General features: G+C 37.5%; 4 protein-coding genes across 5 annotated transcripts; 1 reads left to right on the top strand and 3 right to left on the bottom strand.

Annotated features, from left to right (window-relative positions):
* Positions 1–25,551: 25,551 nt before the first annotated feature.
* LOC145608990 (putative disease resistance RPP13-like protein 1) lies at positions 25,552–34,023 on the top strand. Of its 2 annotated transcripts, XM_081664563.1 has the most exons (15): positions 25,552–28,835; positions 28,957–29,028; positions 29,486–29,572; positions 29,915–29,987; positions 30,076–30,162; positions 30,252–30,322; positions 30,790–30,881; positions 31,042–31,230; positions 31,707–31,809; positions 31,956–32,000; positions 32,093–32,388; positions 32,569–32,725; positions 32,844–32,892; positions 33,047–33,144; positions 33,267–34,023. In XM_081664563.1, exons 1-2 carry the CDS (start codon positions 25,674–25,676, stop codon positions 28,987–28,989), a joined length of 3,195 nt encoding a protein of 1,064 aa, XP_081520689.1. In that variant the 5' UTR covers positions 25,552–25,673; the 3' UTR covers positions 28,990–29,028; positions 29,486–29,572; positions 29,915–29,987; positions 30,076–30,162; positions 30,252–30,322; positions 30,790–30,881; positions 31,042–31,230; positions 31,707–31,809; positions 31,956–32,000; positions 32,093–32,388; positions 32,569–32,725; positions 32,844–32,892; positions 33,047–33,144; positions 33,267–34,023. The 2 variants fall into 2 exon arrangements, 1 of the variants encoding a protein (XP_081520689.1); XR_014105968.1 differs by lacking the exons at positions 25,552–28,835; positions 28,957–29,028; positions 29,486–29,572; ... (4 more) ...; positions 31,042–31,230; positions 31,707–31,809 and having other exon boundaries at positions 31,817–32,000.
* Positions 34,024–35,651: 1,628 nt separating this feature from the next.
* Positions 35,652–42,083, bottom strand: LOC145608175 (uncharacterized protein At5g19025-like). Its single transcript, XM_081663785.1, has 2 exons — positions 41,236–42,083; positions 35,652–35,982 (listed from the first exon to the last, which is right to left on the bottom strand). The coding sequence occupies exons 1-2, from the start codon at positions 41,973–41,975 to the stop codon at positions 35,943–35,945; spliced, it is 780 nt and encodes a 259-aa protein (XP_081519911.1). The 5' UTR covers positions 41,976–42,083; the 3' UTR covers positions 35,652–35,942.
* A 2,422-nt stretch (positions 42,084–44,505) lies between these two features.
* On the bottom strand, positions 44,506–47,002 carry LOC145607226 (membrane protein PB1A10.07c-like). The gene is made up of 6 exons (XM_081662949.1): positions 46,876–47,002; positions 45,979–46,212; positions 45,720–45,831; positions 45,470–45,638; positions 45,012–45,258; positions 44,506–44,813 (listed from the first exon to the last, which is right to left on the bottom strand). The coding sequence occupies exons 1-6, from the start codon at positions 47,000–47,002 to the stop codon at positions 44,506–44,508; spliced, it is 1,197 nt and encodes a 398-aa protein (XP_081519075.1).
* A 575-nt stretch (positions 47,003–47,577) lies between these two features.
* LOC145608268 (uncharacterized) lies at positions 47,578–58,570 on the bottom strand. The gene is made up of 6 exons (XM_081663878.1): positions 58,276–58,570; positions 55,854–56,087; positions 52,993–53,104; positions 52,737–52,911; positions 48,433–48,673; positions 47,578–48,231 (listed from the first exon to the last, which is right to left on the bottom strand). Exons 1-6 carry the CDS (start codon positions 58,448–58,450, stop codon positions 47,936–47,938), a joined length of 1,233 nt encoding a protein of 410 aa, XP_081520004.1. The 5' UTR covers positions 58,451–58,570; the 3' UTR covers positions 47,578–47,935.
* Between the last annotated feature and the right edge of the window lie 13,519 nt (positions 58,571–72,089).

Here is a 72,089-nt window from a genome sequence, read left to right as displayed (position 1 = left end):
TATTATTTGCGCATTAATATTCAACCAACATAGATAAACAAGGTAGGTTTAACATAATGTTTATTTGTATGTTATTCGAAAAGCGCGCATGAATACGAGCAGAACAAAGTAGAGGCCTATTTTATAGGGCGGGTCCTTTCTTTTGTAGATTGGATTCGTACCCTCATCCCCGGACCCTATTTGGTTCAAGACCTTATGGAGTAGTTGATGGTCCTTTTGGATTGTCTTTTGGGTTTACAAGTTCCTAAAACTTGTTGGCGACTCTTTTTGCTCTTTGTCTTTCCCTTTGGAACGCCACCGTACTTTAGTGTATGATCACAGTGGGGTTCAAGTTTGGGGTTATCATAATGCTTGAAATATTCCCTACAATAATATATTGAAAAGTACATAATCTGAGACAGTGAGAGAAAATACAGATTATTTAAATATAAAAAATAGTATGGGTTCGGGTGGGGATCATGAGAAGAGAGAAATATATTGTAAGGCATTGTTTACTTCTAGAGCTGTCAATTCGGGTATTCAAGTCGAGTTTGGGACGAGTCAAATTAGATCTCGGATTAAATCTGGATTAGGTTATGTCGGGTCAATCTAGCTTCAGATCAGGTTCAGGTTCAGGCCGGGTCAATTTCAATTCAAGTTATAACGGGTCGTATAAAATTCAGATATAAGTCGGGTTCAATTCGAGTTAATAACAGATCGGGTTCAATTTCAGGTTCGGGTTGTGTTGAGTCAGGTTTGGATGGGTTAACAAGATGGTACATTCGGGTTTGGATTTGGGTTAGTGTTGAGTCGGGTTTTGGTTCAAGTTCAATTCTAATAAATATCGGTGTGGTCAAGTTGAACTATATAATTATGCTTTTCATAATTTGATCAAGCATCATCAAGGTTTTATTAAACCTATATACGAGTAATAGAGAACAAAAGGTATAAAAGCTAAACAAAATATTTTATTAAATCGGATTTAGCGTTTACAGAATTATACTAGTATAAAAGCTGAATAAAAGGTGTATAAAATTTTATTAAACCTTCCATGACTCGGGTTCATGTTTTAATTGAGTCGGGTACAAGTTCGGGTTCAGATTGTTTTCGGGTAGGATTAAATCGGTTGACGGTTACTATCAGGTAATAAAGTATTGGATCAAATCGGTTTTAATTTTAGTTTAAGATCAGGTCAGGTTTAGGTCGGGTTACATGTCACTAGTTTCACCGCATTGTTCGAGTACAGGCTGGGTTCATATCATTGTCAGTTAAGGTCAAGTTCTCGGGTCAAATCAGTTTTTGACAGCTCTAATAATCCACACTTTTTCAAGAAATTTTGAGGTTTCAGGGCCCAGTGGCAAAAAGTATTGAGACCCTAGGGGATATATCTCGGAGTCATATAATGCCGTTTAAAACCATATATGATCATTATATGTTGTCATGAACATACGTGATAGGCTTGAGTTTACGAAATCACTACAAGTTGTGAATGGGTAAAATGACCGTTTAAGGGCATATTGGATGGTTCCACCGACCTAATTGGATACACGAGGTTATTAGGAACCATGGTAAACTTCTCGGCAAATTTTATTTTCGGGTGAAAGAAGGTCAAAAAATTACAAAATTAAAGGCTATAATCCACGCTTTTTGAGTAAATATTGAGGTTTTGGGGCTCGGTGGCGAAAAACCTGAAAGGAATGGTGTCCTTCGAACAAGTGTACTATTCCGTTAGCGGGTTCAGAATTATTAGAAAGCTAATATATTCAGTAAGGTCAAGTGATCGGAATGCCTGGGTGGAGGCCGCTTCCGATCAGTAATATTAATGGATAATTAATGTTACAGCTTAATCTTGACTGAACCCTTCGGGTCACACCCAAGCATTCAACAAACCGAATCGACGAATTAATCCGAAAGGAATTAATGAGTCAACCGAGTAATATTTATTTAGACGTCGGAAATTCGAGCTTGGAGCGTCGAAACCGAGCGTCGGAAGTCGAGTCGAAAAATAGTGAAAGACGAGACGAGAAATGGTAATAAATCAACAAAAGACCAAAATGCCCCTAGCATCGGAATGCCCTAGCAAACCGAGTGCAAAGGGCATATGGCCTAGCATGGTGGCTAGCATGCGCACCAAGCCGAGGCTAGGCTGGCTGGTGCGTGCTAGCGCACCCATGCTAGCATGCTAGGCGCGCCAGCCCGCAACTGCTAGCAGCAGCACGGCTGGCTGCCTAGCGTTGCTAGCCAAGGCACAAGGCCAGCAGCAAGCCCGCACATGCATGCGGGGCATGCTGGCCAGCAGCAGCAGCAGCCCGCATGCAAGTGCGGGGCTTGCTGGGCCTGCTGTGCGTAGGCTGCCACGGACAACACCACATGGCAGCCCACCTTGGCTGCCTTGGTGCCCAAGGGTGGGTGCCATGTGGCTTGAGGTGCATGTGTGTGTGTTGAGTGTGTTGGCCGAATATGGGAGAGGGAGTGGGGAGCAAGTTTGGTCCCCCCCTTCTCCAAATGGTCCTCACCTAACCACTCACATGAGCTTGCCACTTGTTGATTTATTACTAGCTTGATTATTAATTTTATTTTAGCTTTAAAATAAAATGGAAAAATCAAAGTATCCCACATTGATGGGAGAGCAAATGATACTCCCATCATTTCCTATAAATACCCATGTATGGGCATTGGGAATGATGCTTGAGTAAGAGTTGAAAAAGGCATCACAATTAGTGAAAACCTTTGAACTCAATATTATTACTCGGGTTTTATTGGTCGGGTCTTGCTAACCCCAAGACATTGGACCTAGTCGGTTTTGTTGGTGCGGGTGGACTTCGTTGGAGGTCTCCGTGCGAGCGGGACTTGAAGCTTTCAAGTAAGAGCTCATTTGGAGCGAAGCACGCGTCAAAGGTAATTAGCTTAACTTAATCTTGTGATTAATTTAATTATGTTCATGGTTTTATTTATTGCGAGTGCGTTCTTGGTTTTGGGTTTATTTCCGCGGTGAGTCGGACTCACCAAACCCCAACAGCGGTATCGGAGCCTCGCTCGTTTATTTTTAAAATCATGATATTTTCAAGGTGTTATTATGGCTTATTTTTTCTGGTTTAAGTTGCTAATTATATTAGTAACTCGTTTTTGTATTTTTTAACCTCGTATTTGAGCTATCTTCAGCCCCGAACTCAGATTTCGACCCAAAAATAGTGAATTTTGGGTGGAAAAGGTGTTCTGGAAATGGTTTTACCCTTATAGGGCTCGGTTTTTAGCCAAAAAACGACCAGAAATGCATTTTTCGAGGGATTTTTCGTTTTGACGAAAAATTTTAAGTCTTTCTAACCTTGAAAATTGATTGCATATTTATGGTGGTTATGTATATGGTTCTTTCCTTATTTTATATGCAATCTTAGACCACTTTAAGCATGATTACTTGGTAGTAATTGGTGCTTGAAAGTTTGGTTTTATTTTTCACATAATTGCAAATTAATTGCATTGAGTGTGAAATAGTTGTTATTTGATGCTTCCAAGTATTAAAGATTCAATCTTTACTTATGATAAGTGATTGAAACTTTGAGTTACTAAATTCCATGAATTTTGGTTAAACTTTGTTGATTTAATCATTTTTTAGTTGGTTGGAATCATAAAGTTTAAAACTTGTGTTAAAAAAATTAGTTTATCTTCATATTGGAAGATATGTTTTTTCATGAAGTCACAAGTATTAAAGTTGGAGTCTTTATTGAACTTATGTTCATTTTTCCAACTCCCTTTTATTTTGTCAAAATCTCAAGATTAATTTAAAGTGATTAAATTAATAGTGAGAAATGCCCTAATTATTTTTGTTGCACCAAGTTAGACCAATTTTATTAAAGAATGATTCTTGGTAATAAATTTGGTTAATTGCTTTGGATGAATTATTTAAGTTGGACTTGTTATTTTTCATTTTTCCTCAAAATAATTAATTCTAAAATTAATTTAGAATTAATTTATAATGTCACACGCAAAATTCGATAATTTTCGAAGCATTAGCACGCAACACGAGGCCTAAGAGCCCCGAGCTAGCTCTCGGCCAGCTGGGCTGCTCACGCAACCCACATGTGGCTGCCGAGGCTGCTGGGTGCCTCGTGCCTTTGGTGCGTGGTGCTGTGTGTGCGAGGATTGGCGTGGGCTGCTGCTCGCTGCCAGCCACACCCCGCACCAGCCAGCTACGAGCAGCAGCATGGCGCAGCAGCAGCCTTGTGCTGTGCGCGCTGTGCTTGCTGCCTCGCTTGGCTTGGCTGGGCGTGGCGTGTGCGAGCACAAGCAGCCCATGGGCATGCTTGGTGTTGCGGGGTGCCGATGGTTATGCTACGAGCTTGTTGTACGGTATGTACGATTTAATAATTGGCATAATAACCCCGGGTTATTAAGTCGATGCTAATTTTAAGGTTAATTTTAGCATTGCTTAATGTATATTAATAAGGGTAATTTTGGGTTCCAAGTCTTAGTGCTAGGCACTTAGACATTATGGAATACGTAATTTTGCTTAACTTGTCGTTTTAATTATTTTAATTATTTTGTTTATTTAATTAAAATTTTGGAGGCTAGGCCTCGGGTTTATGAGCGACATTTGCAAAATTAATTTTGACAAATATTTGGGTTCACCGACTTAATTAATTGGATTAATTAAGTTTGGATGCGGAATTTAGTGGGAGCGTATCTTAGTCATTACCTTAACCGGATAAAACAACTTTGACTAGTTTAATTAGGCGTGTTAATTGAATTAACCACCTAGATTAATTACTAGTTCGCGCGCGGTTTTATGCATTGTTACTTGTTTGATCGTTGTAAAATGCATGGGCCATTCACAGATAGTGAATGGATGAATGGAATGTAAAATTCTCTCACAGGTTTTATGAAATGGCAACTAGTGGGGCCCGATTAGGATAGAAAATACGGACTGTGATCCGTGATGTATTTTTGTAAATCTAAATACGGTCTGCGAACCGTTGAGTATTTTTGTACCTTAATATTTAGATTAGTCCTAATCATAGACACTAGCAATTATATTATTTGGTCAAGTCTTGAAGACGGGGTTCTTAGAAGACGAAGCCATTATATTGCAAAAGAAGACCTTTTGAAGACTTGAAGATCTCAAGGGGTCATGCTAGTTGCCAAATGCATCTCTATTTATGTTTTCGATATATATTTATGTTTATATATATGAATTATATGTTAGATGCATGGTTAGGATTTCAAATGTTGAGATGATTAATTAAGTTCACTTAAATCAACCAACATAGAAACCCTAGGTCCCTTAAAATTGAGTAAAACTTGCCATTCCAAAACACACTTACCAACCGAACGAGGGTAGTGGTGGGCTACGCCAAAGCGAGGCATCACTACTTCTCCAAGGAACGTAAGGCATACTAGGTATGCAAGTGGTTTTGGTTATACTCAACGATATGAGTGATGGAGTCCTAACATGTCGTGGCAAAGTGAATAAATTGTTTAGAGAGCATGGGATGCGACGATTTATTCAACCAAGAGTGGCTTGGAGCCATTAGCAAAGCGTTGCTTACCTTAGGAGATTGAGTGTTAAGACAAGCCAAAGCATGCTTAACCACTCTTTGTTTCTTTGGATCTTGGAATCGACTTATTCTCACCAATATTGGGGACAATCTTTAATGTGTGAATAAGACGTTTTAAATAAGTTTGATTAAAATGCATGATTTCAATCTTATTTAAGTATAATGAATGGTTTTTCATTTTAAATTCTTTCAATTGTAGAATCATGTCTTCAACTAATAACATCGACCTTATGCTCCCGGAATTGCCCGAAAAGTTGCCAATTTCTCTGAACTTGGTGAACTTTAAGGAATGGGAAGAGGAACTCCGAAAGACTCTCCGAAATTGCTACCTAGAGCACATTCTGGACACTCAAATCCCGAGTTTCTACTCAAAGGGGATTATGAGTGATGAGGCACATGAGGAATGGAGTGAGGATTGCAAAAGAGTTTCCAGACTCATGGCAAACTCCATCCCGGTACAATGGAAGGAGAAGTTCTCCAGCTATTTTCCGGACATGATGCTCAAAGCTCTAGAAGACGTAGTCAATTTGAGAGTCACCAAGAGTGCCAGAGGCAACTATGATGGACTTGTGGAAGATGTGACTAGGTCACTCTCGAACATGAGGATCAAGCCACCGCAAGATGGATGTCTCATCAAAGAGAGACAAGAAGTGTGGGCTAAGGTCTATAATGCAAGACTTAGACCCGGGATGCCACTTCAAGCTCATGTGCTCAGCATGACAAGGCTATTCACCCATCTGGAGCTAATTGGCAAACCAGTGGAAGATGAGCAAGCAGCTCTCATGCTACTAAGCTCACTCCACTCGGGGTATGTTGCATTAAAGATGCGACTTACGGCCAAGCGGAACAAACTTTCCTTGATGGAAGTTATTCAAGAGCTCCAGAAAACCTATTCTTGCAAGAAGGCTAAGGTTGCCCTGAGACCAAAGAAGAAGGAGTTCAAGGACAAAGCTAAGATGCGCTGCTTCTATTGTAGTAGACCCGGACACTACAAAAGAGAATGTAGCATGTATCTAGCAGATGAGGCGAAAGGAAAAGTAACCTCAATCTCAGGTATCATCTTTACACTTGAACATAAGCAATTGATGAGGTATTAGATACCGGAAAAATTGACTCACTATATGCTCCTATTTTAGGAACAAAGTGAGCGATGCTTTTCAAGTGGATATGAGTACAAGTGGAAGAAGAAGAAGATAATCTTTCAAAGAAAACTTGTAACCTCATATTTTGTCTAGATTTAAAACTTGTTTAGTTTTATCTACCATATTTTGATCTTGTGGCGTTGGACGTCATTGTAAACTTGATCACAAGATAGATCATCTTGTTTATATTTATGGAATGACACGTTTGTGTATTTGGACAAATTGTTTATAATGATACCAAAAGAGCTAAGACCATGAAGTCAAATCAGACTTACTTGTGGCATTGTCGTCTTGGCCAAATTAACATCAAACGCATCAAGAAACTTCTACAAGAAGGTGTTCTTGACTCTTTCGATTTAGAATCGTTTGAGAATTGCGAAGGATGTTTATTAGGCAAGATGATTAAACAGCCATTCTCCAAGTTGGGAGAAAGGGCAAGTGACTTATTGGGTCTTATACATACCGATGTATGTGGACCAATGAGCTCAACCACAAGAAATGGACATCGATATTTCATCACTTTCACAGACGACTATAGTAGATATGGCTATGTCTACCTCATGTCGCACAAATCTGAATCATTTGAAAAGTTCAAAGAATTTCAGAGTGAAGTTGAAAATCAACTTGGCAAGAAAATCAAAGCCCTTCGATCGGATCGAGGTGGTGAATACTTGAGCCAAGAATTCGATGACCATCTGAAAGAAAAAGGTATACTTTCAGAATTGACACCTCCAGGAACTCCACAATGGAACGGAGTATCCGAAAGGAGAAATCGGACCTTGTTAGACATGGTACGATCAACAATGGGTCTTAGTGATCTTCCTATCTCTTTCTGGGGACACGCACTCCTAACTGCGGCACTAACACTGAACCGTGCTCCATCAAAAGCTGTAGAAAAGACTCCATATGAATTATGGACGAAGAAACCTCCTAGGTTATCTTTTCTAAAGATATGGGGATGCGAAGCATATGTCAAGAAATTGATCTCTGACAAACTTCATCCCAAATCTGACAAGGTTTACTTTGTGGGCTACCCAAAAGAAACCAAAGGGTATTACTTCTACAACAAATCGGAGAACAAAGTGTTTGTTGCTCGCGATGGTGTCTTTTTGGAGAAGGAGCACCTTTCCAAAATGACAAGTGGGAGGAAAATCGAACTCGACGAAGTTCGTGAGGATGAGCAACAAAATCATAATGACAGTCAAAGTGCTCAAACAGCATCTGTTGACGAAGGTCAAAATGTGCAAAGTCGAACCGACAATGCAAATGCTCAATCCATTACCCTACGTAGGTCTCTGAGGCCGAGATCTCAACCTGATAGATATCTTGGTTTAGTATTAACCGAGAATCAGGACATCCTGATTATGGATGGAGATGAACCGGCAACCTACAAGCAAGCGATGGCAAGCACCGACTCTGCTAAATGGCAAGAGGCCATGAGATCTGAAATGGATTCCATGTTTGAAAATCAAGTCTGGGACTTGGTTGACTTACCCGAAGGTTATATACCGATCGGATGTAAGTGGATTTTCAAGATGGAAATGTATTCATTTACAAAGCTAGATTGGTGGCAAAAGGTTACAGACAAGTTCATGGTATTGATTACGATGAAACCTTTTCACCAGTTGCAATGCTTAAATCCGTTCGGATCCTCCTAGCAATTGCTGCATATTACGACTATGAAATATGGCAGATGGACGTTAAAACCGCCTTCCTTAATGGTTATTTGGAAGAAACTGTGTATATGACACAGCCTGAAGGTTTTGTCGACCAAAACAATGCTGGGAAAGTGTGTAAGCTTAAAGAAGTCCATTTATGGATTAAAGCAAGCAAGCAGAAGTTGGAATCTGCGTTTCGATGAAGCCATCAGTAAGTTTGGTTTTATCAAGAATCCAGATGAATCTTGTGTTTACAAGAAGGTCAGTGGGAGTAACATCGCCTTCCTAGTCTTATATGTCGATGACATATTGCTCATTGGAAACAGCATTCCGTTGTTAGAGTCTGTAAAGGCCTGGCTTGGAAAGTGCTTCTCAATGAAAGACTTGGGAGAGGCTCAGTACATACTAGGCATCAAGGTACTTGCTCGATTTGGCATGGAGGAGGCCAAGAGAGGTCACCTGCCAATGTCACATGGCATAACCCTAAGCAAGAAGCAGTGTCCACAGACACCTGATGAGCGGGAAAGAATGAATCAGATCCCATATGCTTCGCTTATTGGATCTATCATGTATGCCATGATATGTACTAGGCCAGATGTGTCGTATGCCTTGAGTGCTACGAGCCGTTACCAATCAGACCCAGGAGAGGCGCATTGGACTGCGGCCAAAAATATCCTAAAGTACCTGAAAAGGAACAAGGATAAATTCCTGGTGTATGGTGGCACAAAGGATTTGGTTGTGGAAGGTTATACCGACGCAAGCTTCCAGACAGACAGAGACGATTTCAAATCGCAATCTGGATATGTGTTCTGTCTAAATGGAGGGGCGTTTAGTTGGAAGAGCGCAAAGCAGAGTACAACTGCAGATTCTACAACTGAAGCCGAATACTTGGCAGCTGCTGAAGCAGCTAAGGAGGCTGTTTGGATTCGTAAGTTCGTTGGCGAACTTGATGTTGTACCCTCTATAAAGGGTCCAATAGCCCTCTATTGTGACAACAATGGAGCTATTGCTCAGGCCAGAGAACCTAGAGAACATCAGAAGGTCAAACATGTCAAGCGGCGATTTCACATGATTCGAGAATGGAAATCAGAGGGTGAAATCAGAATTTGCAAAGTTGGAACGGATGACAATGTAGCCGATCCACTTACTAAACCTTTGCCTCAAGTGAAGCACAACAAGCACGTTGAGGCAATGGGAATCAAGCATGTTGGAGACTGGCTTTGATTTCCTTGTTTAGTGTTTCAGTTAATTTTGAGAAAAGTTAATGTAAGACACTAAAGAAAACCATTCATGTTTTGGGAGTGATATAAAATTTCATGCAACATTTTATTACTCCATTATGCTATTTAATTGTGGTTTAGGATTAAATAATGAGTCCATTCGATTCTGAGAATATTCAAAATAGGGTATCAAGACCAGTCTTGGTAAGGAAACACCTATTAAGTGAACATTGAATATTATAATCGAAAATTATCCCTAATCAAGGTCATTTAAACGATGGCCGATTAATGACCATTTGAGATTAGTGTGTAGTCTGATTTATAGCACCGTTTCATGTGCTACAAGGACATGATTGTCATAAATCATTTGCACAGGTATTGGTTTAGAACCATACTGGATCGACCTATGAGAATACTTTAAGAAATTTAAAATTTTGTCATAAGTATACTTCTCATTATGGCTATCGGAACCCATTTCCTCGACCATGAGTAGTGGGAGTTCTCTTGTTTGAGTACTAGTTCGCTTTGATGTTGTCAAACGTCTGCCGTAATAGGGGATTATAACGGCAACACTCGGGCGGCTAGGTCCTCTCAGTAAGAGGAGCTACATTACAAGACTGGGAATGTCCCCCTAGTAAAATAGGGAAGATGTCTTTGTTGTATACAAGGCCTCTCGTAAAGCGAGACTGTAAAATGCATGGCCGTGCTCGGATGGATTTTAGAAATCATCTGTTTATTGACAGTCGGACTCGGAATCGGGAAACACTTCTGGACGTAATAAGGATGACAAGATAAATCTTACCTTATAGTTCATGAAGAGACATTAAGCGACATAGGAAAGGGCTGTACACAAAATGAGCACTTGTCCGGAAGGACAAGTGGGAGATTGAAAGGAATGGTGTCCTTCGAACAAGTGTACTATTCCGTTAGCGGGTTCAGAATTATTAGAAAGCTAATATATTCAGTAAGGTCAAGTGATCGGAATGCCTGGGTGGAGGCCGCTTCCGATCAGTAATATTAATGGATAATTAATGTTACAGCTTAATCTTGACTGAACCCTTCGGGTCACACCCAAGCATTCAACAAACCGAATCGACGAATTAATCCGAAAGGAATTAATGAGTCAACCGAGTAATATTTATTTAGACGTCGGAAATTCGAGCTTGGAGCGTCGAAACCGAGCGTCGGAAGTCGAGTCGAAAAATAGTGAAAGACGAGACGAGAAATGGTAATAAATCAACAAAAGACCAAAATGCCCCTAGCATCGGAATGCCCTAGCAAACCGAGTGCAAAGGGCATATGGCCTAGCATGGTGGCTAGCATGCGCACCAAGCCGAGGCTAGGCTGGCTGGTGCGTGCTAGCGCACCCATGCTAGCATGCTAGGCGCGCCAGCCCGCAACTGCTAGCAGCAGCACGGCTGGCTGCCTAGCGTTGCTAGCCAAGGCACAAGGCCAGCAGCAAGCCCGCACATGCATGCGGGGCATGCTGGCCAGCAGCAGCAGCAGCCCGCATGCAAGTGCGGGGCTTGCTGGGCCTGCTGTGCGTAGGCTGCCACGGACAGCACCACATGGCAGCCCACCTTGGCTGCCTTGGTGCCCAAGGGTGGGTGCCATGTGGCTTGAGGTGCATGTGTGTGTGTTGAGTGTGTTGGCCGAATATGGGAGAGGGAGTGGGGAGCAAGTTTGGTCCCCCCCTTCTCCAAATGGTCCTCACCTAACCACTCACATGAGCTTGCCACTTGTTGATTTATTACTAGCTTGATTATTAATTTTATTTTAGCTTTAAAATAAAATGGAAAAATCAAAGTATCCCACATTGATGGGAGAGCAAATGATACTCCCATCATTTCCTATAAATACCCATGTATGGGCATTGGGAATGATGCTTGAGTAAGAGTTGAAAAAGGCATCACAATTAGTGAAAACCTTTGAACTCAATATTATTACTCGGGTTTTATTGGTCGGGTCTTGCTAACCCCAAGACATTGGACCTAGTCGGTTTTGTTGGTGCGGGTGGACTTCGTTGGAGGTCTCCGTGCGAGCGGGACTTGAAGCTTTCAAGTAAGAGCTCATTTGGAGCGAAGCACGCGTCAAAGGTAATTAGCTTAACTTAATCTTGTGATTAATTTAATTATGTTCATGGTTTTATTTATTGCGAGTGCGTTCTTGGTTTTGGGTTTATTTCCGCGGTGAGTCGGACTCACCAAACCCCAACAAAACCTTGAGACCCTAAGGGATACATCTCGGGGTCATATAATGTCGTTTGAACCATATATAATCATTATATGTTGTCATAAACGTCCGTGGTAGGCTTGAGTTTACAAAATCGTTGCAAGTTGCTAACGAGTAAAATAAACGTTTCAGGACATATCGGATAGTTCCACCGACCTAATTGGACTCTCAGAGGGTATTAGGGACCATGGTCAACATCTCGGTAATTTTTAAACTTGAGCGAATATAGGTTAAAAAATTATAAATTGAAGGCTATAATACACGCATTTTGAGGAAAATTTGAAGTTTTGGGGCCCACTGGCGAAAAGTGTTGAGACCCTATAAAATATATATCGGTGTCATATAATGCCGTTTGAAACCATATATGATCATTATATGTTATCATAAACGTCCGTGGAAGACTTTAGTTTACGAAATCACTACAAGTTGTGAACGGGTAAAGGTTCCACCGACCCAATTAGACACCCAGAGGATATCAGGGACCATGGTAAACATCTAGACAATTTTTATTTCTGGGCAAAAAATTACAAAATTAAAGGCTATAATCCATGCTTTTTGTGGAAATTTTGAGGTTTTGGGGCCCGGTGGCGAAAAGGCTTGAGACCCTAAGGGATACATCACGGGGCCATATAATACCGTTTGAAACCATATATAATCATTATATATTGTCATAAATGTCCGTGGTAGGCTTGAGTTTACGAAATCGTGGCAATTGCGAACGGATAAAATGACCGTTTCAGGACATATTAGATAGTTCCACCGACCCAATTAGATTCTCAGAGGATATAAGGGACCATGGTAAACATCTCAACAATTTTTAATTCCGGGCAAAAAAAAAAGTTGAAAAATGACAAAATTGAAGGCTATATATTATATGCATTTTTGAGGAAATTTTAAGGTTTCGGGGCCCGGTGGCGAAAAGTGTTAAGACCCTATAGGTTATATCTCGGTGTCATATAATGCCGTTTGAAACCATATATGATCATTATATGTTGTCATAAACGTCTGTGGTAGGCTTGAGTTTACGAAATCACTACAAGTTACGAACTAGTAAAATGACCGTTTAACGGCATATTGGATGGTTCCATCGACCCAATTGGACTAGCGAAGGGTATTAGGGACATGGTTAACATTTCGGCACTTTTTATTTTCAGGCGGAAAAATGTCAAAAAATTACAAAATTGAAGACTATAATACACGTTTTATGTGGAAATTTTGAGGTTTCGGGCCCGGTGGCGAAAGCCTTCAGAGCCTAAGGGATATTTCTCAAGGTCATATAATGCCGTTTGAAACCATATATAATCATTATACGTTGTCATAAACATCCGTGGTAGTCTTGAGTTTATGAAATCACAACAAACGGGTAAAATGACCATTAAGAGCATATTGGATGGTTCTACCGACCCTATTGGACTCCCGGAGGATATTAGGGACAATGGTAAACATCTCGGCAATTTTTATTTCCAGGCGAAAAAAGTCCTAAAAATTACAAAATTGAAGGCTATAATCTTTGCTTTTTGAGTAAATTTTGAGGTTTCGGGGTCCGGTGGCAAAAAGCCTTGAGACCTTAAGGCATACAACTCCAGGTCATATAATGCTGTTTGAAACCATATATGATCATTATATGTTGTCATAAACGTACGTTGTAGGTTTGAGTTTACGAAATCACTACTAGTTGTGAACGGGTAAAATTAAATGACCGTTAAGGGCATATTGGATGGTTCCACTGAATCAATTGGATTCCCAAAAGAAATTAGGGACCTGGTAAAAGTCTCGGAAAATTTTATTTCTGGGCTAAAAAAGGTTAAAAAATTACAAAAATTAAAGTCTATGATCCACATTTTTTGAGGAATTTTGAGGTTTAGGGGACCCTAGGGGATACATCTCAGGGTCGTATAATGCCGTTTGAAACCATATATGATCATTTTATGTTGACAGAACCGTCCATGGCAGGCTTGAGTTTATAAAATTGGTGCAAATTGCGAATGGGTAACATGACCGTTTAAGGGCATATTTGATGGTTCCACCGACCTAATTGGACTCCCGGAGGGTTTTAGACTTTTAGGGACCATGGTAAACATCTTGGCAATTTTTTATTTCGCGCGAAAAAAAGTTCAAAAATTACAAAATTGAAGGTTATAACCTAAGCTTTTTGAGGAAATTTTGAAGTTTCGAGGCCCGGTGGCGAAAAGTTTAGAGACCCCAGGGAATATATCTCGCGGTCATATATTGTCGTCTGCAACCATATATGATCATCATATGTTATCATAAACGTACGTGGTAGACTTGAATTTATGAAATCACTACAAGTTATTATGAACGGGTAAAATGAATGTTTAAGGGCATATTGGATGGTTCCACCAACCCAATTGGAATCATGGAGGGTATTAGGGACCATGGTAATGATCTCGGAAATTTTTATTTTCGGGCGAAAAAAAGGTTTATAAATTGCAAAATTGAAGGTTATAATCCACGTTTTTTGAGGAAATTTTGAGGTTTAGGGGCCCGGTGGCGAAAAGCCTTGGGACCCTAAGGGATACATCTCGGGGTCATATAATGCCGTTTGAAACCATATGTGATCATTTTATGTTGTCATAAACATCCGTGGTAGGCTTGAGTTTACAAAATCGGTGCAAATTGCAAATGGGTAAAATGACGTTTAAGGGCATATTGGATAGTTCCACCGATCGACCCAATTGGAATTCTGGAGGGTATTAGAGACTATGGTAAACATCTCAGCAATTTTAATTTTTGGACGAAACAAGTCAAAAAATTGCAAAATTGAAGGCTATACTCTACGCTTTTTAAGGAAATTTTTAGGTTTTGGGGTCTGGTGTCATAAAGTGGCAAAATTGAAGGCTATAATCCGCTCCATTGTTCGAGTTAAGGTAGGGTCCTCGGGTTCAATTCGAGTCAAATTCAAATCGGATTTAATTTCAGCAGGTTCGGGTTGTTTGTGGTCAGGTTGGAGAGGTTTTTTTTTTTTTTTTTTTTTTTTTTCTTTTTTTTTGAGGGGAAGCTTTGAGTATGTTAATAGATGGTACATTCGGGTTCGAGTTAGTGCTGAGTTAGGTTTTGGTTCAAGTTCAATTCCAATAAATATTGATGTGCTCAAGTTGAACATATATAATTAGGCCTTCCATAATATGATATGCATTATCAAGATTTAATTAAACCTATATATATGAGTAATAGAGAACAAAGGGTATACAAGATGAATTGGATTGTGGGTTTATAGATTTGTATAAGTTGAATAAATGGCATATAAATTTTTTAAAACCTTCCATGACTCGGGTACGAGTTTTAATTGGGTTGGGTACTAGTTCGAGTTCAGATTGTTGTTGGGTCGGATTAAATTGGTTGACTGTTACTCTCAGGTCGGGTGCAGGTTTGGGTTCAGGTAAAAAAGTATTGAATCAAATATGTTTTAGGTAAACATCAGTTCAGGATCGGGTCGGATTACAGGTCATTAGTTTCACTCCATTGTCCGGGTATAGATTGGGTTCAGATCATTGCCGGTTCAGATCGGGTTCTCGGGTCGGGTCAGTTTTTGACAGCTCTATTTACTTCACCTTATTTTTGCTGAACTGAAATTAATTTTACTGAACTGAAATTAATTTTGCTGAATTGAAATTATTTTTGACATTTGCAATCCATAATAACATAATTAATGAAATTTTAAACAGTCCAACAAAAATATAGATGGTTTATCCTTTTAGTTCTACATAATGACATATTGAAAATAATGCAAGATGTTTGGTCCTCTAACATCCAGCATCCATCAAAATGGCATATCAGCTGATTAGTACCACAAAAGGAGTATATCAACTATGTATCAGTATCTCTAAAAAAAAAAAAAACTATATATCAGTACACATCCAGTCTATAGTGTCTAGCAAGTAGCAACATAAGATTTTTTTTCTTTTTTTGAAAAAAAAAACCCCTTAGCGGGTCAACGGGTACCCGCAAAACTGAAAAACCGGCCCATGACCCGACCCACCACACTTCTTTTTTACCGGGTCGGGTACCCGGCCCATTAATTTTGCAAAAAAAAAACAGAAAAATACCCGCTTAAATTTACCGGGTCGGCGGGTCGGGTCAACCGGATCGGGTATCTTTGAACACCCCTAACTGCTAAAGGCCGCAGCCATCTTGAAACGAGCCATCAGCGATGATCTCCGTTGGCTATTAAATTAGATAAAGCCCAGCAAGAACCACACATCATCAATTTATTTATATCAAATATTATATGCTACTGTGCATGAAAGCGAGATGCTGATGAAGCCTAAAGTTAGTAGAATGTTATTTGGGCTACATCATGCTAGACACGAGAATGTGTCTAGCTATCTTAAGAAATGAAGAGTCCGAGTACCAAAGGACACATGTCTTGTAACACTACTAAAATTCAGGCGAATTGCGACCGTTTTTATACGACCGTCATCAAAACGGTCGCAAAAATTGATATTTGCGACCGTTTTTGGGCTATAAAACGGTCGCAAAGGTACTTAAATATATTTTAAAAATAAAATTCATGTGAAAATTTATTCAAAATTAAATTAATTCTGTTACGACCGTTAGTAGCGGTCGCAAAATGCTTTAATTACGACCTGTTGAGAAACGGTCGCAACATTACGACCGACATAACGGTCGCAAAAGTGCTTTTTCAAAAAAAAAAAGTGTATAAAACAAGATCACCCAAACCCTAATATTAGAAGCAGCCGTCCTCTTCTCCTAAGTCCTAACACATCCTCTATCCCTTCTCTCTCCTCACACATCCTCTTCTCCTCTCTTTTTCTCACACCCTTCTTCTGTCTCTCTCTTCTCTTTCCTCTTTCCACCTCCCAGTGAACGGCCCTCTTCTCACTCATCCTCTTCTCCTCATCTTTTTCTCTTTCTCTCGTATCTCCTCTCTTCACCAACCCGAAATAGAGCAGCCATCGTTACAAGCAAGGCCCTCCGTTAAAAAAAACACACGAACTTTGGTGTTTATGGTCAAATTCGACCTCAAAAATTTCAGATCTGGAGTTTTCTTGGTCGAATTTGACCATATTCACCTAAAGAGGAAGATATATAATGAAAGGTATGTTTAATTTTCTGAAAATTTTGTTTATTTTCGAATTTTGTGGTTGAATTCATTTTCCGTTGGAATTTCCATGTTTGTTTGATTTTGTTATCGATTTTTCTTTGCGTTTCTGTTCGAATTCCTTAGATCTTGGTTTTATTTCGAGTTTTTATTAATTCTGTTCGAATTTGTTCTTTGTTTGTTCGAATTTCATAGATTTTTGGTTTGATTTAGAGCTTGAACTTCTCGAATTTAGGTTCGATTTATGAGAGTTTTATTTCGTTTTTGTTTGATTTTTTTGTCGAATTCTTTGTTCGAAACTGTGGGTGTAATTGTTGTGGGTTTATTTTTTTGGCTATAATTATGGGTTGAATTTTTGGGCGATTTTTTTGGTCTAATTTTTGAGCATTTTATTTGTGGGTTAAATTGTTTTGATAAATTTGTTCGAATTATGTCTTTTTTGGATTTTTGTTCGAAATTGTTTGATTGTTTGATAATGTTTTATTTCGTTTTTGTTTGCTTTTTTTTTGGTATTTTTTTTAACTATTTTTCTAGGTTAAGGATGGGTGGGTGGTGCTGGGTATTGGTGGGCGACGGTGGTGGTGGGGTAGAGGGCGGCAGAGGCAGCCAGTGGTTGTTTAGGGTGAGCAGTGGTGGTGGTTTGGGTGGGATCTGGTTTGGATGGATCTGGGCTAAGGGTGGGTGGGTGGGTCTTTTTCTTTTTTTTGTTTTTTTAATACTTTTAGCGACGGCTTATGGCGGTCGCTAAATTCGATATTTGCGACCGTTTCATAAGGCGGTCGTAATTTTAAATATTTGCGACCGTTTTTATGACGGTCGTTTAAAATAGTTAAAACGGTCGTTACAAATTTGCGACAGTCAAGACCATGATAATAACGACCGCCATGTTGCGACCGTTGACGGTCGCAAATATGTTTTGCGACCGTTTTCACTATTTTCTGCGACCGTTTGCGCTGGTCGCAATTTGGCCAATTTTTAGTTGTGTAATAACAGTCCAACTAATTGGAGTAACTGGAGGCGCAAATCGAAGGTGGCCGGAGGGACTTAGGGTTTTGCGACGGTATCTAGCGAGGGTTTTGGTCGGTGGGTGGCGCTTGGGGTGGTTGTCAATGGAGATCAGGGCTGCTTGGGGTTTTCGGTTAGGGATTTCGTGGGGTTTGTGGTTGTGGGGGATCCGGGAGGAAGGAAAGGGAGGCGTCGCTACAGGGGGAGGGAATCGGCGCCGGCGCCTGGGGACGGAGGTCTGGGTGCGGCCGCCTCCGGTGGGCAGGTGGATTGGGTTTGGGCGTTGGGCAGGGTGGATTACGATTGGGTTGGTGGGTGAATTTTTTATTTTTTCTTTTTGATTTTTTTTTAAAAAAATCTGATTTGTAAGGATATAATAGTCATTTCGCCTTTAGTTAACTGTGGTTAGCTTTATAATTATAAATAAATTTCAGTAATGTTACCACTGAATTAGTACCACAAATATCTGATTACCAAAGATAATTTATGTTTTTGATGTTTACCATTGAAAAAACAAAAAGTTTGAGCACCATTGAGAATTTCCCAAAATAAAATAAATAAAGGTACATTTATAAGGTCTAACGTGTTTCATCCCGCAATAATGAGAGGAATAACCTCTTTAAATTAAAGTGGATGCCCCAGTTTCTCATGGTGAGAAACAAATTTTGTTTTTCTTATGGCATTTTCGTAAATAAACCAACAACTTTATTCAACTTTATTCAATTGTGACGCCCACAATAATTAAAAAGTTGTTGATTTATTCACGAAAATGCCACCGTGAGAAACAAATTTCGTTTCTCACCGTGAGTAACAAGGAATTTCCCTTAAATTAATTTTCTCATCTTTTACGTACGTGGATTACTTATAGGTAAAATTGGTATAAAACACCTTTTATGTCCAACTTTTTTTTAAAAAAACCACCTTTTATGTTTTTTTTTTAACTAAACCACATTTTAAATACATAAACTTTTAATTGCACCACCACTATTTCAAATTATGACGAAAAAATTAACTAAGACGTCAAAGGGGCCCACAACTTGTACCTTTGCTCCTAAATCATGTATTTTTTTTCACCTCCAAAAACATTTGACCCTTCCCTTTATATGTATATGCATGAATAAATTAAGTAAAGCTGTAAAAAACCAAACCTAATGACACCGTTCTAAGTAGGGGTCGGGTAGAATTAGCCAATTCACCACGTCAATCGGCTACTCCGACGATACAGCTCTACTTATTCCTAGATACAGAAACACCACTAGGAACAATTGAGAGGGGAACCTTGGATACAGTAACACCACCAAGGGTTAGGGAGATAATAATCTACCTAAGAACACTCAAAGTGTTTAATTATATTTCATGTAAAAGGCTTGCCGGTAAATGGGCTACAACTATGGCTATTTATAGCCTTCATTAGCAACTATTACAACTACTAGTAATTAATACAAAGCTAGCTAGTTAAATGCAATGTTGAATTTTAACATTGCCGACATGGGGGGGTATGGTTGCCGACATAAGGGGTATAGAGTGCCAACATGGAAGGGCTTCTAGAAGTAGTTTTATTTAAACCTTGTCAAACTCTCCCTGTTGCAGAAGACTCGACCTCGAGTCTTTGATCTTCCTCATCCTCGTGATATGGGGATAAATCAGCGACATTAAATGTAGCGGAAACATTGTATTCCCCCGGAAGCTCAATCTTGTACGCGTTCTCCCCGATTCGTTCTAGGACCTTGAATGGACCGTCAGCTCTAGGCTTGAGTTTACCATGTGTTCCTCTGGGAAACCTTTCTTTCCTTAAGTGGATCCAGACAAGATCTCCTTCCTTAAAGCTAGCTGGTTTACGGAACTTGTTTGCTTGTTCTTGATAGCGTTGATTTTGCCTTGTAATTTGAGCTCGAACCTTCTCATGTAATTTCTTGATCTCTCTAGCTCGTTCATCAGCATCACCGCTAAAGTGGTTAGGAGCGGGTAGTGGAACAAGATCAACCGGCGTAGTTAGATTTTTACCATAAACGATCTTGAAAGGGCTTTCACCAGTGGTTTGGCTTGGAGAACAATTGTAGGCGAACTCGGCTTGAGCTAACAACATATCCCACTGTCGGATGTTCTTGCTTACAAGACTTCTCAGCATATTCCCAAGAGTCCTATTGACAACTTCAGTTTGACCATCAGTTTGAGGATGTGCGGCTGAGCTAAACTGCAACTGTGTTCCTAGCTTACGCCATAAGGTTCTCCAAAAGTGGCTCATGAACTTGACATCTCGATCAGAAGTGATGGTCTTTGGTATTCCATGTAGCCGTACAATTTCTCGAAAATATAGATCAGCAATCTGTGTGGCATCATTAGTTTTATTGCACGAAATAAAATGAGCCATCTTCGAGAATCGATCAACAACAACCATGATGGAATCTTTGTTGCGTTGGGTACGAGGCAACCCAACAACAAAATCCATACTGACATCTTCCCAAGGAGCGGCAGGAACTGGCAATGGTGTGTAAAGACCAGTGTTTTGACCTCGGGCTTTGGCAATATGACACGCTCGACATCGCTTGACATATCGATCGATGTCACGAACCATGTGCGGCCAATAGAAATTTTCTTTAACAATGCCCAATGTCTTATCACGACCAAAATGACCAGCAAGACCACCAGCATGACACTCGTGTAATATCATCTCGCGTAAGGAACATCTTGGCAAGCACAATTGATTTCCCTTGAATAAATAGCCATCTTGTCGATGAAACTGGCGGTGAGGGCCTCCTGAACAATTCTTCCAAATTTCCCCAAAATCTTCATCATCTTCATACAAGTCTTTGAGAACCTCGAAGCCAATGACTTTGACTTGAAGAGTAGAGAGCAAGGCATGTCTTCTACTTAAGGCATCAGCAACCTTGTTTTGCGTCCCGTACTTGTGTTTGAGGACAAAGTGGAAGGAAGATAAGAACTCGCTCCATCTTGCATGACGACGTTGGAGTTTTTGTTGGCTGTGAAGATGCTTTAGCGATTCGTGATCTGAGTAGAGCACAAATTCTTTAGCCAAAAGATAGTGACTCCAATGATCTAAGGCTCGTACAATTGCATAAAACTCCTTCTCATAGGTTGAGTACTTGCGCCTTGATTCATTGAGTTTCTCACTAAAGAAAGCAATTGGTTGTCCCTCTTGGCTGAGGACTGCACCTATACCAACTCCCGAAGCATCACAATCAACCTCAAAAAGCTTATCAAAATCTGGCAAGGCAAGAATCGGTGCATGAGTTATCATAATTTTCAACTTCTCGAAGCTTTGTTGAGTAGCTGGGGTCCACTCAAACTTCTCTTTCTTCAGTACTTCAGTGAGTGGGGCGGCAATAGTGCTGAAATTTTTGATGAATCGGCGGTAGAAGGATGCTAGACCATGAAAGCTGCGAACACCATGTATTGATTGAGGAACTGGCCAGGTGTTGATGGCTTCAACTTTACTAGGATCCATCTCGATCCCATTGCTAGAGACAACATATCCAAGAAATACCACTTTGTCGGTAAGGAAGTGACATTTCTTTAGATTAGCATACAACTTTTGTTCACGAAGAACTTGGAAAATTTGTTGTAGATGATCCTTATGCTCTTCAGAATTTCGACTGTACACAAGAATATCATCAAAGTAAACAACTACGAACTTGCCAATAAAAGGGCGGAATACCTGATTCATCAATCGCATAAAAGTGCTAGGAGCATTGGAAAGACCGAACGGCATGACCATCCATTCATACAATCCATCTCTGGTCTTAAAGGCAGTCTTCCATTCATCTCCAGGTCGCATTCGGATTTGATGATATCCGCTTCGTAGATCAATCTTTGAGAACACAACAGCATCATGTAATTGATCAAGTAGATCGTCAAGGCGCGGAATAGGAAAGCGGTATTTGATAGTGATCCGATTGACGGCACGACTATCAACGCACATGCGCCATGATCCGTCTTTCTTTGGGACAAGGAGTGCTGGAACTGAGCATGGACTCACACTTTCACGTACCAATCCCTTTTGCATGAGATCGGTGACTTGTCGTTGAAGCTCTTCATGCTCTTTTGGACTCATTCGATAGGCAGCCTTGTTTGGGATGACTGCTCCGGGAACGAAGTCGATGCAATGTTGAATATCACGCATTGGAGGTAAACCTTTAGGAATTTCTTCCGGTACGATGTCACTGAATTTGCGAAGTAGAGGTTGGACCTCATCCGGTATCCCTTGATCTTCTTGATTTTCCTCGAGCATGACTAGAACACAAGCAACAGTAGATTCTTCCAAGGCCGTTGTAAACATTGATTCTGACACGACAGGGCTCTTCTCTTGGCTTGGCTTTGTTAACAAATCCCTTTTTAGTGGTGCTAAAACAATTTTTACACCATCCTTTTCAAAGGAATAAGTATTGTGGAAGCCATCATGAATTGCACGACGATCGTACTGCCATGGGCGACCCAAAAGTAGGTGACAAGCATCCATAGGGATGACATCACACCATACCTTATCTTGATACTTCTTTCCGATGGAGAAATCAACAAGGCATCTTTTAGAGACCTTGACATCATTCCCCTTCTTCAACCATGTGAGCTTGTATGGATAAGGGTGATCCATTGTAGGTAGCTTCAATTTCTCAACCATGGTGGCGGCAATCACGTTCTCACAACTACCACTATCGATAATGACATCACATATTTTGCCATGAGATGTACATCGAGTGTGGAAGATGTTGTTGCGTAACCACTCATCTTCTTTTACTGGGGCAGCATTGAGGATACGACGAATAACTAACGATTCACCTTCGTCAGCGTGCAAGACCTCTTTATTGTCGTCATCCTCAATACCTTCAACCTGTTCTTCTTCTAACAATTCTTCTTCGACAAGAGAAATCATTCTAGAATTCGGACATTCAGAAGCAATGTGACCAAATCCTTGACACTTAAAACATCTTCTGGAAGTAGGATTGTTGTTACCTTGCCTTTGTGGTTTGCTCGTTGTGACTGGATTCTCAACCTTTTTCGTTGACGTGTTAGAGTTGGCCTTCGGTGGAAACTTTGTTGGGGTATTTCCACGGTAAAAAGTCTCCTTAGAGACAAACTTAAATCCAGTTCTTTCCTTTGCTTGTTGACCTTCAACCTTCAAAGCAAGCTTGGTGACGTCGTTGAACGACCAATACTGCTGGAGTTGTACGACTTTGGAAAGAACAGACTATCGCAACGGTATCCCTTGATCTTCTTGATTTTCCTCGAGCATGACTAGAACACAAGCAACATCAGATTCTTCCAAGATTTTTGGATCCAACCCGGTTAAGAACCTTGCGATAGTCTGTTCTTCCGGTTCAGAATTGTCGCACTTCATTGATAAATCTTCAAACTCGGCAACGTACTCGGCCACAGATTTGTTTCCTTGTTCCAAGTGATGAAACTTTATAAAAATATCTTGGCGATAGTGACTGGGTAAAAATTTACGTTTGAGTTCGCGTTTCATTTTATCCCATGTACAGATCTTACTCCGACCTTCTCGTTCACGTTGTCGCCTTAGATTCTCCCACCAAATGGATGCATGTTTCTTGAATTTGATGGCGACTAACTTGACCTTGCTTCGTCTGGAATGTCTTTAAAATCAAAGACACGTTCAACTGTATGGAGCCATTCGATAAACTCATCGGGATGAACACCTCCTTCAAAATCTGGAATTTCAACCTTGATTCCAAATTCCTTTTCTTGGTGTCGAGGATGGCGCTTTCGTCGAGAATAAGATGTTCCTCCACTTGAATATTCACCCTCGGATTGGTGAAACGGGTTGAAATCTTCATCTGGGCTATCCGATTTTTCTTCGTCTGATTGGTGGGATTGATTAGCAGCAGCTTCATAACGTGCAAGACGTTGTTGAAGTTTCTGAATTTCTCGTTGCATGTCAGCTATTATAGTGTCATAGACAGGGCGTTGTTGCTGATTATTTCCTCCACGACGTGCTCTCGGCGGCATTTTGTTAAGCTGGAAAAAAAACTTAAAATATCTTCTTCTTTTTTTTTTCTTTTTTTTTTTTTATTTTTATTTTATTTTATTTTTTTTAATTTTTTTTTCAAACACGCTAAATATATGTATTATACGTACAAGAAATTAAGACAAGATAAAAAGGATAGTAAGAAAAATATCTAATGTGAATACTAGACTTCAACTTATGAAAAGTGGAAAGAATTAAAGTCCAACTATTCTACTGCCACTATACTCACGCATCCACTCCCATATTATTATTATTATAATTTTATTTTTATTTTTTTTTTTTAATAATGAAATAGAATTAAAAGCCCAATAAGACTAAAGTAGAGTAGAGTAGTCAACTGCAAACTTGAATAAGGAAATTCAAAGTGGACGTGAGAAACAAGGTATGAAAGAGAAAGTGAAATTGGGATTACCAGACAGAGTTTTCCGAAGACAGAGGAAAATTGGAGCAATTCTCCCACAATAGCTATGATTCTCGGTAAATTACAAGTAAGCAGATGGTGGTGATGCGGTGGAGCTCACGGCTGGGTAAGTGTTTTCCCTTTTTTTTTTTTTTTTTTTTTTTTTTTTTTTAAAAAAAAAATTTATTTTATACTTTCGGGGAGACTGGGTTGTTTATGGTGGTTGACGGTAGAGTAATTTTGTGGTGGTTTATGGTGGCGATTGGGTGATTTTAATTTTGTGGGTGGTTTTAATTAAAGCTACGACAATAATGGGTGTTGAAGCAGCGTCGGCAATTCGACAGTTTCAATGGAGGTTGGGCGACTTGGCTCTGATACCAATTTGACACCGTTCTAAGTAGGGGTCGGGTAGAATTAGCCAATTCACCACGTCGGTCGGCTACTCCGACGATACAGCTCTACTTATTCCTAGATACAGAAACACCACTAGGAACAATTGAGAGGGGAACCTTGGATACAGTAACACCACCAAGGGTTAGGGAGATAATAATCTACCTAAGAACACTCAAAGTGTTTAATTATATTTCATGTAAAAGGCTTGCCGGTAAATGGGCTACAACTATGGCTATTTATAGCCTTCATTAGCAACTATTACAACTACTAGTAATTAATACAAAGCTAGCTAGTTAAATGCAATGTTGAATTTTAACATTGCCGACATGGGGGGGTATGGTTTCCGACATAAGGGGTATAGAGTGCCAACATGGAAGGGCTTCTAGAAGTAGTTTTTATTTAAACCTTGTCACCTAATTTTGCTACAAAAATTAAGTTGTAGTATTTGTTTATTCTCAAAACCTAAATTGAGGTAATTGGAGTGGCCTGGATGGTTGAGATGGAAGGGAAGTTTTTGCTATGGTTGTTGATTTGGAAGTGGATGATTGAGATGCATTTGTTAGATTTGAAATAGGGGTGGTACAATAAAAAATTTAGGCACTTAAAAGGTGATTTAGTCAAAAAAAAAAAAAAAAACTTAAAAAGTGGTTTTATCAAAAAAGTTGGACATAAAAGATGATTTATACCAATTTTACCTTACTTATACGTATTGTTTGGCTAGGATATAATTCAACAAGTATCAATCATGGATTACCATAAAATATTCACATTTAAGTAGTTTTTTAAAAGAAAAAACAATTAAGAGAGTTTGTAAGCATTAGTGGAAAATAGGACATATTTCTCCCCCCTTGCTCACGCTCTCAAGAGGACCACCCATTATTCATCTATTTAAAGAGAATATCAGACCTTACAATTACAACACTCCAACCAAAACAATACCCTTCATACTTCCTCTCTTACCTTCATACTTTTTCTCTGCTTATTGTTACCTCAAAACTTAGCTTGAAGATGGACGTGGCGACGGCACTGACTGTTGCTCAGACACTTTTTGCAACACTGCAGTGTGCGGAAGTGCGGAACCTATGCTCAGTCTTTGAGTATGAATCGGAGCTTGAGAAGTTACTCAAAACTGTTGAAACCATCAACAGTTTTCTCCTTGATGCCGGCTCTAAGTGGCAGGAGCTCAGCCATGAAGGCCAATGCTGGGTTCAGAACCTGAAAAACGCTGTGTACGATGCTGATGATATGTTTGATGAATATAGAACCATTGCTCAGCAGCTGAATGGTATGCCCGGTGGTAAGCTCTCTAAGAAGGTACGCCGTTTCTTCTCCTCTAAGAACCCGCTCTTATTTGCTTATAAGACGTCTGTTGAGGTTAACAAGCTTAGGGAGAAGTTGGATAAAATAGCAAAAGATCATAGGGATTTTGGGTTTAGTAAGCTGCATGATAAGCTTGCAGTTAAGACTAGGGAGGAAACCTGTTCTTATGTGTCTGAACAGGTTATTATTGGGAGAGATGCTGACAAGGAGACCATTGTGGATTTGTTGTTAAAAGATGACTTGGAGAATAATGTATCTTTTGTGACTGTGGTGGGGATTGGAGGGTTGGGTAAAACTGCTCTTGCCCAACTTGTGTTTAGTGATCATAGGATTAAAGAAGCATTCAAAGATGAGATGTACTGGGTTTGTGTGTCTTTTAATTTTGAAACAAAAGATATACTAAGTAAGATACTTAAGAAGGAGCAGCGTACATTCGAGGATCTATATTGTAATGTTCGAAAGCAGATTGAAGGGAAGAGGTACATGCTTGTTTTAGATGATGTCTGGTATGAGGGAGGTATAAAATGGGATGAGCTTAGAGACTTCTTGAAATTAGGTGGAAAGGGAAGTAGAATCTTGGTGACCAGTCGCAGCCAAAAGGTGGCAACAGCTATTGGAAACTATCCAATGCACAAGTTGAAAGGTCTTTCTGAAAAGGATTCTTGGGAACTATTTAGAAAAATATCACTTGGAGTTAAGGAAGAGGAAGCCATTGCTGGCTTTGATGAAATTGGCAGAGATATTGTGAAAAAATGTGCTAATGTGCCTCTCTCTATAAGGGTGGTCGCTAGTTTGTTGCGTCGTCAAGATATAAATGTTTGGCAGTCGTACAGAAGAATTGATTTGGCTAAAATGCGTGAAGATGAGGATGACTTGATGCCAATTTTGATGTTTAGCTATTATCATCTTGATCCCGCTCTAAAAAGTTGTTTTAGCTTTTGCTCGGTCTTCCCTCAGGATCATAGAATATATAAAGAGGAGTTGATTAGTCTATGGTCAGCACACGGCTATCTTGTTCCGAGTGGTGCAAATAATAGCATTGAAGATACTGGCGAAAGATACTTTTCAATTTTATTGCATAGGTGTTTTCTCCAAGACGTTCAGAAGAATGAATATGGCGGGATTAAGTCAGTCAAAATGCATGATCTCATACATGACCTTGCTCGGAAGGTAGCTGGGAAGGAGTCCGTGACATTGAGAACTTGTAGTACATCTGAATATGAAGGGAATGCTCGTCATCTGTTTTTTGATAGTAATGATAATGAATGCCTGGTTAACTGGTCAAGTTCAAGTAATTGTACCAGTAAAACATTGCGTACTTTCTGTAAAAAATTTTATGGGTTTAATGATGTGGAGGTTTGGAGTTCAATTATTTCAAAGTGTAGTCGTTTAAGGGTGTTGTCTATACATAATTCATATTTCTATAGATTTACAGACACACTGGGTAGTTTGTTACACTTGAGGTACCTTGATCTCTCATATAATCTTTCTTTGGTGATGCTCCCTAAATCGATCACCAACCTTCGCAATCTACAAACATTAAAACTGGTTAATTGCGTGGAACTAAAGGAGTTGCCAGAGGACACATGGAAACTAGTAAATCTTAGGGTGTTGGATATGAATGGATGTGAGAGCTTGACTCATTTGCCAGAAGACACAAGCAAACTAGTAAATCTTAGGGTGTTGGATATGAATGGATGTAAGAGCTTGACTCATATGCCAGCAGGGATGGGTAATTTAACAAGTCTTCACACACTACCGATGTTTATAGTGTGTGGGAATGATGATTACCTCATAGACTTGAAACCTGTTATCAATAACCTAAGAGGTGTTCTCCGCTTCAAGGAGGTCGGCGATGATATACGGAATAATTGTATGAAAGTAAAACTTGATTCTTTTAATATAGAATATGATATTGATCGGGATCAGAAAGGTCAGAAGAAATTGCTGGAGTTCCTGTTCTGTAATAGGCAAGCTTGGGAGTTATCGATTGTGGGCTTTATTGGTACCGAATTCGGCAAATTGCCAAGTTGGGCGACAGGGCTTGTGAGTATCGAGTTGTTATTTTGTAAGGAGTTGCTACATCTGCCATCATCACTGAGTCAACTTTGCCATCTCAAAAAACTTACCCTTGATCAAATGCAGAGTATGGAGTACATAGAGAGTGATGTCGATGCATCATCTCCATATACGAAATTCTTTCCGTGTCTTGAGGAGTTACAGCTAATTACAATGCCGAAATTAAAGGGATGGTGGAAAAATAAAACATGGATGGAGACGGAAATTGTTTCCATTCCATCATTTCCTCGGCTCTATAAGCTGGATATTATGGCTTGCGAGAGTTTGACGTACATTCCTCAATGTCCACATCTAAAACAACTGGGGCTTAGCTGCGTCGATTCTCTATTGATGGAGGACTTTCAAATCTGCACTTCTCTTCAACACCTTTTTATGAATAAAAGCAGTGGAATAAAGATTCTGAGAAAAGAGCATCTCACCAAATTGAATTTCCTCAATATTAGGAATTGCTATCCGATAAAATTATTGCTGGAAGAAATATGCCACTTCACTTCTCTCACTACACTTATAATAAGTAATTCCCTTGCACTGAAATCACTGCCAGAAGCAATAAAACACCTGACCTCCCTCACTACACTTGAAATAGAAGAATGCCCAGAACTGAAATCACTGCCAGAAGCAATAAAACACCTGACCTCCCTCAATACACTAAAAATAATAGTGCCAAGCCCTGAACTCAAGGATAGATGCCAGGAACCAGACGGGGAAGACTGGCTCAAAATATGCCACATCCCTAATATATATATTGAAGATCTTTTGGATCATCGTAAGGTAATTTATTTATTTATTCAACAATGTTTTTATCGCTAAACTAGGTTATTGTTGTTTGTAATTTATTTTATTTTATTTTATTTATTTATTTATTTATTTATTTATTTATTTGGGTGTTTAGAGAATCTCAAGACGGGGTAAAAATCGATCCTAGGATCCCCTGAAATCGGAAGAGAAGCTCTAACCAATTGAGGTATCCTCACTCTGTTTGTAATTTACTCATTAGTTGTTTTCTATTCAATAACATTAAAAGTTATGCTCATTATTGTGTAGAAAATGCATATTTCTACTCCAATAGAGCTTTGTAATTCTATGCATATATGGATGTTTTAACTGTGTTGATCGCAACACCTTCATCGCAGCTTCTATGTATATATGGCCTTACTATTACAGTTTTGTGAGCGGGGTTAGTAACACCCGACATGAGATAAAGCCAGTCACTCATCAGTCCTATTATAGTGAACATTCTGTATATGTAGTTCGATCTCATGTAAATATATATAAATTAAGTCTTGTTGTGCTACTTGATTAATGTTCACTAACATACTAATCAAGTATGTTAGGCTGTTAGCTTAACTTGCATTTGTCAAATAAGTTCTATTTTGTTGATGGTTAATATTTCTATGCTCTTCATTTTTGCAGTGAATTAGGTGAGGGGTGCATCTCATACCTTACTGATTGGCTGGTGCTATTGATCTCTATTCATTCTTAAAGAGAAGATCTTCTGACATTTAGAGGTATCTCAATATATGATTCATCATCAATTAAAATTGTATGAATATAACACTAGTTTTTCCTGGAAATTTGACCAAGGGAACTGAGAAAATAGCGTCATATGTTTTTGCATCAGTATAACATCTCTAAATGCTTTCTGATGCATCAATTAACCTTATTGTTTTATGAATCTGCCGAAACAAATTCTGTTGGGTGTTGACAATGGTTATTTGGCAGTAAATTTTGAGTAGTAAAGAGATAAATTCTAGTGATGTAAATAGTAAGAAACTCTCCCATATAAGCTGCTTTATCAAATAGTTTTACTGCAACTGAGATTTTACTTTATGCACAACCTTTTCTTGCAGCTCTCTAAAAGGACATGTGCTTAAATGATCATGGATTTTTTTTACTTGAAGCAAAAACCATGGGATTATGTCGGTATGTAATCCTTATAACCCTCAAGTAAGGAGAGAAAAAAGAAAAAATAAATAAATAAATAGATAACTCCTTTCTTGTGATATTTCAGAGAGACTCTATAGCTACTTGGTGTTGAATGTGGCTCAATTCTGAATCAAACAAGGGACGGTCAGCGGTCTGTACAATTGTTGACTAGGTAATGCACATTTTCACTCGAGTCTAAACACAGCTTCTTTATGGATGTCATACATAGCCTCCAATAACACCTACGTCTGTTCTGTATAGTCTTAAACAAGGCAATCGACTCCTCAAGCAGATACAATTATGGGATCAGGACAAGTAGCTGCCTACATGGGGTAAGTCGGCCCTTCAGTTCTAATATAATGAACATTATAAATACTGTTATTATATATCTTGTTGTGGTGCCTAATAAATATACACTGGCATACTATCTCAGGCAGTGTTTTGTTTCTTATACCCTTTACGAGCAGGAACAAAAATGAAACAGAATGCTGGGCTTTTAGCTTAACTATTGTCTTGCTCGAATAAGTTCCATGTTGTTGATGTTGAATGTTGCTCTATTCTTCTTTTTTTGCATGAGTTAAGCAAGGGTGGCTTCATACTTGACTGATTGGCTGGTGGTATTTGTTGCAATTCATGCTCTAAAAGAGAAGATGTTTAGATGAGTTTAAGATTTGTTAACCCTTGGAAATTAACCATGGGAACTGAGAATATTACATGGGCCATATGTATTTCCATTAGTACAACATATCAATTTACACTCTGATGCATCTATCAAACTGAATGTTTAATTTTACTGCAGAAACTTTGTTGGCCATAGTTATTGGGCATTGAATTTTGAAGTTGCAGAAATCTTGAGCAGCAAAGAGAGATTATATTTTAGTCATAAGCTTGGTATGAAACTCTTTCTATCTCACATAAAGCGGCTTTATCACATATTTTGTTACTCGAAGAAAAAGGAAAAAAAAATAAAAAAAAGAGAGCAGAGAGCAGAGAGGGATGTGGTTAATATGGTTGACTTGAAAATATCTGTCTTGTTTTGTTGATAATTCAGAGACTCCCTTGCTACTTGGTGTTGAATGTGGCTAGCTCAATTCTGATCAGACAAGGGACAGGCTGTACACTTGTTGACTGAGTAATGAACATTTCACACCTACATCTGCTCTGTATCGTCTTAATTAAGGCAATCGACACCTTAAGCAGATACAGTTTTGGGGTTATGACTAAGAGCGGTCGACATGGGGTAGGTCATTCCTTCAGTTCTAATGTAATGAACATTATGGATGTTTTTAAGATATCTTGTTGTGGTGCCTAATTAATGTACACTATCGTACTATCGCAGGCTTTTATTTATTTTTTATACTCCCTCCGTTTCATAAAGATGTTCCTGTTTCGCAAATCGATGTAAAATTTTACCCATCTTTGACCGCAAATATCTTTAATCTCACACTAGCAAAAATTATAAAAGTTAGATATTAATAATCTACTCACCAAGACGAATCAAACTAGATCCCACATGACTATATTTGCTCTTATAGATTAAGAGAAATTTAGAAGATTCTCTCTTTCTTAAAAAAAGTCAAAGATTCAAAACAGGAACATCATTGTGGAACGGAGGGAGTACCCTTTATAAATAGGAACAAAAATGAAACATAATACTGGGCTTTTACCTTAACTATTGTCTTACTCAAATAAGATATATTCTTCTATTTTTGCAAGAGTTAGGCAAGGGTGATCTTCATACTTGACTGATTACTCTGATTGGATGGTGGTATTGGCTGCTTGTCATGCTCCAAAAGAGAAGATGTTCTGATGTCGAAAGGTAATTAAATACATAGTTCATCATCAATCAAATTTAACTGAGTTTATGATTTGTTTTGCCTCGGAAAATAACCATTTGCTCTCTGATGCATTTCCTGCAAAAATTCTGTTGGCAATGGTTATTGGGCATTAAATTTGAAGTCGCAGATATTTTGAGCAGCAAAGAGATGAAATATTCTAGTGATAAACTTGGTAAGAAACACTTGCCCTCTCACATAAAGCTGCTTTATCATATTTGTCACTGCAACTGAAGATTATACTGTATGCATGTCCTTTTCTTGCAGCTCCCAAAAAGGGGATGTGCTTAGGTGATCGCAGATTTTGTTACTCGAAGAAAAACCTTCAACAAAGAGGAGAAAAAGGGGAAAAAAGAAAAAGAAAAAAGCAGGGGGATATTGGCTTGAAAATATCTGTCTTCGCGATGTTTAAGAGAGATTCCATAGCTAGTTGATGTCGAATGTTGCTCAAGTTTGAATCAGACAGGTGGGGGTGGTCTGTAGACTTGACTGATTGTCTGGTTTGGCATTGGTTGAAGTATATATTGGAATTGTAAGAAGATAAATCAGTCTGAACTCTGAAGGTATTCTCGTTACAAAATTTATCAACAATCATTAAATGACTTTTAAAATATTGTTCAATCATTGATGGGTGATTCTTGCAAATCATATGCACCATAATAAGCTCCTATTATCTGTTTAATTGTTCTCTATTGTGTAAGTGAGTATTTAGTACTAACCTTTATTTTTGTGAGCTTTTGCAGAGACATTATGTTGCAGTGGTTTCTTAATGCAATGGTATTCCATTTGTAACATGAAATGAAGCCTTAAAACTGGAGGATAAATGACACTTATTTGCTGCAGGCAGCTCTTATGATTATAATTATTCCAAAGAGAATGAGTTGGAGATGTGCGATGCAGGTAAATAAAGGTTTTTTTTTTTTTTTTTTTTTTACATTTAGGCATCTCTTAGTAAAAAATTTGATTGCAGCAACTGAAAATATATACTTCAAACTAAATAAAATTTTAACTTTTGCAGTGCCTCAAACCAGAGATGCTATAAATTTGCTCAAAACCTTTTTGCTTATGTAAGTCCAAAGAGGATATACGTTTCACTTGAATTGGTTTTCATTTGTTTACATTGATAGATTTACTGATTTTCTGGTCACTCCTGCAACATTCATCTCCGCGTAACTGGGCATAACTCTTAAAAATTCTGTTATGTGGACGTCTCTACTATAGTTATTTTGGAAGCCCTAAAGCATTGGATTCTTATCGGTTTTGCTATGCTCTTGCCACATGATAACTGGACGAGTTGAAATTTAACATTAACGAAAAGTGTAGGTTAAGAAGCTCTCGATGTTTGTTTTTTCTCTGTCTAATATTTACTTAACAGTTTAAGTGTTAACTTGTATAATGTGAAATATGGCTAATTATTTACATGTGTTTGTACAATGGACAGTCCAGCTGCATGCACATAGAAATCCCTAACGACTCAGCTGATGGATAGCAATTTCTCTGCCCTTGACAGTTTTTAATGGAATGGAAATGGTGGTTACTGCTCTGAATGAGTTAGGAGATCATGTTGCAAACTTGGGACCATAATGCTAACAATTTTAGACTCAGCAAGTCTGCAACTGTGGTTCTAGCAGCGTGTTTCTGACATTGAATGCTCATGTTATTGGCCGGCTTGCTCGTGTTGATGGACATGGTGACCTGTTCCTACATGATGCAATTGTACCTGATGAAGAGATGGTTCACTGATGCACGGTTAACTGTTTTCATTTGAAGTGGATCATGGTTGAGCAGTTGCTGCGCGATGCTACCATATCAGCCCCTATCAGATGATGCAGAGCTACCTTAGCTTAACTTTCTGTAATAATTTTGCAAATTTATGTGCTTGTATTCTAGTTGTACGCTCTGATGTGGGGGCAGTTGACAACCCCTATCAGATGATGCAGAGCTACCTTAGCACATGATGTGGGGGCAGTTGACAACCCTTCCTAGAAGGTGGGTTTTCTGTCCCTCTGATGCTTTGTACAGGTGAGAATAAATGCAGCAATGCTGCTTTATGTAATGCCTGATGTTGAAATTTGTAGTGTCTTATGGTGTAGATATGTCTCGAACTTGTTGGCTTACAATCGGGCTATGTTTCTATGTATAACCTATCACGATTCACGAGCATCAGATTGAATAGAGAGACCCACAATTGCATTCTATATATGACTATCCAAGGTTTTCCTATGTTTTTTCTATATGCTTCCTCAAATTACTCCAACAGAAGGATTCAGAACTGATGGATTTTGCATTCTAGTCTGATTGGTTTTCTATTGTGTTTCTATTAAAAATCATCAACCAAGGCTACCAAGCCCTATGTTAGTACATACATATGTTACTCGTACTATTTATCTTACCTCAGGTTCCCATGTCCTATCCCCAAAAAGTATACTTGGAATCTTGGATGTTATTCTAAGTGAGCTACGATGTATATCTACAGAGTACATCATAATTCAGAAAGTTGAAAATGTCTCAGCAGATGACAAGAATTTTCGTGAAATTAACCACTCCACGATCATTCGTTGAGGACAATATACTTAAATTATAAAATGTTTCAATATTCCATTTCATGTTGTTTGTTACAATGATAACCTTTCAAAGTTCAAACTGAACCAAATCATTTTTGGTGGGTAGGTGATAACAATAAAATAAAAGATGTCATAAACAATACAAACCTCATAAATTAAAAGTAATAAACTCCGTATCTAGGTTGCACAAAAACGGATACTGACACGATATGGATATGAATCGGATACGGAAAAATGTCTATCTTAAAATAAGGGACACAGGTACGGGAAGTTAAAATTCATACAATGTACTTTAAAAAAAGAACTTGGCCATACATTTGTCATTCCGTCCTCTCATTAGATGATATTGTATCATATTAACAATGAGCTATATATGAAGCCACCCATATTATTTAACAATTACCTTATTTATCTTACTCTACTTAAAATGTCTCATTAAAAAAATTAAAAAATTGAACAACCTGTATCATAGTAGGATACGGTCCGAGACATATCGTCGTGTGTCTCACGGGTGTTGGTGTTTGACACGGTGTCCGACACAAACACGGGAGTTGGATGAAGTGTTCATGTATCCTAGCTTCGTATACATGAAGAGAGTGGAAGTTAGGAAAACAAATGTACTAGTAATATTTCTCTATTCCAAATTAAATGACAAGTTATATCACATAACCATGTTTTTTTTATTACTCTATTTATAATTCCAGAAGTTTGTCAAGCAGAGTATGTACTCCCTCCGTCCCCAAAGAACGACCCTTTTGGGTAGATTTCACAGGTTAAAAAAGTTAAATGAAAAAAGAGTAAATGTATATTATAGAAAAATAAATTTATATTGGGTTTGTAAAAAAAATAGAGAGAAAAGTAATAAAAAATACATGGAAAAACAAAATTTTGTATGCAAAAACTAATTTTGCATAAATATTGTTGTAAATTAATGGGTATATTAATACAAATAGATCGATCATTTTGGAAATAAAATTAGGTCAAAAGAGTCAAACTTTTAGAGACTAAGGTGGTAAATAATTTAGAAGTCAAAATATGTTACAGTAATTACTTTGGACCAGGAGAAGTACCACCTTTATCACTTTCAAAAGAAACAACTGTAAGCCAGTGATTCCCTGAATGATGATATGATAAAACCCAAAGTTTTGTTACCCCGTATTTGGATTTTGGAATATGTGGATCAAAAGGCCTGGCTATTTATCGATGATAATTTCTGATTATGTTCAGTCAAATATGTGGTGTGGATCAAAAGGAATGGACAGTAACAAGGAAATAATTTCATTTATTTATCGGCATTAAATTGATATTAACAATCCATAATAACATAATGAAATTTTAAATAGTATTTTATCCTTTCAGTTCTACATAATGACATTCATACAGTAAATGCATTTCAGATGGAAGGCTGCCCTTTGCCAGTTTCAATTAGATGTTTGGTCCTCCAACATCCAACTTCCATGGAAATGGCAAATCAGCTGATTAAGTAGCATGAAAGGATTATATCAACTATGTATCAGCACAGCCACAGGCCGCAGCCATCTTGAAACGAGCCATCAGCGATGATCTCCATTGGCTGTTAAATTAGATAAAGCCCTGCAAGAGCCACACATCATCAATTTTTATAAAATACTATATGCTATTGTGCATGAAAGGGAAACGCTGATGAAGCCTAAAGTCAGTAGAATGTTACTTGGGCTAAATCATGCCAGACACGGGAATGTATCTAGCTATCTTAAGAGATAGAGAGTCCAAGTACCACAGTACACAGGCCTGATAATAGTCCAACTAATGTGGAATTTATTGCTTTACATATCAAGATTATCAACCATCCATTTCGGGGTAAGAAATAACAGACACCAACACACACAAAAGGGTACATATATGAGGTTAGAAGTAAAGGCTATCAACTTTGCTCATCCAGGGACAACCGCGTCTTAAATGCAGTCTCTACCACAAACATAGAAATATAGAAAAGTGTCACAGAAAAGCCCTGATCTGTGAAATACAGAGTATTACTGATGGATCATATCAGCATTCAAATGAACAAAATTATCATTGTACTGCCAGTGATAATATCTTGAGAATGTAAGGGCATGTGAATACCAAGTAACAATTTATCAACTATAAGACAACAAATTTAGAGGATGCTATTACAATGACATATAGATTTGCAAATAAACAATAGCAGAAAGACATATCAGCCAAACCATGGGATTCCTAAAGCTAGACCACAAAAAAGTTGATTAAATTTGACTAAATTATCACAACTGTCAACCTCAACCAGCACCTATCAGATTATGTATGATGGGGAGAAGCTCTGGTGAATTGTTCTAAAAGGCCATGTAATACAAGGAAGACTGAAGAGTTGAGTTAGGAAAAGTGAAACCGAGAGGGGTTGGGGGGAAGAGTCAAATTCACAAAGTTCAGTCACTATATAAAAATTGAGTGAAATTAAAATTTGATGCAACAAGAAACACTTTGATTCTCCCTTTCTAAATGGTAGTGTTGATCAGAACATTTAAATTCAAGATGCTGAATTATTGATTAACCAGTAAAGCACCTCCACAATTATTGGGTTCATCAATGTGGAATTCAGGTCATGTATCCTATCGGCTTCGGGTCGGTTAAATTGGGCTCAGGTTGAGTCAGTTCGAGTATGATACGAATTTGTAGCAGGTTATTTTAGGCCAGATCATCATCTTGTTCAAGTCACTTTTGGGTTGGGTCATTGTCAGATCACGTTAAATATGGATCAGGTCAAGTTTAGGTAGCGTCATTAAACAAATTCTAAAAGGAGCATGTACGTAAGTAATGTAATTGTATCAGATAAAGGCTATCTAGGTTGTATTAGAGTTGAGTCGGGTTGTAATATTGACAAGTCCAGATGAATTCGAGTGAGTCAATTATAGGCCATGTTGAATTTGAATCGGGTCAATAACAAGTTGAGTAGGTCAGGTTGAATTTAGTATTCAACAGGTTAAGTTTGGGTCATCTCGAGTTCGGGTTGGGTTTGGTACAAATCAGTAATTAGGGTTAGGTTGATTGGTCTAATCAGGTTCAGGTTTGGGTCACGAGTTCGGAGGACAATCCAGGACTCAGGTTGATTTCAAGTTTGAGTCATATTAGGTCCAAGTTTGGTTTGGGCTAATTTTACAGGTCAGTTCTACTTTTGCCAGCTCTACACACTATGATTGTTGGCCTGTATGGCCCTCATAGATGAATAGAAAAAAAAAATTCCAGTAGCTACAAAACTTGTTCAGATTTTGCCCATATAAAGTTCAGCCTCTTCAAATGTATTATAGCAGTAATTACCTTATATTACAAGGCACTATTAGCATAGTACAGATATCATCTCTGATCAAAGCAGGCACAAGTAGCACTCAACTGAACCACCATTCTAACATATTACTTCATATAATAACAGGTAAAAGTTGCTATTAACATCAAACACAACTTCCCTTACAACAGCTATTTCATTCAACGGTTCAACCAGCTGGTGCTAATGATAGTTTACCACACCAAAGATTAACTTATGAAATTTATCATACTAATCAATAATCAATTAGTCAATTATTGTATCATTTTTAGTTTGACAGTCAATAAAATGTATGTCCCTAATTTTAAAAGAATATTGGAGCCTTATCAGGTTTACATCAATAAGCAGCAACTAAAAGGCATCAATATATCTTCGATTTGACAAGCCCAAAGGAGAATAATAACCTTTCTTTACAGATTGCAAAAGAACATATTCTTTTGCCCCAGGAGGAATGGATAATCCAACAAAGAGGTAAAAGAATAACTTTCAGGCCACCAATAAAAGAGGACAGGAAAACTACAAAGACATAAAAGCTTCCTATATCGATAACATTTGAAAAAAGAAAATTAGGAGATTGGTGCCAAATATATTATGTAGTACAAAGTATTAGTCCTGGACAGAAAGAGTTCTGATGCAATGCAGGAACACATCTTTTGATGCATGTGCACACATATTAAGAGTAGGAAACAGAAACTACATCTAAAAATAGCTAATGCCTCCCTTCTCCACACCCTAATTCAAAATCACATATCCACAGTCACAGACATATGCATGTAAGCACATCCCCACACACAATCACACATACAAAAACTAAGACTAAAAACAGTTACTGCAGAACACCAGAACCTCTTCCTCCAGTTTTTTCAATGTACAACCTTAAATATGATAGGACTAAAAATTTTCTGCCAGTCATAGTCAATTTCAAATCAAGGATCACCTTAATGGTGCTCAGAAGATGATATATCCTAAAGCTAATAGTTATTTCCAAAAGTTAAGGTACCAAACTCATTCAAGAAATCTGACCTGACATGAAGCTTTTTCCTAGCATCAAGAGAGCCAGTTTCGAGTACATGTACTATGTAACACATAAAGAGAAGCTGGAAGCATGATGCCAAGTGTAGAAGCAAACTGGAGATATGACCTTTGTCCATAATCATCAAGAGCTAACAGTTATCATTGCCCCCAACCACATTTGATAGCTCTTATTAAATAACTACATGATGGTAGCAACTTCCATACTTTATCTAGTCAAACAAAAACCATAACCCACCAGGCTCTACAGCAAAATAACCCCAAAGCAATCCTTCATCATCTGCATAACCATTAAATACAACTGTCATATGCTCATAATCAAGTGGCTGTGTGAGTGCGTGCAGTTCATTCGGCTATTATCCCCTTGGATGCTTCATCATACAACGACCAGTTCAATCAATATTTTGACTACTCCATTCTCTGTCCCTCTCATGATCTCATTCCAATACACAAGCACTCCAACAACTCACAGTTTCTTAACAAGTAGTTAAGATACCTGATCTAACCACCAAAATAAAGATTTCTGACAGTCCAGCCTTGGACCTCAAGAAACAGCCACAACCAAAATCTCAATTGATCGTGCCATCACAGGGAGCAGTAAAAATTGCACACTCAAGAATTTGCGTTTCGAGTAGATATGTCAGAAAGTTCCCTTTTATGTCCCTTCCGTTAGTTTAACACCAAGGAGAGCCTTAGTGACTACAGCACTTGACAAAATACAGAGTATCCAAGCTTACATGAGATAACAACAAAGCACATATTTTTACAAAATAAAATAAAATAGAGGTCTTAGAATTAAGGTTAATTACTTAATTTGTTATATATCAGTGAACAAGCAAAAACAAATTTTTACAGCAGGATTTTGACTACACCATCAGAAAAGGGGGGAAAGAAAGGGAAAGGAATTTGTGTTGTTCTTAGACACTGATGGAGCTGATATAAAGGCTATCTCACATCTCAGGAGACAAAAGGAAGTAAGAGTGAGATAACATCAGGTTTACTTGATAGGTGATGGCCCTGATGGGTGTTGGAATAAAGAACAACAGATGAACTTGAAGAATATATGGCAGAAGCACAAAGGATGAAATAAGCATGAACAAAATTATTTCAAGCAAAATCTAACTCTAAAATCCAAAAAAAAATACAAGGAAACCCGGGAAGCAGTGTAACTGACAGCAATCAAGTAATTACAAATTTGATCCGGATTGGAGATGGAATTGAGAGTGAGATAAAGACAGGTTTAAAAGTAACTGAAGATTGGTGCAATAGCAAAAGTTCATTTGTCACCTGCAGTCCTCTCTGATTTCCACACCAAATCACTGGCATAAACACCTTAACTTTAAGGGATAGAGAAACTAGCGGTTATTAGTAGTCACCAGAAGTCCACAAATAATTCTAAAAGCCAGCAGGTCACAGTAGCCCTAGAGGCCAAAAGTCAGTCAAAACCAATCAACTACAAACCACTTCACTTGAGCACCATTTCTGTCAAGTAGAATATGCTATTTAACCTGATTCTGCAACTCTGTTTTACTATCAACCGACCACACCAAGTAATATAAATAGAAATGATAAGCCAGTTAGTAGTTCAAACAACAAAGAAATGAATTTCTTGGTTTCATTAGACAAAGAGGGCACAAGGGAGGGAATTGTTCACCTAGAACAAGTTAGGTGTTTTGAAGACAGATACAGAAGGCTAAAGACTAACTATTCAAATGATAAGATTGATTGAACAAAATACGTTAGTTCTCCGACAACACCACACCCTCTCTGCAACGACTGCAAGTAGAATGGATATAATGATGAAGAATACAAACATCAATCCTACTGTCATTAATCTACATGGGCTAACAAAACTTAAGCCAACAAGCTGATAGCAGATAGTTTCAGTGATGAAAATGCCAAAGCATTGCATTAGGGCAGCACAACACGTCATTGGCCGTACCAATTAGAAGCTTTAATTCCTGAGCCTTAACCGCCTTTGAGATCAACAATACAACTAATGGCAACCCCTAATTAAACTACACCACACTAAAGGTTACCAAATGAATTGGAGCTAGATAAGCTCAGAAGTAAACTATGTAACTATTGAAATACCACAGAACAATATTCATCAAAAAGCAAAACACAAGTAATAACACAAATTTCTTGGCTTTTTTCATACTGATTCGTAAAAGCAGGCCAATCATGAATGGATAATCCGCAAAGAATCCCCACTTATGAGATTAAGGCTTTGATTGATTGATTGAACACAAACAATAGAGAATTCAATAATACTCAATATGTTATTACAACCACAGCAACATATATTTCAAATTCAATCAATATAATTCAATTGCAAAACTCTAATTACCAACCAAATAATCATTCGCACACAATTCTATCAATCCATCAAAAACCCCAAAATTATATCAATAGTCAACTAACCAATTACTAACAATTTCAACATCTAAAACAAAAACCCATGATCAAAAACCAAAAAGAAAGAAAATTTGACTTACTTTTTATGCTTCCGTCCTTTCTTAGGTCCCCAACCGATCAATTTGGCAATAGGGCAGCCACATTTAGCACGAAAAAGAAGAACAGCCCGACCATTAGGCGGTGCCATCTTCCTCAGCTCAGCTCTAAGACACTCATAATCAGGATTAGACTCAGTCCCACCTTTCCACGGCAATTTATCAATATCATTCGACCCCGATTTCAAGCAATCCTCAGTCTGCAACTGCAAATCAAATTCCAGAGCCTTCTTCAACCCTTTACACTTAGGGTTATGACATTTGCGAGATCGAAACCCAAACCCAAACCCAAATCCCCCGCAACAGCAAATCTCGAAGGAAACAGCAACGAGTGCGAAAGAGAGGAGGAAACCCAGAAGGTAAATGAGGGGGAATTGGTGGAGGAGAGAAGAGTGGGAGAGGAAGAGAGGGGGGAGGAGGAGAGAGAGGGAGTTGAAGATGTAGGAGAAGTAGGAAGTGAGGAGGAAGGTGCCGGAGAAGAGGACGAGGATGAGGATGAGGAGATCGAGGGTGGCGGTGGCGGAGGGGGAGTGGTGGCGGCAGAAGAGGGGGGAGGAGTGGTGGTTGACGGCGGAGGAGGTGGAGGAGGGAGATGGTTTGCGGGGTTTGGAGAGAGGAGAGGAGGAGGAAGAAGGAGGCATGGTTGTGATGGTGGTGGGGATGGAAGTGAGGAGAGAGAAAAAGGGGTGTGGGTGTGGGTGAAGGTGAGGAGGGTGATGGCGCATGTTAGTGTAACAAATGGAGGTGGGGTGAATGGGGGTGATGGGTCAAGGGAAGTGGCTTTTTTGGGGTGAGATTATTCACAAGGAAGGTGGTTACATTTTTTTTTTTTTTTTTTTTTAATATAAGGAAAATGGAGTAAAACATATACTTCGTATATTAGTGGAATTTGTTAAGTATACAATCATACATCTATAAGTATTTTGTTCTCGTTTTGATAATTGTTTTTTATTTAATCATAAAATTAAAAGCAAAAATCAAGGTATATGGTACACTCGAGAGTATGTAACAATCTCTCGTATATAAGAAGCTAATAAAAGATATAATAAATATATGTTACAATATTAGCATTAATTACACGGATATGCGCGTGATTTTGTGATGAATTTCCAGTTTGATTCCATTTTAGGTTGCATATTTAATGTTTATACATAGCTCTAAGAAGTACATATATTATTACCCAAAATAGAATTAGGGTATTTATTTATTTTTATATTGGGTGGTTTAGTTATTTTTGTTTTTGTTCTAAAAATGAGTGATTTTTTTCCCGTGAAAAAGAAAAAAAAAATATATGAGTGATTTTGTTGTAAAGTTGGGGGGGTTGAGATTTGTGGTGAGGTTGGGTGGAGAGAGGGGAAAGACATGGGGCGCATGTTAGTGAAAATTTGGTTGAGTAGAATCTAAACTGTGGTGACATTTGCAAGTAAAGAGTACACTTTATTTTATTTACTGTACTTTTTATCAATGGTTTATTTCATGGGATATATTGTTTGTAAAAAGAAGATAATAATAATAATAATAATAATAATAATAATAATAATAATAATAATAATAATAATAATAATAATTGAACTTCTTTCGTTTATAATAATCGGAATACCTTTATTTAGGTTTGTTTCATAATAATTGCAATATATCTTTGTTTGGTAAAAATCTACTATCATTTTATAGTATTAACCAGATAATCCCCGTGCGATGCACGTTATATAAAAAAAAAAAAAAAAAATTATAGTATTATATACCATGAATCTTTTCAATTTTGTCATAATTTTATTGGAAGGAAATATTTTAAATAAAATACAGTTTGAATATTTTAAGAAATTTCTGGACGTTTGAATATTAGTGTTAATGAATTGAGGAGAGAAATTAAAAGGCTAGGAATGCAGTTGCTATTCAATTTACTATACTTCGATTTACTAGGTTAAAGTTGTTGAAAGAAGTTACTTGCTTGTTTACAAAGTATCACACAAAAAGGGAAAAAAAAATCACAAAAAAAAAAATGACATAATCAATGGTTTTAAGCAGGAAAAAAATTTATAAGAAGGCGACACGTGAGGAGAGATGATGTCAGCAATGTTTTATTCTAATAATAATTAATTAATAGATTTTCTCTTCTACTAACCCCACTTACAAAATATTTTATTAATTTTCTCTTCTACTAAGGGCCTGTTCACATTTACTGCACTGAGCTGAACTGAACTGAACTGAATTGATCGGAGCTGAACTGATTAGAGCTGAACTAAACTGAATTGAGCTGAGATAAATATTTTATGAGAAGGGAAATTAAGAGCTGAACTAAACGTAACTGAACTAATTGGAGCTGAACTGAACTGATTGGAGCTGAACTGAACCGAACTGAACTGAACTTAAGTAAATGTGAACAGGCCCTAACTCCACTTTTCCTATACCTTACCTGAACAATTTTCACTGCAAAAAAAAATAATGACACGCAAATTGAGACATTCACGTTATTTTTTGTCAAAGTTGAGCTCAATTTGGATCCATAAGGACCAAAATGGCCCCCTTTCCAAAACACAATTCAATAAAAAAATTTATTAATAAGAGGAGAGTGGGCTCACTAACAGTGATAAAACAATATAACGAAATTTATTAACCGCAAGATAACAACAAGGTCTCTATATTGTCACTATATGGGCCCACTAACAGTGATTAAACAACATAAAGGAATTTATTAATAAGTGGACACTCTAGCCCCTAAGCTCATGCAAAAACTCAACATATAGTTAGGATTAAATTATCACAAAGTCTTATATGTGGCTGGTCACACATGTGTTTGGGGTTACTTGGTCAGTATTATAAGAGTTACCGAGTCAGTACTATAGGGGTTATTTTGTTATATAATAAGTGGTCGCATGGTGTGGCTAAGCTAGCCGCATACTGTACAAAACACACTGTAGGATTAATGGATTATATAATGAATAAATGGAATGAAATCAATAACTAACTATTAATACTTGTATATTCTACTGGAGTAAAAATTATTGAAAGGACAAGTTTAATACCCCATTACATGATTAGATGCGAAATCAAATTAGTACTAGTTTAAAGACAATAACTTGGACTATAAATTACAAGTATGCTTTTTCCTTTTCTTTCTTTTTTTTTTTTTTTTTTTTTTTTTTTGTTTTTTTTTTTTTTTTTTGTGTTTTTTTTTTTTTTTGTGTGTGTGTGTTGGAAACGGAGGAGGAATTTACAATGCAATTTATTAAGCGGGAAAATAGTCATGCTACTTGATCAGAAGCCATGATCATCACTCCAATATCCCACCCTTTCTTCTCTCATAAATAAATCACTTGAATTTTTCAAATGAATCCAGATGAAAATCCCTGCACTCACCCAAATCGTGCAGATTTTTACCCAGACAGAAGACCAACCAATATCTATAAGATATGAACTATCGGATGAACTAGTCCAACCCGAGAGAAGCATGGCAGAGTGCATGGAAGCGAGGGCAAATATCAGATGAAACTTGGAGTATGACAGACTAACAAGCCATGATTTTAAATCCCTTATGTCTTCGCCCGCTTCTGTATCCTCAGAACAGTCAGACAAACTGCTCCATCCCGAGAAGAGCATGTCCGAGTACACACCATGAGCAAGGGCGGCATCTAATTGAGTTGCACCTGCAACGAGCAACCAATAATGTGCAAAGGTTATTAGATGGTTAGTTTAATGTGAAATGTTGAAAAAGAGTGCCAAACCAAAATAAGTCTTGAATTGCTGTAAATAGCTGAATGCATCCATACCTGCCCTTGGATATGATAAGGATGATAGCAAGGCCTTTGTCGAGCCAGCACGAAGAGCTGAATACAAGACACAAAGTATTGTACTGATCAGTCCGATGATAATGGTGCTTGTGGAGACGCCTTTGGCTTTGTTGTCCAGGGCATTGCAAACATAGTCATGGGGTTCGCTAGAAAGGCTAGTAAAACACACATAGGTACAGTATATAGAAATCACTGAAGCTGGAAAAAGGCTCCCTTGTACCTGTTGATGATTGTACAATAAGATATCAATATTACGGAGTAATAACTTGATCAGCATTGTTTCTAGTAATATTCTATAAACTATAGGAAGGGCAATACAATCATCAACAAGACCAAACTCAATCGTTATAATGATGAAGCACCATTATAGGAAGGGCAAAAAGACCAAACTCAATCGTTATATAGTTTAACAAAATGAGCATTTCTCTCACCTGCAATACAATCAGAGCGAATACAACAAAAAGAATCAAGTTTACGACAATGAAGATCACATTGAGGCCACAGTCGTGACCAGAGGGGTTGAACCAAATCAACAAAAATATGGAGAAAGTAAAAGAAGTAATGTAGCATCCCACAGATATTGCAAACAAGGCGTAGAACCTGAAAAATCAATGTTATATTCTTTGAATAAGAGTGTAAGAAAAATAAATTGCAGTGGCCTAAATAAATAGAAAAAAATACCATTTCGTGTCATCATTCTTAAGACAAGTATCATTCCAAGAGTAAGTGAAATCCAATAGTAAAACAAACTGAACAAACAAAAATAGCCCAGCGCCAAACTTGGACAGAAACCCTGCAAAAAATAAAAGCTAAAAAGCGCCCTCTTAGTTCAATGGAAATGCAGCAGTAAACTTAATGCGATAATAATTAAAGTACAATGAATTGAAGTTGTAGCTTAAGTATACTTATTATGAGAAATCGAGCAACACAGAGAGCTTACCATACACATCTACAATAACGTTTGGCAACAAAAACATTAACATGATCAGTAAAAGCCAGATAATTATCTTCATTGTCCATCGTCCATGGTGCCATGAATCAGGCTGGTCGTTTTGAACATTCATAACACTCACTATCAAGGCAAGCACTGTGAAAAAAAGAAAATTCCCTAAACTGACCCGAAGAATTGCATTTATCTGGTACCACTCCTTTGTGTGATCAGCATTATGTATCCCTTCAAGGTCAAATCAAGTTAACAATGTTAGATAATGAAAACGTTTGTCATCGTAGAAGAAACTCAAGCATCTCACTAGCTGTTTTATTCACTTTTGCTGTCCGATGCTGGGAGTTCAGAGAGGAGTGATGAAAGAACACATCCCTCATATGATAACATTGTTGGATGGCGAAATGGACTAAAACATCAGGAGAATGCATACTACATGATTACATTAAATCCTTAGCTTGTACTCCGGGAAAAGATTGAAATCCTATCTTATGAACATCAAAGTAACAAACATTCCAAGTCGCCGCTCACTTGGACTCACTAGATGACCAAAGCAATAGCTCCCAAAGAGAATCTAATGAGAAGAGAGCTAACACATTGCATAACTGTCCTTATAGTGGATTATTGCGACAAGGGACAGAGGGAGTAATAAAATTCCAACTGCAGGCCAGGCACAGTTGCAATCATTATGAACATATTCTATTGATCTTCCATAAACTACTTCCTCCTATACCCAACTCACAAGCATCATAATTAACCAAAGCAAAGAAAGACAGTTGAACAAACAAAAGGAGCTAATGATTAAACCCAAAAATGAATGATTTCATACATAACAAATATTCACAGGCTTAAGAACAATTGAGATAAATGTAAATAAGACAGTAAAGAACATACAAGGGAAGATCTGCATCATAGGAGCAGAAACCTGTGAAAGAATCAAGGAGAGTACAATAAAGCCAGTAAAGAGGCCACAATAGGCGATCCTAGCTGACTTCTTTGTCATCCAAGAGAACCCTGGCATTATCACTCTCTCTAAAACAACGATTGCTAAGTATTATTAGATACACCTTAATGTTAATTAAGGACATAACCGGGGAGTTTCTCGTGTTGTTAAACCCTTTAATTTCCTTGATGATGCGAGTCAACCCTTCATATTGACAATGACAAGTTTGGATTGCCTGGTTGGTAGGTTGGAATCGAATTCACGCCAAAATCATACTTAGTAGTACATTATAACTATGAATCTTCATCTTGTCACTATCATGGAAAAAAAATATATAAATAAAGCTCTAATCATTCTGTTGATGTTAAACTTCTCCATCTTACAATGTTTTTTTTATGTGTCTCGTTATCCATCACCATAATAAAAAACAATTATGGAGAGATTCTTGACCATGTTAGTTGATTGTGTCAAGAATCTTTTATGACGGAAGAAAAACCATAGGAAAATAAATAAGCCACAGCTAGTTCATAATCTTCATATGGTATGAACATTTTGATTCCTTATACACGAATACAACTTGTATACAGATTAAACCAAATTTCATTCATTCGATACGTCTGTCACCTGGCAACCCAAACTTGTCATTGTCAATATAAAATTGCCTAAATAATTTCATTCAAAATTTTAAGAACCAAAACAATAAAATGTCTTGCGAAATTATAAGAATCTCCCAGGAGGAATAATGTCAATTGTAGCAAACCACATTCCTTACACACTAGATTTATATACAAATATTGTTATTAAAGGTCTAAGATTTGCTCTACTGGATAGTTTTAACATATGAGGTCTAAGGGAGGGCATAATTACACAAGACTTACCTAAACACTGTACATGCTTTCTTACCTATCTCAAGTTCCGAAAGCCAAACAGTCATTGGCATGAAAGTTTGAGAATCGAGCTATTGATAGGCATGATGAGCTATATAAGAATCAAATATATAATTCTCACAATTTAACTAAAAAATTCACGATCTGGCATCAGTATAGGTGCCAAAAGAGACCAAAGGTAAAGTCCTGCAGTCACCCATTCTGTGCAGATTTTCACCCAGACAGAAGCCCAACCAACATCAATTAGATCTGCGCTGTCTGACTTGCTGGTCCATCCCGAAAGAAGCATGGCTGAGTACATGCTAGCAAGGGCAAATATCAAATGAAAGAAAGTGTATGAATAACTGACAGGACGGGATTCCGTATCCTTTTTGTCACCAGCCTCTGGGTCATCTGAGTTCAGAAGAGGGCTAGTCGCACCTGCAGTGGACACCAAATTCAAGGATTGGTGAATAGTCAAGGAATGTGTCAGCAAAAGGGTAAGACAGCAATGAGAGAGAACATAGAAGACCAGCTGACTGTAGAATTACTGTAGGATTGACAAAACCTTATAAGCCCGCAAGATCTAATCATGCGTACTTAAAGCATTGATTTTCCGTGAATACATTAGGGTATTTATACCTGCTCTTGGAGATGATGGGGGTGATAGAAAAGCCTTTGAAGAGCCAGCGCGAACAGCTGAGTACAAGACTGAGAGCACGGTTGTGATCAATCCAAGGACAAGGGTGCTTGTGGAAACAGCTTTGGATTTGTTATGTAGGCCATTGCAAATGTAATCACGAGGTTCACTAGAAAGACCAGTATAACACACATAAGCACAGTATACAGAGATTACTGAGGCCGGAAGGAGGCTTCCATTCACCTGTTCACAATATAACAACACATCAATAACTAAATCAGCAATGTCTTTCCACTCAAAAATTATTCTATGTAGATAAAGAAACTTTCACTCATTATGCATCAATGCTGATCTTGGCATCAAGCTATTAAGGGCAATTGTGCAGAGATCATAGCCAAATTGACATCTACTGTTCAGAGAGAAAGGAAGAGAGATCATACAACAAACCTAACTAAAGACCAATTATTCTCAGATGAATTCAAATTTTGCAATACTTTTGCACATCTTACCATGAAATTACAATTCAAACTGATTCACAAGGATGGTTAAATCAAAATTTTGGTTCCACAGGGGTACAAGTAAGCTTGGCAATCTAGAAATATAAACCTACAAGGATTAGGGGTTACTAAGAGGTATAATGTAAGCAGTCAGCACTTCAGATTTTATGAGCAAGACAAAAGTTCTATGTCCTCATTCTTATTTACAGATTGGTTGGTTCAAAGGTGAGAGATAGGATGCACGTGAACATTATAGCCCGATGCATGAAGATAAAATAAATCTAATCAGAAATTTGGTGGTATCTTTTAGACTGAGGATAATGATACAAGTCCTGCAGGTCATCAATCCAAAGGGCTTCGAACAAATGTGGAGCTGGAATCAGTGCAAATCAAGAGATCAAGTCCTGTTGTAGAGTAAAATGGGTTGGGTTCCATAAAGCATAAACCAAATTATCAATAGCTCAAAGAAAATTCAAATTAACTATAAGATTTTCAACACCCCTTTTCACACAATAGTTAACAACTTAGGATTGTGACTATACATGGTTCCATAGACTAATATGGCAAGGGATATATAGAGAAGTGTATAAATGGAGGCTGGGAGAAAGGGAGGTGGGGGGGGGGGGGGGGGGGTCATTGGCCTAATTGCCTCCTATTGGAGCTTCTAGATAGACCTTCCAAAGCATTTATAAATCTTAATGTTGAAGTTAAGAGGCATGATAGCACATAAATGCCTTTTTTTTTTTAAATACATTAAATCTGTTGACAAATTAGTTCAACAAACAAAAGTTTCAAATCTACTAAAACAATGTCTTAAGCCCATACATGTAAAAACCGTGTAAGAATTAGCATTGTGTTGATATAATCCTTCAAACTAAGATTGTTTGAAATAAGTCACTTGGAATTTTTTCCCCATGACTTGGGTCAACATCCTTTTAAGTCAATGTCCCAGGTTTAGGTGATGTGAGTTGTACGCACTTGATGGATTTACCTACATGATTATTGGGGGAAGAAGGGAGGGTGGGGGGTAAAATTTAGTAGTCAAAATCCCATCAAGGTGCGTATTTATAAGACTTTGTTAGTTCTTATAAAAGTGTGTTACATAAGGACATCAAGTGATTTCTCGCAAATTTTCTTTATAATTATTGATTAACAGAATTAGACCAAATTCCACATTAATATTTGTTTTTTTTTTCAACATACTTCCTTCGGTTTTTTAAATCACGACATTGAGGATTTCACGCTTGCCGATGCACATTCAAAACTTAAATACCTTAAGTTGTGTTGAAGTAAAAACCATAAAACGTAGATATTATGAAAGTATATTTCGGGACGAATCTAACAAGATTCCAAGACTATATTTTTTTAAAAACATATAAATAACAAAAGACAATAATAGTGTGTGAATAGTATAAATTTTCCAACATTGTGATTAATAAAACGAAGGAAGTATATTATATCTGTCCGAGCAAGTTCTAGATTTCATTTACATATAAAGGTATAAAGAATCCAAACAGATATAATGATTACAAAAATGAAAACTAGCAAAAGACAAATCTAAACAATAAAACTTGATAAGTCAGTATAGTTCAACAAATATCAATTCGATTAAGAATCTTCCTAAATCGGCATAAATCATTTCACTAGAATAAGTTCACGGGGCTTCTAACAATCTTCACTTTAATCCAAACTATGAAAAAAACACTTGAACTAAAGTGTTAACAAAATTGTACTTATTTTGAATTTAGCATTTAAAATTAGGAAAAATTGCCCGGAATAATCCGACCTTTCCCTCATCCGCCCAAAATAATCCCACCTTTCGATTATTTTTAAATAATCCGACCTTTGTACATCATCTGCTTTAAATGGTCCCTACCGGTCATCTAACTTGTTATTACAAGTTACTATACACGTGTCAATCTCTAATTCGTCAAAAAAAATAAAATTTGTATTTTTTAAATATAGAAATAAAAAAATAAAAAAAAAAAAAAAAAATTATAAATCTAAAAAAAAAAACCCCAAACCCAGATTCCGGCAACCCCAACCACCGGTTCCATACCCAATTTCGGCAACATCTCGTTTTCCCATCCCAATTCCGGCCACCAGCGCCCTTCCCTTTCTCAAATCCGGCCAAACCCTTCCTCTCCCTCCCCGTTTCTGGCCCACTCGACCCCAGCAGCAGCCCACAAAACCACCAAAGCTGCACTACTGAATTGCTGCTGCTCCCCTTTCGCAAGCGCACCACCCACAAACCCGCTTCAAACGAACCACAATCAGTCGCACCACCCACCATAATTATAGCCGCGTCAACAACTACTGGAAGGCACCACAGTACAAATCAGCTGCTTCAAACGCCCGATAATTAGCTTCATAATCGCAAAGCCATCATAGCAACCCTCATAGGGGAGGGGGACGGTTTTGGTGGGATAAAATTGGGTAGAGGTGGAGGTTTCGGTGGTTGGGTGGGTTGGGTAAGGGAGGTGGTTTCGGTGGAGGGTTTGCCGGAGAGGGTGACTATTTTTGTTTTTTGTTTTTGTTTTTGTTTTGTTTTTGTATTTTTTTTAAGTTTTCAATAATTTTTTGATTATTTTTTTATTTAGTTTTTTTTTTTTTTAATTTTTGGCCATTCACATATTGACACGTGTGCAACAAACCCCAAGTCACAAGTGGTAACTTGTTTAGCCGGTTTCAAGTCACTTGGGACCATTAAGAGCGGATTGAATATAAAGGTCGGATTATTAAAAAATAATCGAAAGGTGGGATTATTTTGGGCGGATGAGGCAAAGGTCGGATTATTGCGGGCAATTTTTCCTTAAAATTAAAAGAATTACACTGAAATGTGTCAGTGAATGATTTTCATCTTGATTCAATGGATTACAGATGACATCCAATCCCCCCCTCCCCCAACACAACAACATTAGGTTAATAGATTCCCGCAACAAAAGGCGTTCCCCATGATAGGAATGTAATTTTGACATTGAAAGACGCGAATACTTGTAATCATATTCATATTCACGGTCTCTTAAAGACTCAAAATTCTATACTTCCTCCATCCCGTAAAATTGCATCGTTTCACGTTATTAGGAAATTTCACATTTATTTCATCATTTCCCTTCTAGGAAATGTGTGCCTTGTGCATTTACCAATCTACCCTTACTAAAACCCATGTAAAGTGTCCCTCACCCCACTTGAATATATTTTTTAATAGAAGTAATTCCTTACAAGGACGACGAGGACACTTTTGTCAATTCACCTCTCTCCCCTCCAACCAAATTTCTTATCCTGCTCCGCCATGGTGCAACATTTGTGGAAGTAATAAATTTGAGAGAGAGCTTCCACTTCACCATTAAAGTCAGTCGCCTCCGTAGCAAGGCTAATTCTGACTAAGGCAAGAGGTTCCGCCACATAACAGGTTATCCAAAATCAATTTATTGTAATTACACTCTCATAAGTCCATATTATGCTAGGTTTTTCTTCCATAAAACTTTCCTAACTATGGAATCAGTTAGAAGAAGTTATTGTTGCTAACAATGTGTATATGACACCCAAATTAAGATCATAGTTGACTTAATATTTACTAAGCTAATGGAAAAGGCAAAATGGTTTAACTCTGCCATCTCCAGTTAGCCAGTCTCAATCCTATAATTGTCAGCATTGTGTCCTTCGGGTTAGCACATGAAGCTTTGATGCCAAAATTAACCAAACAACTATATATAACAAAGTGAATAAAAAGTACAATGTAAGGAAGAGCCAAAGAGGCCGAAATTAACTGCCTTATGATAAACAGAGAAAGATAGCATGACCCTCACCTTTGGATGCAAAGCAATGACAGCAAATGCAAAAGCAAGTATCATGGTCATCACAATGAAGAACACATTAAGGCCACAGTCTTGGCCAGAAGGGTTGAACCAAATGAACAAAATTCCGGATAAAGTAAAAGTAGCAATATAGCAACCAACTGATACTGCAAGCAAAGCCATGTACCTGAAACATCAATAAAATTTTCTTCAGACAAGAATATTACAGAAAAGTCAAAGCTTTACTTGCTAATGTAGAATAGTATACCATTTGTGCTCATCTTTCTCAACCCAAGCATCATTCCATGTGTAAGTGAAATCCAATAGTAAAATAACCTGAACCAATAAAAATAGTCCTGCACCAAATTTTGACAGAATGCCTGCAAAGTACAGAGGAATGCTTACATAAATTTACGAAACAGACAACACAATGCCAACTCTACACCCTATTATCATTGGATGTGCCCCTAGACAGACCATTTTGTGTTGGCTTATCCTGACAAACATGTCCATTTCTCCACAAAAGAATATACAAATAAGGATTTTTTTTTTTTAGAAATAAACAAAACAAAAAACACAAAATTTTGATTATAACACCACAAAATTTCAAATTTTTATTATAACACCACAAAAAAAATCCAAAAATTAGATTTCACCACCATTTAACGGTTCCTTGGATGGAATCTGTTAGTGGAGCCCACAAAAGACACGTGTCATTAGCCTATTGGTTAAACACAAAACAAAACAAAAAAACCTTAAACCCTAACCAGCCAGTTCCACCATCAGCACCACCTGCTTCAGCCGTCGATTACCTTACCCCAACCGCCGGCACCCCCTATCCCCACCAAAACCGACGAAATCAGCCTTATTTCACCACCATTTAACGGTTCCTTGGATGGAATCTGTTAGTGGAGCCCACAAAAGACACGTGTCATTAGACTATTAATTTAAACACAAAACAAAACAAAAAAACCTTAAACCCTAACCAGCCAGTTCCACCACCGGCACCACCTGCTTCAGCTGTCGATTACCTTACCACAACTGCCGACACCCCCTAACCCCACCAAAACCGACGAAATCAGCCTTTACTCCCTTCCCCGTCCCCGAAAACCACCCCAGCTCCGCCTAGCGGCCTCACAGCCCCAACAAAACCAACCACGAATTCTCACCATCACCAAGCAACCCCTACAACCACCTCCGCCACCGCAAATACCGATTCCTTTCGCCTCCACCACAAAAACGATAGATCAGGGACTACAAAGGTCACATTCGGCCGGTTCGGATGTGAGGGGTAATTCCAGCGGTGGTTTTCGGAGAGGGGGCAAATAGGTGGTTTTCGCGGGGATGCTGCGGTGGGTGGGAGTGATTTTTCAGGGAGAGGAAGGTGGAAGGGGACTTGAGGGGGGCTAATGTCGGTGGGGGTGATGGCCGGTGACTACGCCGGGTTTCTGACGGCAGTGGGGGGTCTCCGATGGTGGAGTCACGGCCTGCCGGTGGTGGTGTTGTTGGCTAAGTTAGGGTTTGAGGGTTTTTCTTTCTTTTTTTTTTTTAATTTTTGTTTTTATTTTTATTTTTCTTCTTTTTTTTAAAAAAAAAAAACCAATGTCGTATTAACACGCGTCCATCGTGGGCCCTTTAACATATTTCATCCAAAAATCCGTTAGATGGTGGTAAAATTCATTTTTTTGGATTTTTTGTGGTGATATAATAAAAGTTTGAAAATTGGTGGTGTTATAATCAACATTACACGGAACGTGGGACGTTCTGGAACGTGGGACGGGAACGGGAATGCAGTACGTAGGGCCTAGAGTTCCCGGAACGCTTAGGGAAAACATTAATTTCTTTTTGAAATAACCAAAATAATAAGTACTCCGTATTCTGTAACATTTAATAGTACTTGACTACACGTATTACTAGTTATAATAAACCCCAAAAATAGACTACACACTTATCAAGGCTAAACTTCCCAATGAAGGCAAAAAAGTAAAATGCAGTAAAAGTTAATGTAAAGGAAAATAGTACATTGTAATTAAAAAATTAAAAACAAAAAGATAATAGTATAAAAAGAAAGGGTCCACAAGTATTTTTTTAATTAGGTTAGGTATACATGTGACTCATCAATCATCAGCCCACTCAGTTATTACCCATTTACGCAGCCGTCTCCGTGTATCTTCTTTTTCTTCTTCTAGACTTTCTTCACCTTCCTCAATTAATAGAAATTTTTAAATCTGTTATTTATGGGAGCTTAAAACTGAAGGATCTTACACCTACAAATAGGTACGCCGTCAACGACGAACCGGAACACGAACCATCTCGTACCAGAACGCGTTCCAGGTAACGTTGGTTATAATCAAACTTTTGTGTTTTTTGTGGTATTATTTTCTAAAAATTCCTACAAATTACTTAAATACCCTTTTAATCAGCAGCATTGCAAAAGTAGTTTCTCATAAATCTATAATCAAATGGCTACCATATTCCAGATTCCACTATTTCTTACTCCCTCCATATTTTATTACTTGCTCCACTTTCCTTTTGCAGCCGCATTTAATTTTTTGCTCCATATCCATAACTTCGGAATTTTTAAAAATATATTTACTATTTTACTCGCCACTAGTGGTCCCTTCATATCATAATTTAATATTTTTCATATCCTCTCTTCTCCCCACTTATACTCACTCTTGCGTTTTCAAATTTTTTATATTCTTCATTCAACCCTACTTGCATCATAAAATAATATTTTCTACTATTTCTCCTAATACTCCCTCTCCGGAGAAATTGGAGCAAGCATTAATACGGAGGGAGTAATTTACACATACAAGATTGAGTAGAAAAAATTTACTTCCCAGGTTTGTAAATTAGGCTAAAACGTACTACTTTTATGTGTTTGTATATCTTTTTTTCCGGTTCATAGTTGACAGGGTTTTAAAACTTTTTTCAGACAGACCTTCCGTTACTATATTAAGATTAGGGGAGTAAATGACTTGATATTTCAGAAGAGTTATGAAACTTCACTTGAAAGGCAACAGTAAGTTTGCTGAAATAATCAAACTCAAATGATTTGAAAATCCAGCCAAGTATATATTAGAAGACAAAAGATATTATTAGATTTTGTGCCCATAAAGAGCTTACCATATATATCTACGACGACGTTTGGCATAAAAAACATCAGCACAATAAGTAGAAACCAAATAATCATCTTCCCAATCCATCCTCCATGATGCCAAGAATCACGTCGATCGTTCTGGTCCTTCACACCAATCATTATTATGGCAAGCACCACGAAAAACAGGAAATTTCCCAAGCTGACCCGAAGAACTGTACTAGTCTGGTACCACTCTTTTGTGTGATCAGCATTGTTAATCCCTTCAAGGTCAAATCAATTTGATATGTCAGATACAGATCTAACACACAAAGTTCATTCAGCAGACATCCAGACATTATTTCTAGCTCACATATCTCAAGCAAAAATTAAGTCCTCAACATGCACATCATACATGCCTTTGCTGGAATTATAGTGATTATGCTGATACAGATATAATGCTTCACATTTCCTAAACCTACATGAAATTTTGTGGTTGTTTTCACCTTCCACATGTTTCTTGTTCCTAATTTTATCTAGTATTATAATATCAACAAATACTTCCTCCGTTTATTTATTTATTTTAGTTGCAACATTTTTATTCTCACACTTGTCAATGCACAACTTCAACCAAAAATCTTAAGTTATTGATAAATAAAAAAACATAACAAAGTTGACAGTTTGAGGTGCATCTAACAAGATATCATATAACTATGTTTTTCTTTAAGTCACCAAACATGGCCATAGTAGGGGAGGGGGTTTCCTCATCCCAACTACTGGTGGCCAGGAAACAAAAGACTACTAGTGCCAAAGGAACCCCACCGCCAGCTGGTTAATTATCAGAAAGGATCCTAATCGAGTTAGAATTACAGGTTCGACTCTTAAGAAATTAAATCCCCGCATCATGATGCCAACACCCCTGATATGAGCTCTTGATACTCCATACATCCCTAATCAATACTCCTGCTTTGTTTGGTAAAGATTTGCTTATAAGATGTTCAATAGAAATATCATAACTACCCTTCCCTTTTTGAAGTTTAACTCCTTAATCATGCCAAAGATTAATTCTTTGCTTCAAGTTCTAAGTTAGTAACTTCATCAAGTATTACATGGAAAATCCTGTGGTTGCTTACACCTGTCACATCTATATTGTTGTTCCTACTTTCTTACAGACTTCCAATGTCACCATATACTTTCCCCATTTTTAATAGCTTATATTAACACTTGCTAATGCATAATTCAACCCTTTATATATAAAGTTGATAAACTGAAAGTATATGTTGAGGTGCATCTAACAATATCCCATCAACAAAGACGGTCATAATAGAGTGTACATTTGTGTAGGTGCACCGTAAAAACTGTTTGCATATTCTTTACCCTAAAATTGTTTTACTTCAACCAACCCCGTTCTTGGGTTTCACCATAAATCCATCAACCCAAGTGCTGAATTCTGATAAGTCTTGTTTGCAAAGCCTGCATTTTGAGAAAAGTGCCCCGCTTAAGGGGAAAAAGGGGGGAAGGGTTTACTCAACCCAATTATTGGTGGCCAGGTAACAAAAAGACTACTAATGCCAAAGGAAACCCACCAACAGTGGGTCATAATTTGGTCTAAATTACAAAGCCAAGATATATAAAAGATACTCGCTATCTAAAAAATACTTCGTAAGTCATACTTCATATTTGATAATATTCATTTTTAAGATATTTAATAGATTTTCATAACTAACCTTCCCTATTTGAAGTTCACTTCCCAATCATGCCAAAGATTAATCTTTGCTTATTTGCTTGAAGTTCTCAGTTAATGAATACATCAGGTATAATATGAAATTTCAAATTTTGAACTTCCTACAAAAAGTAACCTAATTCTATAAGACAGCTTCAGTTAGAGCTATCGCCTACAATATAACGGGTCATCCCATCAAATAGGCAAAATCCATGCCACAACCATTCTTCTTTCACAATGCAGATACTATTGTTCCAAACTGCATTAGCTTAAGCACAACTCAAATTCTTCCAATAGTGATAGCTTACCTAAGGGTAAAAACCCCCCTTTTTTTAGCATGTAGCTTTCATTATGCCTAAGTTAGCAGCTATATTTAAACCATTTGCAACATAAGAAGACTATTATCATCTTCTAAAATCCCACCACAATTGTACTAATTCTTCTACAAAAATCTCACAAGACTAAATCTTCCATTCCCATAAACTACTTCTTACCCCCTTTTACCCAATCAATGACCATTCAAAATGATAACAAATTTCAACAACCAATTGCAAAATTAACAGCAAACAAAAGACAAATCAACAAATTGGGCAATCAACACCAAATTTCAGCACAAAACCCATAAAATCAACAACAAATTGAACCCAAAAAAACCAACGAATTGATAAAAAAATTGCAATTCAAGCATAATTGAAGGAAAATGAGAGATACCCAGATGAAATTAAACAGTAAAAATGACAAAAACATACAAGGGAATTTTTGCAGCAAGGGAGAAGCGACTTCTCGAAGAACCCAGGAAACAACAAGAGAAGCACCAAAGAGACCACAATAAGCAATACGAGCAGACTTCTTTGTGATCCCAGATGCTACTGATGTGCAACACCCGCACGCAAGAGATGCGCAGCAGGAAAACAAGCACGACATCTTTTTCTCTTTCTTCTGATTTCTGGGTTTTGTTTGTGTTTAGCTTTTTGTGGGCTGTTTTATAATGAGATGAGTTTATTGATCGGATGCAGGAAGAAGTATCTGGAAACACTGACGAGTTCTGTTTTACGGAGTTTGAATTTTGACTTGAATTATTGGAGGATTACAAAACATGTGATGTGGCCTTGTATTTCTTCTTTAATCCATGTAGGTTAAACTCTATTACGGTATAGCGTAATATTGATTGTGTCGTGTATACGGGTTACTCAACTAAATCAATAAGTATTATTCTTATAAATAATTCTATGTACTCCGTATCATTACTTGGTGAATATTTTAGTTTCGTATATGAGTGTCTCACACTCTCATGCTGGAAAAATAGAAGAGATGGTATCACTTCATAAACTAGAATTGTTATTCCTTCCAAGGGTCTGTTCATATTTACTAAACTGAGCTGAATTAAACTGAATTGAAATGAACTGATTGGAGCTGAACTGAGCTGAAATAATATTTTATGAGAGAAGGAAATTAGGAGCTAAACTGAACAGATTGGAGCTGAATTGAATTGAACTGAACTGGACTGATTAGAGCTGAGCTGAACTGAACTGAGCAGAAATTAAGTAATGTGAACAGGCCCTAATTCTATGTATCATTATGGTTTAGTATGGACCGAATCCTCCTCCTTTGTTTAGGTTGTCTATCTTTAATTGGTGCTCCATACTAGATAGAGATTAACACATGGTCTCACTAATAAATGTGTCCACATTTATTACACTTTTCTCTTTTTTGAATATTTTTTAATAAGATTCCACTAATTAAATTTCTCCATGCATGATTTCAATTTTTAATCATCATTCTGTTTTCCAATCACTACATTAATACGTTGTCCCTTTTTCTTCTTTGTCATTTTTTTTTTGTTTTGAAAATTTAAACTAATTATACGTACATACTTTTTTTCCAATGGAATATTATCGTATTGATTCATTTGAATGCAAATTGTATGAGCCAATTTGATATAGCCAGCAATAAATGTCAAAATACTTAATCCACTTAATCCAATCAAATGATCTATCCAAATCATATATGATATTTTCCACACCCAAATCAATAGTATTAAATACTCCAATAATGCATATGAACACATCTCTTTTACATGATATTCTTACCTTATATGGCATATACAACAAAGCCTTATATTGTTTCTTGTACCATATCATATACCCCGGTCTATATTATCCCTCATTTTCTTAGACTACATAAATAGGTTCGTAGTATTAGTAACAATTACAAGCTCGACATCTCTCTTACACATAAAACCAACGTGACTAATATATAAATACTGAAGCAAAATAGATATCACTAGCATAAAGTGTGACTGAGTATTGTAAGAAACAAAGACTCGCTTCAACGAGAAGAAAATGGCTGAACCAAGATGTTCATGGGATGATGTCTTGGTTTATAATCAAAACAGTCAAAGTTGGCCTGAATGGCTTCCAAATGATTGGTGCATTCATCGCGACATTAGCACTCCAGAAAACCGAATGGTAATTATTTTCTCTTTATTTTAAATTGTAATTTACTTTGTATTAGATTTAATCGTTTGTTTAATTTTATCATTTTTTCATGCATAAAAAAATAATCTTTCGGTCTATATAAATACCATTAAAAAAGACTTTTTTTTGTAAAAATATATATATATATATATATTTATAATGGCTGATATAAAATTATTGTTTTTGTAGGTAAAGAAGATATTTTTTAAATTGTTGACATGTATCTTGATTATAATTAAGTTTTCAAAGTCACAAACAAGTTTATCATCTCTAATTAATTCTTAGAAAATGATGTTTTGTTAGTCTAAATTCCCTCAACATTTGTAGATCACATTTGAACATTTAGCCTTTTACTGAAAATTGGTAATTCTGATGAAATTAAACTTGATTAGAATTCTAAGGATTAAGGACCTTTTTGCTAGCCAAAACCCCATCGCCAAGCTATGAATCTCAAATTTAGGCTAGAACAAGGAAGTATAAATAGCCGTTAAATTCATACCCGTATATAGATTGGATATGTACAACGACACTTATTAGTTTTATTTTTTAAAAAAAGGCGCGCAAAGTGCTTTGATTTAATTCTAGAGCCATTAGTTATTGTACGCTTTTGTTATCCTGATTTGCTTCACTTATATCTTTTAGCAATTGTCTTAAATTTAATCACGCTTTTTTTGGTAGTCTTACTCAAATCCAAAAGGCAAAAGTTTTCACTCCATGGAGGAGGTTGTTCAATACCTAGCTAAAGAAGCAATGAAACCGGTACCACGGGTGCCTAGGCAAACCAAGAGGAAACTTAATGGTAATTACATAGTTTTATTTAGTAATTAATATATTTTCTTGTATAATTAGCGGGATTTCTCCAAATATTAATGACTTTTTTTAATTAATGTAGCTATAATTAATTAAAGTGGGTTGATAGTTTTCCATGAATTTTAATTGACAGATAAAGTTGAAGAACAGATACCCGCAGAAGAAAATGAACCACCAGTTATTGTCAATTCACCACCACAAGACTGGCCCGATTGGTTGCCACAAGACTGGTACATTGAGCGAAGTTTTGCAAACCCCACTAATGTGGTAATTAATTTTATTAGTCCAATTCAATAATTTGTCATTTTTAGATAATTATTTTTTTCTAATCAATGCAAACATTGTAGAATAATTTAAGTGTAGCTTCAAGGCAAAATCAATTATTCATGAAATAATAAGATAGAAAAAATATTATTACGTGAAATAATATATAATCTTTTTTTTTTTTGACAATAGCAAATCTTACAGCAAGGCTAAACTACACATAATTTGAAAGGGTCATACGACACTTTCTAGCTATTATATCCGCCTTTCTCACTTGGTCCCTTTCTACCTTCAGAATTGTGCACCTTTGAAAGGTAGCACCCACTGACCTAATTTCCTTGAGGATCCAAGCAATTGAGACATCCTTACCTACACTTTCTTGAAGATTGTTAATAAGCACAATTGAGTCCGAAAGAATGAGAACCCCTTGCTTATCTTTCTCCTTTGCCCATTTCATAGATTCTAAGTAAGCCCATGCTTCACAATGAAGAGCCGACGCTGCCACTCCATATTTACCCCCCTCACTGGTTTCATTTTCTTGGTTACCCCCTACTACAGCCCAACCGATCCCGGCCCTTGTTGTTTTCTTGTCCCACGACCCATCCACACTTACCTTGAAACTATCATAACCGCTCCTTTCTTTCCCCAACTGAACTAAGTTGAAACCCGGGGGTAGGGTTGGATCATCCCTTAACTCAATTCTGGCACCATTATTATATTCATCATTTTTGCAAAAAGTTTGATGGTCTTGAATTGCCAGATTGATATATTCTGTTACTAGGCTTGCTCCCCCATTAACCTCATTGAAGCTCCTTGCATTCCTTGTTTTCCATAGTCCCCATAATGTAGCAATAAAACTAATGCTACGGGTACCATACATACCATCCTCGCTATAGAACAACAGGATATAGTGCAGGATCCACATTCGAAGTGAATTGAACCCAGTCAAGTCAGAGCAAATTGCCAGGGCTCCATTACCCCAGACCTCCTTTGCTAGAATACAACGTCTGAACAGATGTTGAATGTCCTCTTTTTCCTCCCCACAAAAATCACACCACCCCTCAATTTGTAAGCCCCTTCTAACCAGATTTCCTTTCACTGCAATACTATCATGAAAGAGCTTCCACAGAAAAATCTTCCATTTAGGTTGAATATGCATTCTCCATATGAGCTTTACAAATGTTTCCTCTTTAATCGAGAGAGCTCTATGCCCTGCTCCTTGTTCCTTTGCCAGAAAGTAATAGCCAGTTTTAACAGTAAACCTTCCTGACGGGTGGTGTTTCCAATATAGGAAATCATCCTCCATGGAGCATGGGAGTTCCATAGCCAAAATTGATTTCGCACTGTCCCATTCAAAACATTCTCTAACTTTCCCCACTTTCCACACAGCTGACTCTTTCTCAATAAAATCACTAACCTTCCATCCTAGTGACCCTCCTAGAGTTTGGCTTGAACTTGCAACTGGAATCTCGCCATTGACCCACGGCATGCTGATAGCCTTAATTCTTTCCCCGTTTCCAACTTTCCAAACGAAACCTTTTTCGAATGACATATTCACTTTCTGCAGGCTAGACCTTCCCATTGAAGGACAGCCTCTTCTCTCATAAGAACTAGTCAAATTGCAAATCCCACAAGGTTGAAAACCTCTATGAATTCTAGAAAGGAGTAGCTGTGGATGCAAGTGCATCCTCGTCGCTTGTTTAAAAAGAAGTGCGTTGTTAAGTGTAAAAGTACCTCGAATACCAAGAACTCCCATACTCTTAGGCAGTTGAATAGTCGATCTGTTCACCCAGTGCATACCCTTGTCTCCATTGTTAGACCACCAGAACCTTGTGATAAGGGAGTCAATCTTGTTTGCCACACTTTGAGGAAGTTTCATACATTTCATCACATGTGCTGAGATACTCACCAGGATTGTGTTGATTAAGATAAGTTTGGCTGACTGGGAAATACGCAGTGAGGCCTAAGAAACAATCTTTTCTGACACCTTATCAACCAGATATTGAAAGGATGTGCTCTTTCTCCCCTGTATATCAATTGGGGCCCCTAGATGAATCCCCATGTTGCTGGTCTCAGCCATGGACAGAATCCTTTTTAATGATTCACGAGTGCTGATATCAAAACCTGGGGAAAACTTGGCAAAAGATTTTTGTAGATTTAGTTGTTGACCATAAGCACTACCAAACCTGTGAAGGATACCCTTGATGTGATTGCAAGATTCCTCTGTTGCTTTAAAGAAAAGCATGGCATCATCCGCAAAGAATAAATGCAAGATCGAGGGGGATCTTCTCGACACTCTTAACCCCTTAAATTGATTGATATCTTCTGCCAAGGTCAGCATCCTTGAAAGGATATCCATACAGAAAATGAACATATATGGAGATAACGGATCTCCTTGACGTAGCCCACAATTGGGGGTGAAGTGATCTGTGGTTTTCCTATTAATGAGAGCCTTGAAACTTACCGTCGAGATACACTGAGAAATCATCTTGATCCAGTGGTTAGAGAAACCATAAGCTTGCATAACTTTGAGAAGGAAGGTCCAATCAACCCTATCATATGCTTTTGACATATCAATCTTGACTGCAGTGTAGTTCGACCCCTTTCTCGAATTAATAAGGTGCATAAGCTCGTGGCTTAGAAGAACATTATCCTCCATATATCTCCCTGGAATAAAAGTATGCTGATTCTCAGTTATAAGTTTTGGAAGGATTACCTTAATCCTGTTGACCAGACATTTTGAGATACATTTATACACTGTGTTGCATAAGCTGATAGGTCTAAACTGATTAGCTGCTTCAGGGACCTTTACTTTTGGAATTAGCACCAGAAGGGATTGATTCCACTCTTTTAGCATGTTTCCTGTTTTTAAAAATTGGTGAACACTATCAATTACCAATTGCCCTACTTCTTTCCGATATACTTGGAAAAAATATGCTGTGAACCTATCTGGACCCGGAGACTTTGTTTTGTGCATATTGAACATAGCATTCTTGATTTCTAAATCGGTGAAGGGCCTATCAAGCCAAAGCCTGTCCTCCAACGTGATCAAGGGGATATCCATTTCCCTTAAAAGAAGGTCAATTTCTTCCCCATGGTTATTCGTGATCATCGGATTATAAATCTTCTTGATAGAAGAAAGGACCACATCCTCCACTTCTTTTTGCCCTTCAACCCAATTATCATTCTTATCTTTTAGAGTTAGGATTTCATTCTTCAGTTGTCTTTGCTTTACTCTCCTATACATTAGGGTAGTAGGGCAATCACCAAATTTTACCCAGTTTTCTTTCATTCTTTGCTTCCAAAATTCAAAACTAAGTTGATTTTCAGAAATTCTTTGATTAATCTGAAGAGTATAGCTATCCCCTTCTTGTGCCGAGTTGATACTTAACCCCGTATTTCGAAGATCTCTTGTTGTTCTCCTCCAATTAATACCCCAAATTTTTTTTATTTTCTAGGCACCAATATTGAAGCTTAGTTCTTACCATTCTTAGCTTCCTAGCAAGTTGGTACATATTCGATCCATGGATTCCAATCTTCCAAGTTGCCTACACCAACTCTCTAATTTCTGGAAAATTGAGACACCAACTTTCTATTTGGTAAGGCCTATTTGAAGTAGGAGCATCCAAGTGAGAATGATAAGTAATTGTCGCATGATCCGAGCAAACAATTGGTTCATGAATTAGTTTCCCATCCGGTGAATGATGAAACCATTCCTCTGTAATATAGGCTCTGTCCAACCTTTCAAGGATTAGCCTATCCTCTTCCCTTTTATTACTCCAAGTAAACCTTGGTCCGGCAAAAGGAACTTCCGTAGCATTGCTACTAAATCTCCAATCAAGGAATGCATCGATTCCTCTAATTGTAGTTGAGCCACCCAATTTATCACTTCCACTTTCCACTTGGTTGAAGTCCCCTATTATTAAGTACATTTTTGAACTCTTCCACAAACCATTGGAGTTGTTCCCACACAATTCTTCTATGTTCTACTTGAGGCTCGCCATAAAAGAACAATACATACTTAAAGCTTCCATTAGATTCATTGATCTTACAAAGGATGAAATTTTTTGAAGAGTACAAACATTCTACTACATCACTTGACCAAACTAAAACTAAAAGCCTTCCACTACTTCCTTCCGCATTCCAACCAAAAATCGAACTAGGGTGCAAACTATCTAACTTACTAGCCGCATTAACAAAATCCATTTTAGTTTCCGAAAGGAACATAAACATAGGTAGTTTAGATCGAAAGAGCCACACTATGTAGGGAATTGCAAGAGAGTGTGGGTCATTAAAGCCTCTACAATTCCACGCCATCACTTTCATGTCTCTTTAGGGGGTTGGCTTGAGTTAGCCATCTCACCCCCGGAAGAGATCCTCATCGAATCAAGTATCATCACTTGCAAGTCAATATCCATATCATCCCTAATTCCATGAAATGCCGAAGTCACTTCTTCACTCTTTTGTCTTTTGAAAGAAGATTCCGATGAAGAAGAAGAGATTTGTTGATGCCTTTTGTTTTTCCCTTTTTTCTTGAGATCATCATCTATCTCCACCCCGAACTCACGAGCCATGTCCGGATCCGAGATAGCCTTAGAAGCAAATTTCTTTTCCCCTTTCTCATCCCTTAGCCAAATAGCAAAACCCCCTTTTTTGGACCATCTATGTATCCGCTTGAACCTTTTCCTTTCAACCCAATCATAATCGGATTCACTATAACGGATCGAGTCACCACCACAAGAGTGAGGGTGGTTGCCAATTGCCTCCCTTATCCTTTTCCTAGTATTAGCACTATCATCATAATTAAACAAGTCAGTGAAATTAAAAGAGCTAAAATGCGATACCGGGGAATTTGGAGGATCAAATTCCGTCAAAGGGAGATTCGGCAAGCCTGCCAAATCTTCATTCGAGAGCTGCAGAAATGGGCCCGTGTTGCCCCTAGCAGTTCAGTGTATTTCCCGAATTTCAGCCCGCCTTGCTTCTCTAATTCCCAGTGTTAACGTAGTGCTAGCCTCTATGATTTGTGCATATTCCTCATCAGTAAGATTTTCCTCTCCCAATCTCATAGGAGTCATCACAGTAGAGCTCGAAATACCATTGTTTGTGGCAAGAATGTTGGTTGGATAACCACCCCGAAACTGCCATGCCTCGTTACCCAAGATCGCCAGATTATTTCCTTCAAAAGCCGCTGAGGTTAAGGCCCATTCTGAAATACCAAGAGTGTGAAATATGGTGCCCGGACCCCCTGCTTGGATTTCTCTATTTCTTTCCGAAGACGATTCCCCCACCTCAAAGGTGGAGCCCGCAAAGAGTTGCCGCGCCACCGGCGGCTGACTCACCGGAGCACTCACCGGAGCAGCAACCTCAAGGTTGACAGCCGTAGTCCGACTCCCACCTATTCTTATAGGGCTTACCCTATTAGGGTTAGGGTGTGGTGGTTGAATATATTCGGCGTACGGATCCGCCCCCAAACCCAATCTTCTGCCAGGGGAGAGGCGAAGTATAGGTTGCGCCGGCGTCACCTCCCTTTCAATTATTTCCGACTCCTCATTAGATAAATCCTCCTCTCCCGTATGATAGTTTTCGCTATCATCACTAGTGGGTGGAGAGGGGGGTTTCTCATATGGGTGGCCTTCATCGAACTCCCCACCATCTCGTGGTACTCTTTGAAACATAGTATGATTTTCATGAATTTCAAAAATGCGCAGATCGACCCCCGTATTGCGAAACCTATACCTGTCCGGCAAACCATGAATATAGTTAGAATAAAAAGGGTATTCAGCAGGACCGTACAATACCCGTATTCCGTCCGCTTCCACTTCGTCGAGTCTACGCCGCACCCTTCTCCTTGCCGTTCGTGAATGAAGAGGGCAGCGTAGTGTAGAATGTCCTGCACACCCACATGATTTGCAAAATTTGAAAATACCCTCATATCGTAAGTACACCCAAATTACCCGATTTCCTTCCAACGGGATAAAGCACCCCGGAATGAGAGGAATTGATAGATCCACCAACACACAAGCTCGCAGCTCTGCGTGTAAAGGGAGGTGGTCTCCTGTATGATCAATTTCTTCCACATAACCAATATGTCTGAAAATCTGTCTAGCCCACCCCGTGGTGAGGTAAGCTAGAGGTAATCCATATACCCTCACTCAAATTCTAGTTAAGGTGAAATTCATTTGGTGAGGTACAAAGTCTCTTTGATACCTTCGAAAATTGATGATTCGCCCATCAATTACTGCCGTACTGACTTGAACCAAGCTTTCAAAGTCATTCCCATTCTTGCATTCAAACAAAAAATAAATCCCACATCTATGGACTCGAATATCCCCACTTCGAATCCACCTCGAATTGACTACGTACTGCACATAATCCTCAGGTGGGGGATGTGGCCCAATGAAAATGCCTATTACACAAGCATTGAAGTTAATAGCACTTTCATCTAAATCAAAATCAGGAGGTGGAGGGATTAGGGGTCCCCCTCTTAGATCTAGATTATCATATTCATTATGAGTATTTGGGGAGGGTCTGTCGTTTTCCATAACAACAAAGAGAAGGAGTAAATATTACATAAGAGTTTAAGAGAAGAGAAGAAAAGAAATTAAGAGGACTTAGAGTGTTTGCAGAAAGAAGACAGAAGAGAAGAATAATCAGAAGAGGTGAGTTGAGTTTGAGTTCTGAGAAGTAATTCTCATTTATAGCCAAGAGTAAGTTCTTGAGAAGTGAAACGTTGAGAGCATGGGGAGCAAGAGCTGAGCAAATTTAATGCCTAATACACTAGCCGCCTATATCAGCGCTGCTCCAATCGTTGAAGGGAACAATAACTGCTGCACTGCTATTGGTTGCATGTCTTCATAGGCTGCGCTCAGAGAAATAAATTGTGACAGCAGCTGGAGAAATATATTAACCTTTCCTGGAAGCCGAGGAGTTTCATCAAGAACGAGTAAAGTCTTGTTGGAAGAAGTAAAAGCTAGTATTGGAACCCACAAACAGAAACACTCAAGGATTAAGATCCTTATCTATCAAAATAGTTGGAGATATAACCCCAAAAGAAATTCCTGCTAAAAGATTCAACTGAAAAGTGAATAAGATCAAGCAGATTCTCAACTTTGGAGAATGAAAACCTAGTTGAACTAGGAGGAGCTCACTTTTTGTGAGATATGCTCTCAACTTAGAGAGAGAAAGTTATACGAAATAATATATAATCAGTGTAATAAGAAAAATAAATAATCACTTTGAATTGTTGATTTATTGGTAAAAATAGCTTGTTTATATGGACCATACCTTTTATCTGAAATTTATCATAAATTATCTAAAGTTAAAAATGTGAATTTGTGCCTGGCTAAGGTAAATTTGTATACAGTGTAAATTACAGTCTACATAATTAACTTTTTTTTTTATCATAACTATCTCAAATAAATTTCATTATGCATTTTCATCACATTTCTATGATCGATTATGTACTAAACTATGCCAAGTAATGATATAATTAGATGATTGTGCGTGATTGTGCAGATTTACTGTAGTCCTAAATGGAAGAGGTTTCAATCCAAGGAAGAGGTTCTTCATCATCTCGATATCGAGGAGAAGAAGAAGAAATCAAGGATTGGATGAAGAAGGTTAGTTTCAAAGTCTAGTAACTATTGTTATATTGTATGCTACATATACTTTTCTAATACTTTATATGGAGTTTATCAATAGGTAATTATTTTTTGTAATTTTCTTTTCAGGTAAGGCGTATTGTTTTATCATGAGTACAATGATGCAAACAACAATTAAATCGTGAGATTACAAGAGTAGGGTTTTATTTATAAGACTATATATTGGCTGATTTAATTAAGGAGTTTTTGAACATGATGAAAAAATATATTATTGAAATTGTGACTTAAGTTGTATGTGTAATCGAATTTTGTTTTCATGAGAAAACAAATCAAAGCTTTATATGCCTGTTATTTATCATGAGATTTTTGTTTTTTCATTGTGCATGTGTAATACTTCCTCCATTTTTTAATTAGTTGGCACCATTTGACTTTTACACTATTCACAAACTACACTTTGACTAGATTTTGTGGTCTATAGCTACTGTAAAACGTAGTCTAGTAAGATCTTGTTTAAATCGTCTCAATGTATAAAATTCTATTAATATCCACTTTTTATAATTTTACAGTATCGAAAATAGAGATATCAATCGTTAAAATAGTGTGTTGACAAGGGTGATAAAAGAAAGGTGTATGTCAACTAAATAAAAATGGAGGTAGTATATATCATAAAGCTAAAAATAGCAGTGATGTTGACAAAATAATGATGTTCTTTTTATGATCAGATCAGAGATGCATGGAAAAAGATATGTCTGATTTTAAGATTTTATTTGGTCTCAAGGATTATATTGAGACTCTTAAAATTATACACCTAGCTAGCTAAACAATTATTGGTTCAACACAAATTTCGCATAAATTATATTTTTCTTTTCTTTTAGTGAATCTAGCTTTCCATGTTACAGCATCAAAATCAAAAAAAATAAAAAAATAAAAAAAAAACAAGAGAGTCTAAGGATACAAAATAAACCACATAATAAATAGATAACCAACCAGCTTTTTTGCTCAATTTTGTTCGTGAGCCTTCTATTATTACTAAGAAGTCTTTTTTTTTCCTTTGTTATTAAAGTTTATAGTTGATATGTCTAATTTATATAGTGTTTGACCTCCGTCCCTTGGTCATAATTAGTAGTGTTTTTGGCTCTTTAGAGCCACTTTATTACTAATTGGTGTTTTTCTAGTGTATTTCGTAGTTTTGGTTGAGTTTGAGCATTTTCCCAAGTTTTCATGGAGCGACTACGGACATTGGAGGAGCACGACCATCTTTAAAGCCCAAGGCCGGTTAGAGTTATCAAGCTGGTGATTAAGGGCTCGGTATTTGGAATATCGAGGCATTTGGACAAAGTATTCAAGATCCGAAGAGGAAATCCGGATTGGGCCGAAAAATCGAAGCCCAATCAAAGTCCAAACCTTGAGGAGGAGTCGGGCCCGATTGGTGAGGTGCGCAAGTGATGCTGCTGGTGCACGGCCATAGCGCGCCCGATCGGGTGAGCTATTAGCTCGATCGGGCACAGCTGCATCATAAGGGAAACGAAGAAAAAGGCGCGCCCGATCGGGCGGCCATTCGCCTGATCGGGCGCATGTTTCTGGAAAGGCTCTTTTGACGAGCACTTAGTTTTTTATTAGGAGTGTTGTTAGTCTTTGTTATAGTATGTTTGAGGATTATTATTTTGACTTACCTTCTTCCTTAGACTTTCTCTCTCTAGATTTCTCTAAAACTCTTACTTTTGTTCTTGACTCCACTTTGTAATTCTGTCGCTTTCGGTAACGATTTCTTCTTATTTAATTTCAGCAATTTTATTTCTTTAATCTGTCATGACTTGTTTAATCTCTTTATTTAGTTTAGATTTAATTATGTCTGAATAGTTTACTTCTAGGGTTTATGGGGATCCATAATTAATATGAAGGGATAATTTGTTATTGTTGATTATTGATATTGCATGATAACTTCTTATTGAATTGCATTAATTCTTTGCAATTGGATTATGAATCGAGCATATGTGATTTGATTGTAAATGTTTAGCAATATTGAAGTGATGAATCGAGCAGAGCAGATGTTAATTTGATATTAAAGACTATTTTCAATAGGAACTTAGATCTAGTAAATTGCGAGAGCTCGTTAGGTCTATGTTGATTAATAAATTGTGAGAGCCTGTTAATCATGTTATTTGTGCAATGTTAATTATTGATTGTTATGCTTTATCCCGGAATATTAATTATTGGTGAACCTGTGACCCAAGGCCTTCTTATTATTGTTTTTCTCACGAAACTTGATCTCCGTAGTTTAATTCTTTTTACAACAACAATTAGTTACTTTGATAATTTGGATTATAATTAATTAATTAGGAATAGAAAGACCATTTTCCCTGTGGATTCGACCCTACTTCCCTATCTGCATTAGTTAGAGGACTTAGATAATACTTTTGATTAGGGGATACGACTTTACCATGTCAATAGTACGTACATCAAAATGAAAAAATATATCTAATATAACCTATGGAGTAAATGGAAATATATCAAACTATTCATAATATAATAAGCTATAAAATTAGTGTTTCATTTTTTACACCTAAGCTTTCATTCAATGAATATAACTTTTATTGAATTGCTATATAGTAAAATGACTATCATCTAGAATAAGAAAAGAATCAGTCATATTTTTTCCTAGCTAGGCTACTCCAATTAGTGGGAAGATGTCTTAAGATTTTATTTTATTTTATTTATTATTTTTTTTAACATGAAAAAATTTAATGTGTTAATGAATTGAATTGGATAGACTCAGCTCATATACTTTATGTTATGTTTATTAGCACATTTCAAACCTTAAATTATGAGGTTATGAAAAATTAAATTTAGGGAAGCTTAAGTAATAATTAAAGTTGTTTGGCAAGCACCTAGCTTATAGGTATTGAACAATTATAAATTATTTTTTATAATTTATTTATAATTTAATTGAGATTGTACTCTAAATGTCATCTCAAATTTAGGTATTGAACAATTTTATATTTCATCGTCTGAAAGAACTAATTATAACAAACAATCCTATAAGTAGCTACCTTGTCAATAATTAAACACTTTCTTATTTTCAGCTAGTTCCTTTTTTATTTAAGTCTAGCTTATTTGTTTCGATTGTGCTCTTTTTTCAGCTAAATTAAGTACAATAATAAACCACTAAGTTATCTTTATTTGGCTTAGCTTATTATTGCTGAGATGAACTTATATTGAACTTATTTGTCCCAAATAAACCTAGGCTTCGGTAGATCCACTAATATATTTTTGATGAATATAATTAACTTAATTAATATTGTTAAACTTGACTTAATATTCTTGAAATTACTATTTTTGTTGAATTTAACTTATTAATGTTGTTTTCGCAATCCAAATGGTTCTTGCATCATTCATAATTTCTATGTTCTC

Source organism: Chenopodium album, chromosome 23 (assembly GCF_948465745.1).
Source record: "Chenopodium album chromosome 23, dcCheAlbu1.1, whole genome shotgun sequence".
NCBI lineage: Eukaryota > Viridiplantae > Streptophyta > Magnoliopsida > Caryophyllales > Amaranthaceae > Chenopodium > Chenopodium album.
This window is presented reverse-complemented; position numbering and strand designations above follow the sequence as displayed.

Bases quoted from the DNA above. Each gene is read 5' to 3' on its own strand.
- LOC145608990 (XM_081664563.1), top strand. From the start codon at position 25,674: ATGGACGTGGCGACGGCACTGACTGTTGCTCAGACACTTTTTGCAACA. The intron at 28,836-28,956 runs GTAATTTATTTA...TTGGGTGTTTAG, and splicing joins ATCTTTTGGATCATCGTAAG to AGAATCTCAAGACGGGGTAA.
- LOC145607226 (XM_081662949.1), bottom strand. From the start codon at position 47,002: ATGCCAGGGTTCTCTTGGATGACAAAGAAGTCAGCTAGGATCGCCTAT. The intron at 45,832-45,978 runs GTAAGCTCTCTG...TATTTTTTGCAG, and splicing joins CGTTATTGTAGATGTGTATG to GGTTTCTGTCCAAGTTTGGC. The intron at 44,814-45,011 runs ATGCATTCAGCT...GTTTGTCTGACT, and splicing joins ATATCCAAGGGCAGGTATGG to GTTCTGAGGATACAGAAGCG.
- LOC145608268 (XM_081663878.1), bottom strand. From the start codon at position 58,450: ATGTCGTGCTTGTTTTCCTGCTGCGCATCTCTTGCGTGCGGGTGTTGC. The intron at 56,088-58,275 runs GTATGTTTTTGT...TTGACCTTGAAG, and splicing joins CTTGCTGCAAAAATTCCCTT to GGATTAACAATGCTGATCAC. The intron at 52,912-52,992 runs GTATACTATTCT...TTGATGTTTCAG, and splicing joins GAGAAAGATGAGCACAAATG to GTACATGGCTTTGCTTGCAG.
- LOC145608175 (XM_081663785.1), bottom strand. From the start codon at position 41,975: ATGCGCCATCACCCTCCTCACCTTCACCCACACCCACACCCCTTTTTC. The intron at 35,983-41,235 runs GTAAGTCAAATT...TGGCTCTTGCAG, and splicing joins AAAGGACGGAAGCATAAAAA to GGCTTTATCTAATTTAACAG.